Here is a 72,089-nt window from a genome sequence, read left to right as displayed (position 1 = left end):
TGTCAGCTATGAAAAGGGTTCTCCACTGTTTCGTCTCTCGAGCAGCAGGAGCGACACGTTTAATTAATTAGACTGCGTCTGTGACTTTTAGAGGCAAATCAAAAAGGACCATATGACTTTCCTTCAAGGAGAAATTACTTATTGAATTAACTTGTTTACACAAGTGTTGGGAATATGAACATGCTGGTACAACTTTTTGTTATTTAAATGAAAGCTAGATTGGAACATGCATGAATGAATGTGTAATTTACACATAGAATAAATCATGGTGCAAAATCACTGAGACAGAACAATCTGATAGATTGGTTTGTACATTCAGCAGCATCTACACTATTGTCATTTTACCTCACGTTAAACAAGAACTGGGGGTCAATCATGCAATTATCCCATTTGGCCCCTCATTGCAGGGACAATCAGAAGCCCACCGCATCTGTGAGAGCACAGGCTTTTTCTAAAAAGCTGATTGGAAGAGTCAATTTAACTTGCTGTGCAAAATTTCTTACACAAAAGAAATGGTGCCGCAACAAGGGTCTATCAGGAGGGAACACTATGTCTCACAAAGTATTGTCATCAAACTCTCTGATCTGAGCAATAAATGGAAGTCACACAGGCAACTCACACCAGGGTGTTTTGGAGTCTGGTGGCAGAATGATACACCACAGCAGTTTGGTCTTACAAGCTGGTACTTCCCGTTGTTTCCTATTAATTTCTTAGAATGCTTCAGCATTTACCTGTCCCTTTCTATTAGTATGTGCAACTGACCAGTTAGCCGCTGTGCTATTGTTTCTCCTAAACAATTTACTTCACGATAATAGCATTTGCAGTTTACCGGAGAAGTTATAGCATGCAAGAAAGGTGACCTATTGGGAAAATGACATCCTGTGACAGTAGCACTCAGGGCCAGTCTGTGGGTTTCTGGAGAACTGGTTGAGGTCATTAAAATAGGCCTGCCGGTATAAAAATCTTGTTGTACATGTGGGCCTACATGTACAAAGACAACACTTAACATTTAAAAAAAAAAAATGCTTAAAAAAACCCCAAAATTAAATAATAGCAAATATTAAGAAAATACATTTTTGTTATAACTATGAACCAGATTATTCCAGAAAAGCTTGTTTGGTTAAATTAATCACTCATATTTCCCCTTGACTTCTTTGCATCTCATTGAGAGTGTCTGAGTTCATTCCCCATGTTGTTCCTGAAAAATCTGTAAATCTTATCCTTTGACAAGCACAGTTTCTGAAAATGCAAAAGTGCTTTAAATATTAAACAGCAAGCACTGCAAAGACAAAGCATGCTTTAAATAGCTCAGATGAATATTTTCATGTTTTTGTTTTTGTTGAGTATGAGCGTTTTTGAGCAAGGAGTGGAATCTGTGAATAATGATATTTTGCATGGTGATAGAGGGATGAATACATTATGCAGATTATTGTGTTACTTATTGTTTAACGGTTTACAGATTTTACGTTGTTGTTCTCTTTAATGCCTTTACCATTCGTAAGCACTACTGAGGTTTGTGTGCTAGATTTTGAAGTCCATGTGTGCTTAGACTAAAATGTATTCTCCATACTTAGGAGGTGAGAAGCACATCAAATTGTGGCCAGTCCACACTGACTGTTGATTTATTATACAACAGATTTAGTTTTTTCTTAAAGAGTAGATGGAGTGTTAAATGTCCTCACTTCCAAGTTACTTTACTTTACTTTTAGTCATTTAGCAGACGCTTTTATCCAAAGCGACTTACAAATAAGAAAAAGTAACTAAAACTAAAAGTTAAAACTCTGTAAATACTATCTACACACACATTTAAGAAAATACAGAAATTAAATAAAATTGACAAATGCATACAACAACATTTCAATAGTAAACATATAAATGAAAATAAAATAAAAATAAAAAGCGATACTTAAATCCTTTGCCGGTGTCCCAGCCCGGTGGAGTCGATGGTCTTTACACTCTTTGGTCTTCACACTAAGAGGGCTTCACACGAGGGCTGCCGTGACCCCACCGCGGTATAATAACCTTTTTTATACCTATCTAACAAATCACTATTAGAATTCAGCTGAACCCACTTTCATATTGATCACTAAAAATGGCCAAGCAAGTGCAGACACTGACAAGATACGCGATACAGTATGAGACCAAACGCGAAAGTTGTGATCTATATGGTTTGAATGAGCGCTAGGGTCTCCCCTAGAAAGTCTAAGCAATTGCCTGCATCGCCTATAGGCTCTTTTGGCACTAGAAAGCCTGTATTATAGGTCATTTTACTGCCATTGTTTGTATATGTAGACTGCATGGCGGTACTTGAATTTCTACGCCTTTTATTGAGACTGTGATTGTGATAGCTGAATTCACCACTTAAAACTAGTCCAAGTATTGTGTGGTGGAAAAATAATTTTGTGCCATTCTCCTTAAATTGACCCCTTTCCTGTCAGAAACGTTTCCTCCACTTGGTCACAAGTGATTACTTGCATTTACGTCAAATCGGTTCTTACACTGAATATGTAGATATTGAAACTGGGTATCTGGGATATTGAAGCCAGTGATTTAAATCGCAACCAACAGACTACTGCAAAATCATCTTTTGCAATGTGAGAAGAAAAGATCACTTACCATCATGCGCATGCAGACATGGGATTTGAAGTAATTTTGTTCCATTGTTTTAGATCTTGTTTAATTTCTTCTGCATTTAAAAGTCTGCTAATTCAAATTGAAAAGCTGTTTGTATGATGTTTTCGTGCACCACCTAAGCTCTTTGACGCAGATTTCTCTTAATAAACAGCACACTGTACTGTGTGATCTCATCTTAATTTTCATAATTGCCTGCAATTGTAAATCTCCCTCGATGCTCAAACATGTGCCAGTTCCATAAGCATTTTTTCATGATGAGAAAACCCATGATGAAATTTTAATTAGTCTATTCAACAGCAGAGCCGCACTTGCTGTCGAACTCCTGCATTGCTATTATCGCGGTATGCTAAATTAAGCATCAGCACTTACTTTCATATCAGGACAATGACATTTGCATCACTGTCATGCCTCTTCCCAGTGCCTGTGACATAACCTTCATCGGTCAGACTGCCAAGACCTTGCCAGACCAATGAGCCTCTTCAAGGATTCAGATCTGAAAAGAAAGGGAAGCTGAGGAACATTTGACGTTGAAAAGAGAATGAGACATTTTTAGTATGCGATGCAAATGAAGCATTAACCCCCAACTGGGTTTCTGGGACGTGCAGGTGATGTGGAGAATTTAATGATTGCTCATCAATGCGTTAGTAGCGTAGAAGCTCAAGGTTTCTGAAATGAATAACCAGAAAATACATGAAAGTCAATTAAATGACTGCATCCTGATTCTGCTACTTTGGTGGCTTCTGCAATTCTTTCTGTAAGTCCTCAGAGGAATCTTCCCTCTTAAGCATTGAGTGACAACTATGAAATCTCAGCGATGCCAATGTCACTTGCATTTAGTTGAGCGTTTCTGAGAAGATGTGTATGAAGTTCTGGCAATGTGTACTGCTGAGGCCTTTGTGCCTTGAGGTCGACATGGAAATGATGGATGAGGAAGACAATGTGAGATGAGAGAAGTACAGTTACAGTGTAGCACTTACAGTATGTGAAGTACTTCAGGGTTGGTACTTTCTCTATGGCTGGGAATATGTATCTTAGTCATCGCTTTCTTTTGTAATTTGTAAAACGTTTATGAAAGCATTTCAGCTGGAATGGGACTTGGCTTAAAAAGCTTTTTTAAAAGCAAAGTGATGGACGAAACTTGGTTTACTTTTTATTTTTGCAGGATATAAATTTAGGCAGTTTGTGGCAGTTGGTTTCAAATAAAATTGCTCAGCGCTGTCTGAAGCACGTCATTTCCTTTGTTATAGGACATCGCTGTCAATGTATATAAGATAACGAGACTTAACTTCACCTTCTAAAATGTTACTTTAGACAGTATTAAATCTTGTGACCCGATTTGAATAACAATACTAACAAAACTTTCCCATTTCCTTTTAAATTATTCTTTGACTTCCTTTTACCAGTTACGCTGGCAAAACAAGAAATGTGCTTCCTTTAAACCACATGAACCTGTGTGATCTTGCATAAATCATAGACAACAGCATGGAGCCCATTCAGACAGATATGCTTGGAGGGAAATGAAACAACCTTTTTGAGCCGACTCCATCTGTGCCCCCGTATCTACTGACTTTTGTTCCAGCTGTCTAAGTTATAGTCTTGGACAGAAGAAAAACTTGATTGCTTATGTGAATGTGCCATTTTTACTTCCTTAACCACTTTTAACCTGAGACACCATTCAGGGTTTCTCAAATGCCACTTACATGCTTATATGGACCAATGCATCCTGAACAGAAGAAAAGAAACTGTGCCAAAACCAGGATTTTAATCTCTGCCAGTTCATTAGTTTTATCAACATGCAGTAAAGATGCACTATATATCAGTAATGTATTCGTTATTAGTTATTAGTCTTGCCTGACCTCTTGTAATTGGATAGCGTTAATCGATGTTGAAGGGATAGTTGTCCCAAAAATGAAAATTCTGTCATCATTTACTCACCCTCAAATTGTTCCAAACCTGTATGGGTTTCTTTCTGAGAGATATTTTAAAGAATGCCGTTAACCAATCAGTGACACTAGCCATTGACTTCCATAGTATGGAAGAAAAATTACTAAAGCTACCGTCAACAGTTTGGTTCTTCAATATATATATATATATATATATATATATATATATATAGTTTGTGTTCAGCAGAAGAAAGACTCTCAAACAGATTTGGAGCAATTAAAATGATGACAGGGTTTTCACTTTTGGGTGAACTATCCCTTTAATACCATGTAAAAACAGGAAACACATTTCTGCACTACTGAAGAACCCACTGGAAAACCTCCAGGCACCCTTTGAAAAATGCCAATTTACTGAGGAACAAAGTGGATCCCATATTTTCCTTCAAGAGCTCTAAAGACAGTAACCCCATCATAAGGGAAAAGCCTTGAGACAATTAACATGGATAGCTAGAGGTTCTCCAAAATATTCAGGCAGTTTTAGCACTATAGTTTTAAAGGGATAGTCCATCCAAAAATGAAAATTCTGTGAAATGAAAGTACTTATCCTCATGTCGTTCCAAACCCGCAAGACCTTCGTTCATGTTTGTAACACAAATAAAAATATTTTTGATGAAATCCAAGAGCTTTCTGACCCTATACAGACAGCAACACAATTGACACTTTCAAGGCCCAGAAAGGTAGTAAGGACATGCACTCATTATTTTTGAGGGGGCACGAGTGTGTGTGTGTGTGTGTGTGTGTGTGTGGGTGGGTGGGGGGGGGGGGGGTATTGTTATTCAAAACACTCACCAAATATCTCGATTGTCACCTAGATTATGATGGTCAAAGTAGCCTAATAATGTAGTCTATTAACTATCCATAAAAACATGTTTACTTAAGTACAGATATGGGTGTCATGTCATATTTTTAATACGACTAACTTCATATTTATTGTGAATATTAAAAACATTGTAAGTTAGGCTACTTATCATAACACTTTCATTGCACAGAAAGAGAGCAAAGAACATTTACATTATTAAAGAACATTTTTACTGACAGTCTAGAGTTCAAGCACTCTCAAAAACTCCCATTAAAATCACTGAAGCTGTTTATACTGTGAAATGAATATCTTACTGACAGATTCATACACACATTTGCACTTTGATGTTTCTGACGAGAGAATTCGCCAGAAAGAGGTATTCAGTCAGCCAGCAATTTTAGCGATGACTCATCTGAACGCCTCTGACTGGTCATTCCATTCATAAACGCAACAGAATCGTGTGTGATTGGTTATAATGCGCAGTGCTGTAAAACGCGTCTGTCTCTGGCTCAGCTAGCAGCGAGCGCAGATTTGAATTTAGTAGCTGAGCTGATGATATAACGCACTGAATTATTTAATCACGCTGGTGTGATTGTATCAAATATAGAAAATATGAATCGGCTATTTTTTTGCCTTTTGGAAGCTGCATTCAAAATCCACTTGGCTCAAAAATCTGAGAGGGCACGTGCCCCCTCACTTTGAATGGGCATGACGCCTCTGAGTAAGGACATCGTTAAAATAGTCCATGTGTCATCAGTGGTTGCCATCCAAATCTTATAAAGCTACAAGATTTTTCGAGAAAACTGAATTTTCGTTTCTGGGTGAACTATTCCTTTAAGTCAGGGGTGTTAAACTCAGTTCCTGGAGGGCTGGAGCCCTGCAGAGTTTATGCAACCCTAATTAAACACACCTGATCCAGCTAATCAAGTCCTTCAGGGTTATTTGAAAACTACATGGTTTGTGTGTTGGAGCAGGGTTGAAAGCAGGGTTGGAGCTACGGCCCTCCAGGAACTGAGTTTGACAGTCCTGCTTTAAGTCTTGGATATTGGAATTGAGTGTGACCTAACTGTTTTTACTTTTATCTGATATTTTACATTTTATTTATCTATTTTTTAATTGGATCAATGTCATATCAAAATTCTAAAAGCTGAAAATGAAATTAAATATGTGATTATCCTAGCAGCATACTTACATGTCAGTATGATGGAAAAACACCCGATGTGATTGATGCCAACCTCTTCATGGAAAATATCAGGGGAATATACAGGCAGGTGCATCATATGCGGTTTGACAGATTTGAATGGCATGTTGTAGCAGGTGTTTATTCACAAGACAGCAGCTCACTGGATTGGAAAAACTCGACATGTTAACATTTTTATCCTTAAAAAAACATTAAGGGGATTAAAGATAAGGTCTTGTGACAAACCCTATGAAAAGATAATTTATGCTTTACCAAATCATAATTTAGCAGGATTATAATATAATTATTACGTGCTTAATTTTTTAAAGTATATTTCAAGGGGGAAAAATGCTTAGTTTGAGTCAGTACTACTACCTGAAAACTATCTTTGTCATTCAAACATGATTGACAGGAAAGCTTAACAAGGAATCCATCTCGAGTTTCAGTGTCAAACCCAAGTCTCTGACCCGTCAACTTATTTCCATGTTAGGAATCCAAGGCTGATATTGAAATGCTATTCAAACTCTGTCTTGAGGCTCAGAAAACCTTGATTTGTTGTGCGTTTATGTAACGTGTATGTATTCAAGGTTATGACATAAGTCACCTTTTGATTAATTGGCTTATATTGGACATTCATGAACGCTTCATTAATATTAAACTTGTTTTAGACCCCTAGCTGCAGATTGTACTGTGTAAGACTTCTAGGAGTGTACTGAGCACCTTATTAACTGAAGTTGAAGGGTCAATGAACTACAATGTAAGGGAGTTGATAATGTCCAAAAGACTTGTGTTTGTTGAAATATTAAATGAACACTGTCAGATAGGAAACATTTGTGTATGACAATTGGCTCTGTTATACAGTTAGTCTGTCGATACTCAACATATGGTGCCTCAGATTCTCTAGCCTTGCTATTTGGCACTTTTAGGAACCTTTCTGTACTTCTAGGAACTCCGTTTGGGGGAACTAATTTAGCTACTACTTCAGAGTGGGGTCTAAGTGGGGCAGTGTAAGCTGATTGGCCAAACGCGCAAACCATCGGCTATATAAACATACTCCACGGAAACATGGAAAACAGTCATAACGGCATTTACCTGTTGTCTGCAGCATTGTCTTCTTTTCTCAGCCTTGATGATAACACTGCAAGTTGTGATAGGAGGTAGTCAGATTTTGTGCTCTTTTAATCTCGTAAATTGTCACGTTTACATCTCCATTATCACGAAACCCACGACAAACATCAAAAACAGCTCCAAACACTGCGTCCTCCATTCACCGGTTGTTGGTGTTTGTAAATGCTGCAAATAAAGACTTCGCTGTCGGCCGCTTCAGAGATCACGTTGCTGGGGTTTTGGCTAGAACCGGAAGCTAACATAAATTACATTTTCTACCTATTAGATTGTATTTTATTGACCTACTCCAACCCTAACCCTAAACCTACCCCTTAAAATAATGCAAAAACATTTATTTTGTAGCTTTAAGAGATTTATTAGATTTAATTTCTACAGTGAAGTATATGCATTATTGTACATTTGACTATTCAATTTCTGTACCCGAATACTGAAAATACAGCACTGTTACTTTCATTTGCATCTTTGTTCTATAATATTTATCTATATTTGTAATTTTTATTGATTTGATTGATTGATTACTGATTTACTCACCTATAAAATCACCCCAATCATTGATTTGTTTTTTCCCCAAATAGAGCTATTCAAATCATCTGGTGATTTTTTATTTTTTTTATATCACAATATATATCCCAGAAAAACTAAATATCGCAATATGTGAGTCCAATATTGTGCAGCCCTACCTTGCTGGCTAGTTCCTAGAACTGAGTGATGCGAAAACACCTATTGATGCTTACTTTCAAGAAAATGTCACTATTTTTTTATTTTTTTAAAAGCAGACACTTATTTACACTTCATGTTTGACATATTGACAGTCAGGATTGAAATTGCTTCGAATCACTTCTTAAAGTAACGCACCATCTCGGTCCAGAAATCACTTTTCCATCGATTTCTACAAAAGATTTAGTCAAACCTATTTTCTTCATTGCCAAAAGAGTTTAGATGTGCAACAATTACATTCACTTACCCCATTTTCAAGTAAACAAGAAATACTGATCTTTTTCAAGCTGAAAACTACCTTCATAATACCATAAATTATGTTCCCTTTTGGTTCGATGTACTATACGTTTGACAAATTGTGCACATTTGACAAAATTTTGGGCTGTGCTTTGTTTTCATTTGGATACTAATGTAGAGTTGTTTTCTCTCCACACTCTGGCAGAAGAAGCTCATGGGATTGTGTGTGTATATTGGTTATAGCTCTGAGTGACCTGAGGCTATGTCAGAGATGGTGGCAGGTGAAGCCCATGAGGCTAGCTGTTTATTTCCTCCTGGCTTTTATGGTTGTGACATGTTGATGTGATAATTGAAAGAAGGCGAGACTTTTTAGAGGAAACCTTTACGGTGACTCCTCATATAGCAGCTCATTTTACCTATACATCTCTGCCATCATTAGAACAGTGAAGACATTATGTGATGTGGATCGATGTCGAGGTCTCTCCACAGTTCATGACTGGCAACCTTCATCATCAATTTTTTAAGATTTGACTGACTGATGGCCGTGCTCCACATGCACATTCTGAATTTTAACATTCAACAATTGTGTTGGGTGGAAACAATTGGGCACCAAGGGAGTCAAGCTGATGCAAAGTTCTGGAGGTAATTTATTCAAAAAATACCCAAGAAATGCAGTTCATACATGTAAAGAATATATACCTATTTTATGATGAGCATGTTTTTAAATTCATTAAAAAAATTAAGTTACGTTTAAAAAATCCCTTTAATGGTTAAAATTAATTGCTACAGTACTATTTACAGTAGGAAATTTACACAATATATTCATGGAACATAATCTTTACTTAATATCTTAATGATTTTTGGCATAAAAGAAAATAATCATAATAATTTTTTATCATTTTGACCCATGCAATGTATTGTTTGCTATTGCTATAAATATACCTGTGCTACGTTATATGACAAATATCAGGGTAATACAACTGTTCTGATATCATAGTGAAGAAAAAAAGGCCTAATTAAAAGAATACAATTTTTGAAAAAAAAAATCTGAGCAATTTTGCACCTCATCCCACCACCAGAAATGTAGAAAAATAATAATAACAATAATACTTTTCTCCAGTCATTTGTGACTCAGTCCTCTCAGTCACTTCCTTCCTGTTCTACCAGCCCCTATGGGTAATTAAATAATTCACTTCATTGTGTAGGTAAGTCCAGGAAAAGAAATGCTCTTGTGTAATTCTTCCATTACTTTCTTGTATGTTTAATTACCATTCTGGAGGCAAAACTGATTAAACTGATCCCCTGCCTTTTTTCTCCATGTGAGTGGAAGGCATGAGCTTTCTGTACAATTCCTTTGGCATCAAGACATTGCTTGCTCATTTTCTTGAATGGTTTGGGTATCATTCTTCACCTGAGGAACTGAATATTCATAGGGGGCTACATATATTTCTTGTTCTCAGATAACTATCACGAAAGGTTCCTTCATGCTATGACAAACCCCAGGGCTTTATATACTGTAGAACAGAAATGCTTATTTATTTGGTCATTCTTATCCTTCATATGCACTGACACTGAAAGAATTACATTTGAGGTGTGATTTTTGAAGCTTCCACTGGAATTTATAGTCTGGTGGGCTTTTTATTAAGGCTCAGAGAGCAAATTCTGACCTTGTACTCCATGTGTCTATCAATGGTTTTCCAGAGCAGCACAGCTTGTTTTCGGTATCGCCTCAAGCGGAATGAGATGTAATGAACCACCAAGCACAACATTTGGTAGAATGTGATAAGTCTGTTGCTCTGTCAGTGTTTATGATGTGGTAAAACATCTGAGCCATGACTTTAAGTAAACTCTTATCAGGATCATTTGCTGAACTTTGTTGTTTGGTTGTCTAGATGAAATATGTAGAAAGCAAGGTTATTTTAATTTTACATCTCGTCATTTATCATGCTTTCTGAGTGAGTGGAGGAAAAAGCAGTGGTTTTTCGGCATGAATCGCATCATTTGTATGTTTTTCAGAAACCACTAATATCTCACAATCTACAACCCGAATTTCGGAAATGTTGGGATGTTTTTAAATTTGAATAAATTGAAAACTAAAAGACTTTCAAATCACATGAGCCAATATTTTATTCACAATAGAACATAGAGAACATAGATGTTTAAACGGAGTAATTTATCCACTAAATGAGCTCATTTCAAATTTGATGCCTGCTACAGATCTCAAAAAAGTTGCCACGGGGGCAACGAAGGGCTGAAAAAGCAAGACATTTTGAATAGATTCAGCTGGGAGAACATCTAGCAACTAATTAAGTTAATTGACATCAGGTCTGTAACATGATTAGCTGTAAAAGGGATGTCTTAGAGAGGCAGTCTCTCAGAAGTAAAGATGGGCAGAGGCTCTCCAATCTGTGAAAGAGTGCGTAAAGAGATTGTGGAATACTTTAAAAACAACGTCCCTCAACGTCAAATTGCAAAGGCTTTGCAAATCTCATCATCTACAGAGCATAACATCATCACGCAATCTCTGTGCGTAAGGGACAAGGTTGAAGACCTTTGTTGGATGCCCGTGGTCTTTGGGCCCTCAGACGACACTGCATCACTCATCGGCATGATTCTGTCATTGACATTACTAAATGGGCTCAGGAATACTTCAAGAAACCACTGTCGGTAAACGCAATCCGCCGTGCCAACAGATGTTTGCGTTTCTACAGATGCCAACTAAAGCTCTATCATGCAAAAAGGAAGCCATATGTGAACATGTTCCAGAAGCGCCGTCGTGAATGCTGAAAGTTATATAAAGGTTTTAGAGCAACATATGCTCCCCTGCAGACAACGTCTCTGTCAGCAGGACAATGCAAAACCACATACTGCAGCTATTACAACAGCATGGCTTCGTAGTAGAAGAGTCCTGGTGCTGAGTTGGCCTGCCTGCAGTCCAGATCTTTCACATATAGAGAACATTTGGCGCATCATTAAACGAAAAATACGTCAAAGACGACCACAAATTCTTCAGCAACTGCAAACCTACATCAGGCAAGAATGGGACCAAATTCCAACTACGAAACTCCAGAAACTCATAACCTCGATGCTCAGACGTCTTTAAACTTTTTTGAAAAGAAGAGGAGATGCTACACCATGGTAAACATGCCCCCGTTCCAACTATTTTGAGACCTGTAGCAGGCATCAAATTTGAAATGAGCTCATTTTGTGCATAAAATTGTAAAATCTCTTAGGCCCAATTCGGTATTAAAAAATACTATTAATACTAATAACAGTTGTAATATTAAACATTTGTTTTGTTCTCTATGTTCTATTGTGAATAAAATATTGGCTCATATTATTTGAAATTCTTTTAGTTTTCATTTTATTCAAATTTAAATAACGTCCCAGCATTTCCGGAATTCGGGTTGTAAGACTTTTCAAAATCAGATCATGTACAGTATTCATCAAATGATGAATCCATATTTTAATGATAATCATAGGAAGGCAAAGCATTATACATTTGCAATGCAATTGCGATCCCTTGGCCCAAATACTTGAAAACACAGTAGTCATTCTGTTTAACGTCAGCCTTTGACTGATTTGATTCTCAACAGCCAAATAAATATTTGGTTACGAGACATTGATTATTAACATTAAAAACATTATATTTATATTAATGCCAAAAAGCTCAGCTTGCAGGAAGTTCACCCACAATGAAAATTATGTGATTGATAAACTGTGATAAATACTGACCCCCATGTTTTTTTATCAGTAGAAAACACAAAAAAAATTGCTGTACTTATTTGATTTGAAAGCTGTAGCAGAAGGCTGCCATGAAGATGGTGACTGACAGTTAACCGATGGGTTTGTATAAACAATCTAGTTTGATATAGTTTTGGTTTTGGTTTTTTCACTGTGAGAAGTATGAAAACGATTGTCCAGTGGCATGATGTGGTTAATTAATTGTTGCATGTGTCTAATGCAATTTATCCATGATGACTTTGACATGCACTAAGAAACACATGGGAGCCTCTTTTTGTTGAGGCAATAACATGAAAAGATTTTTAATGCTGCAGCAATGCACATATGGTCAATGATCCTTATGTGATTATAGGCCTATGTATAATTAACTTAATACTATGGCCTTGTTTTTGGGCACAACAGCATCTGCCCTTGCTTTTTTTTCTCCTGGGCATTGGTCTGTTTCGTAAATGTATTTTACCCATTGATTCGATTCAGGATTCAGTCCAATTTGTCCTTGTCTGTACTTTAACTCTACACCGTGAATCAATCGATCACTTTCTCTCCCAGTGGCACTAGTTAGACCAGTTGTCACACTGTGTGCCACTGCAGCTGACTACAGAGTGTGTTGCGCTCGTGGCTGCGTTCAACAGGAGTCAAGAGACAATCACGCGCATTTAAGAACTTAGAAGCGATTTACTTATCGATAGAGAAGACTACACAATTCTTCAGTCAGTTCATTTTGCATCGATTTTTTACCAGATCGTAAAGTATAAGTGACATGTTTCCGTTTTCCGCTTGAGCACAAGACTCTCTTGCGCGCGTTTGGAGGAGTGTGCATCGTGCGCGGTCTCCAGTCCACTTGAGATATTTTACATCAGACGATTTCTGGACATTTTCGCCATGGCACCGCCACAGAACGGATCTAACCTAACTGGGAACTTTACAAACCAGTTCGTGCAGCCGCCGTGGCGCGTCGCGCTCTGGTCTGTGGCGTACAGCTCCATCCTGGCGATCGCGGTGTTCGGGAATCTGATCGTCATGTGGATCATTCTGGCTCACAAGCGGATGCGAACCGTCACCAATTATTTTTTGCTCAACCTGGCGTTTTCAGACGCATCGATGGCCGCCTTCAACACTTTGATTAATTTTGTTTATGCCACGCACGGTGACTGGTATTTTGGAGAAGCCTACTGTAAATTTCACAACTTTTTCCCCGTCACCTCTGTGTTTGCCAGCATTTACTCCATGAGTGCAATAGCAGTCGACAGGTAGAGTACGTGAAGATAACGCCAAATCACTGTGAGAACTCGATGTTTAATGCATGCTTTTATTCATTCGGTGTTGAAAGTGCAGGATCAGATACACTAAACACTGCAACACAATAGCAATGGGCCTAAAGTTTTTTGTTGTTGTTTTTAAAAATGCATTTTTTTTTTTTTAAATATTGGTGAATGAATGAATGAATGAATGACTGAATGAACGAAATAGTTTTTAAAAAAGCACAAAATCTAGTGTAACCATCGATTAAAAACAAATATAAATATGTTTTATGTACTTTATTTATTTATTTATTTATTTATTTATTTGAATAATCAAATTCAAGTTGTTTTTCTTTTTGTCACAGGACGACAAAATGGCTTCCATGTTGATTAATTCACACTAAATTTGATTTGGCAGCTTTAGATATTAAAAAGATGTAAAACTAATGAATAAATGAATAAATAAATTAATTACCCCCCCCCCCCCCTCAAATAGCTTATAGAAATAATGCTCATAATAATAATAATAGTAATGTATAATAAATACATTAAATAATAAATACTTACATTTTTCATTCAGAAATTGAAAACTCTTATCTCTTTCATAGAAGAGATATTTAGTGTTTTTTTAAATATTTATTGCAAAGTTAATTTAATGGCATAATAATTTATACATATTTTCCACAATTGTTGGTTTATGTCACATGTAGGGATGCAATGATTGGTTAGTTTTGACACCATTGCCAAATTAAATGATTCTCTTACAAAGCCATATGTTATGCTTTCCCCTCTTTCTCTCTTTTCTTTGTTCTAAAGAGTTCTGTGTATTTTAAATCAGTTTTGATATGGATTTTTATATATTTTACAGATTTAGTTAAGGCTGATTTAAACTGTTATTTATATGCTATTTGTATGCTGATATTAGTTTGTTTGTTGTGCTCCGTGTGCCTGTCATTTTTCTTAACTGGGAAAAGAGCCTTAGGCAGTCTTTCCTACTCATAGCAGGATGCTTGACTTGAAGTGAATGGCTGCGCAATGATTGTGGATCGGTGAGCTCTGCCAACCTATTTACAGCACCTTCAGGGGGCATCTTTGGGGGTGCAGGTGCACATTCATTCATGAAAATCACACAGTGCAGCTGAAACCATTAAGTATAATAAGTATAATTTATTGTTTAATTCTTAGCCTGAATTGAAAAACTCAAAATTGAATTGAATCGGTTTTGAAGATGAATCAGTGATATTCTTTAAATTGTAAGGTTGGCAAGCAATGAAGATGCACTCAGATTATTAATGATTATTACTTTTGAAAATGTTAAAAATCATGTCCAGTAAGTGGGTATCTCCTGGAGGCTGCCATGTTGAGATCACATGACGTCGTGTAGTAAGTGCTTGCAAGAGCCATAAAATTGTGCTTATCAAGTAGATTCAAAGCAATTAGCCTCCACTTTCACATTACACTGCCATGCTTCTCTTCGTACATTGATCATTCTTCAACGTTTGAAGCTTTTTTACTGTGCACCATAAAATTAATTTATCCTGAACATATTGAGTAGTGAAATGAATCCGCACCAACTGAACAGTAAATTAATTGTCTCTTACTGAACAGTGGACAAAGCTAACAGAGAGCTAATGCTTCTATGGCTAGCGCTCTTTGATCTTGAGACTTTAATTTATTTATTTTTTACCTCTAATCAGATGCAGTTATTTTGAATCGAATGATTTAAAAGAACAATCTAAACTAATGTGAATGAGTGCAAATGATGGGAGATCTGTCGGATTGAATCCGCAAGGTACTGAATGCTGCATATTTCAGACACTTTCAGTGCTGTCTGAGTCAAGTTATTTTGCCACAAGCACTGCTTTGGAACGTTTAAGTAACTTTGACTTTATAAGTCCTTTATACAGTAAAGTTTTTTTGTTTTTTTTTCTGCCCAGGTCTTTAAGATGCATAATATGCTTGTAGCTAGAAAAAAGGTAAAATACTGTCACTGGGGTGGCACCCTTTCAAAAGGTACTAATATGTACATTCTAGGTTCTAATAGTACTAATTGTACCGTTTAGGGGTCCATAAGGTACAAAGATGTACCTTTTAGCTTTTGTGCCTTAGAGTACAGTGATAGATTTGGAAATGGATGATTAAAAAGGATTTTAAAATGATTTTGAAAGTCTCTTATGCTCAACAAGCCTGCATTGTTTAAATACAGTAAAAACAGTAATATTGTGAAATATTATTATAATTTAAAACTACAGTTTTCTATTTGAATGTATTTTAAAAATGTAATTACTATTTTTTTTAATGGCAAAGCTGAATTTTCAGCAGCAATTGCTGCAGTCTTCAGTGTCACACGATCCTTCAGAAAATATCTAATGCCGATTTGGTGCTAAATTATTAATAATGGTTGTTATTATTATTATTATTATGAAAGTTCAAAACAGTTTTTGCTGCTTAATTTATTTATTTTTTTCGGACTTTTTCCGGATTTTTCCGGAATCTTATTTTAACGTTTATTTAACAGAATTTATTGTTTTTGTAAGATTATAAATATCTTTAGTACCGTTACTTTTGATCAATTTAATGCATCCTTGCTGAACAAATCTATACATTTTTTTTTTTTTTTTACCTTCTTTTTTTTTTGAAGATTGCCACCCTCTAACCCCTTTCAGATGTCATGCTGTGCCATTTTAATCATCCTTTTCCTCTCAGCACCCTGCTGATATTTCCTTATTTTTCCTCTGATTAGACAACTCAGACTTCAATCTCACAAACTAAATGTGAAAATAATGTGTATTAAATGGGACTTTTGAACTTCATCAGTAACCTTCCCAGATATGGACGATTAGTTCGGCACAGTGTCCAAATGTCAGTATATCTGGGTGCTTGCTTAGGTAAATAGTTTTTTGATGCTATCTATGGCCCTTGTATCATGAGCGGTATGCGTTCTGCAGTTAGTGAAATATGAGTTTTCAGAGTTATGCAATGCTGTACAATGAGTGCAAGAGCTAGATTCTGTAGCTGTGTCTGACAGACATCAGTCTAATCTCAAAATCTATACATGACTTTTTCTGTGTCCTGTCAGTGGAACTCATGTCAGAAAGGAAGTTGTCACTTTGCACTTGCAAAAATGATGGAAGCAGGTGTAACTTTTAATTACATTTAGGCCCCAAAGCTCATGGTCTGAACTCTGAAGCTTGGGTTTCTGTCATTGGTTGACCTCAACTATGACTTCTAGTAAAATGTCAGGTTAATCATCTATAATGCTCATTAATATGAATGGAGATCCCTCGGAAGTCAACATAAGCTATTATTCAGCCAGCATAACAGAATGTTTTTATCTCTTGTTTTCCACATGTATGAGATGAAATATGCTTAAAAGTTGAATTGGCAATTGATGAGCTGAATTACATTGCATTACAATCCTGATACAGTCCTGATTTATTCGGAAAAGTGGACTTGTATTGAGGATGCAGCAGTAGTAATTTACAAGGCTTTTATCAACATTGTTTTGTTACTTTAAAAGCAGAAGTACAGTAAATTCTATTAAAATGATCCTATCATTTGCAAAACAAACTTTCATTGATTTTTTACTAATTAACTCCAAATCCAAACTGCTATGAAAACATTAGACAATTTATTGAAACTCAGCTGCAAAATTGACTTGACTTCATGACATGAACTTATTATTATTATTTTTTTGAATATCCTTTTTCAATGTGCCTAATAATTTCAGCCTGATATGAGCAGTCCGTGTTGCACTTTTCAGCATGGGTTATTTTCTGATCCTGTCACAGTGTAATGCAGGCTTTTCAAAGATATTGAAAATTTGATATTGATATTGAAGGTTGAAAAATGGAATAGGTAAATGGACATAAAAAGCTATATTATGACTGATTTTGGTTCAAAAACCTTTACTAATAATTTAAAGTGGACCTTGGAATATGAAAAAAATGCATGAAATAACCTCTTTAATATACTGTATGGAATGTTGTTTTTATTTGCACCCAGTATACATTAGCAACCAGGACATAGTTACCGCAGTAGGGAAATTATAACAGATAAGAGAAGCCAGATCCAGTCTGAGTGTTCTTCACAGTTATTTCCTGTGCTCAGAATGTCACATAGTGCTCGTGGCTCCAGGCTACATATTTCACAACCCACAATTGCTGTTTTTTGCTGGTAGGCAGTCACTACTCTTATATACAGAGCAATTGTGACGTCGGCAGTATTTGCAGTGGGTCAGTGTGCTTGCACTGCTGCGTTTGGAGGAAAGTGTGAGATTTGTGCTGACACCACTTGCCCAGAAAATATTTTCAGGATGATTAATGTTTAATTGTACTGTCAGAGAGATGGCATTGCTAACAAAACCTCATTCTGTTGGTTTATGAAACTTTAATGAAACTGTTATGTGCAACATTTTTAAAGCATACTGGAGGCCATTAGGTTCAATGTCAGTTCAAACATTTTATCATCAGTGGCATTACACTTCAATGCCATGTTATTTAGCTGACTGATTTTACACGAATAGAATATCACGCAACTCTAAAATCTGCTGTATTTATGTATAGTCTAAGATGTTTCTCAGCTGAGGCTTGCGAAATGTTTTGTATTTATCGCTAACTTTGATTTTCTGTAAATTAAAGAAGAAATTTGGTTTTATTTTAGATTTCATTTAATTCAGTTTTGTTATTTTTTTTATTTGTGATGGCTAAATGGTTGCATTTTGGCAACCGCATACATGCATGCATGCGTAAATAAATAATCTAACCTGAAAAGCTAGTTTTAAACATCAAATATAGCCAAAACATGATGTTTAAAACTAGCTTTTCATGCTATGTTATTTATTTGTCTGTTTATGCTAAATAGTATTTGATAAATAAATTAAAGGGATGCCATATTGTACTGTATCCATCATATGGCTTGTATGAATGTGGCAACTTAACACGTCACAGCATGACATAATGAGCTGTTTTTAATTGCAGTATATTAATTAATCTACATTTGTGAATGTGTACTAGATACATGATGAGATTTATATTCATGACTATTATAACTAATACACAGTGTTCCCTTCTGTCGTCTTTCCTGTTGTTTGTTCAAAATGCCTACATAAGTGCTTTGACATCCATATCCCGAAATAACCTTCTCTGCCCAAGAGTATAATTGGCTGTCTAATAAGCCATTCATTGCTTGCAAGAGTGAGTCGTTAACAAAGCAAATGGCCTATTATCACCTTTGAATGATTTTGAATATGTTAACCACAGAGGCTAAGCCTCACATTATGGTCAAGAGTTCACAAGTAATCAATGGCATATGATTGGTCAGCGTTTCCATATAGTCAAAATGAAGAATTGGAGTGAAAGTTCAGTTCTTCTTATTACTGTTCTCTTATGTTGTATTCGTCTGGCAGGTTGAATTGTTCCATAGCATTCGAGAGAAATATTTAGCTCACACCTACAGATATGAATGGTTTCTTTGATGTTACCCATTATCAATCAGCTATTAGATCATTACACAACCTGCAAATTGAAAATTGGCCAACTGTGGTGCGTCTTTGATGTTTTATCATATTGATGGTATTTGAAGCCGTGTATCTTAGGCGTGAGATTGAACAGTCATCTGTTTGTGTTGTACAGGTACATGGCCATCATCCATCCCCTGAAACCACGACTCTCAGCCACAGCCACTAAGGTGATTATTGTGTGTATTTGGGTGCTGGCTGTGGTTTTGGCCTTTCCTCTGTGTTTCTTTTCAACCATCAAAAAATTACCCAAGCGGACCCTCTGCTACGTTGCCTGGCCGAGACCTTCGGAGGACCCTTTCATGTGAGAGCTCTTTAAATATGCATGCACAATTTTCTTCCTTTCCTCACAGTTTATTTGTAAAGCACTTTGAGGTACAATCTTGTATGAAATGTGTTTTATTAAATAATAATAATAATAATATCAACAACAACAACAGCAGCTACAACTACTACAATAATAATTGTTTTATTAACAACAACAACAATAATCCTAACACTAATAATTACAAAAATAGATTATCACTACTATTACTACTACTAATTATAATAATATTTACGATAATTATTACATCAACAACAAGAAGTGTTGGTAACACTATATTTTAGGGTCTCTTAACTAGATGCTTATTAGCATGCATATTAATAGAACATTAGACAGTTATTAGTAGTAATTAAGCACATATTAATGCCTTATTCTACATGACCTTATTCTACATCCCTAACCCTACCCAATACCTAAACTTAACAACTACACTAACTATTAATAAGCAGCAAATTAGGAATTTATTGAGGGAAAAGTCATAGTTAATATTGAATAAATGTTCCCTATTCTAAAGTGTTACCATTTTTTTTAGTAATGTTATTTTTAACAACAACATTAATATATATATATTTAGCATAGCTAGTATATGGAAATAATGTCAGTGTCAACAGAGTTTCAGCATTCACAAGTGTTTTGATTGCAGTCCAGACTATGTATGAGAATGCATTATCTAGTTACTTTAGCAGAACTGTGAGGTTTGATGCAAGACTGAAAATGTAAGGTTTGTCTTTGAATTGTATTAGAATTTGTCTTAGAATTGTTTGTGTTAGAATTATATAGGCACTATTACTCTCTCTCTCTGGTAACAGGTATCATATCATAGTGGCATTGCTGGTGTACGTTCTGCCGCTGGTGGTCATGGGAATTACCTACACTATTGTGGGGTTGACGCTTTGGGGAGGAGAGATTCCTGGAGTCTCATCAGACAACTATCAGGGCCAACTGCGAGCCAAAAGGAAGGTAAGCAGTTCACGTTCTTGAGGGGCTCTTAGATTGACTCTTATAACACATCGTCTCATCAGAGCCTTTGAGCTGGAACAGAAGTACAAATGCAGAAAATTAAAAGAGAATGGAGAGATGTTATAATACAAATCTGTAAGACCAGGTGGTTCAAGATTTGAGCAGTGAAATTTAAGTGGTCATTAGGTTCCTGGATGTAGAGCTCAGATGTGTAGTGATCTTGTGTTCAACTGATGGAATGACTGGAACACACAGAAACATCAGAGCAAACACACCGCACACTCACATTTAATGGGTCATTACATGTGGGATCAATAAGATATTAGAGAAGGAAGTTCTCTAAAGAAAATGGAAAGGGCTGGATAGGCCGACAGGTCATTTAGATCACGTATTGGAGGAAGTCAATGAAAGAGAAAGATAGATAAAGAGATGCAGACAGTGATAAACCCAGGTAGAGCTGTCTTTTAGTTGGTTTTGATTTTTTTTGTACACAAATACTGCTAGCCATGGTGAAGGAAAAATGGGCTAGATATTTGTCAAACTAATTAAATGTTAATATTTGCTCCTGCTATGGAGATTATAGCAGCAACTGGCAGCCAGTGAGCTGAATCTGGCCTGTCAGTCATTTTTATGAAGAACTCCCACTGATTTTGATGAAATCACAAAACTCAGTGAGTTCAACATTTATCGGTTGTCCTGTTAGCAGGCTTCAACCCATATCCAAACTGGAGTGCTTCATTTTTAAATGTTTAATCTTTTTTTTGTCCATAAACCACGTATTCTACTTTACTGAATATGAACTTGGTCAACATGAGTTTAATTGCACTTATTTGATCAAGTTTATTTCAATCAGTTATTTTTTTTATTAGGGCTTTCAATTAATTAAAAAAGTAATCTAATTACAGTAATTACGTGATATACTGAAAAAAATGATCACATTATTTACAATATGTTTTTAAATGCAAGAACAGCTCTGCTCAATCTGTGCCACCTGCTTTAGTTATGTGTCACATGTAGTACTGGTCAGGGGTCCTAATTAAATGTGTTTAATGATTTATGATTATTACACCAAATGAAGTAAATTAAAAAACTGACAGCTCTAGCATGATTATATAAATCTTCAGCCTTACAAGAGATGAGTCACAGCAGCTGATTCAGCTGCACGTCAGCCCATGTCAGTGATCCCATACACAAATGTAATATATATGAAATTTTCCATACATGAAATATATTGCCGTATGAAGTATAAATATGAAACCTATTAGAAATTGGCATGTATATCTAGCCCATTCTGTGTTGAATGGTATGTTCTGTGTATGTACATGTAAAACAGTTTTGGACATATTTGTCATGTACATATATATCCATCCTAAAACCCATCAAGTTGATATAAGTAAATATAAAAAATAGACATGTAAATGTCCAAATTTTTCTATTGTTTTAATAAAGATGCATATAAAAATGCATACGGTTGCTACACATACTGTAATACCAAACCATCATATAGATATTAACATGAAAATCTAGAACTTTTACTATAGGATTTTAATTTTTTCATGTTATTATATTCATCTTATGAATACTCATCTTATATCTTCTTATAGATAACATATGGCAGTATCACTGTCACATGTTACAATTGATATGGTGACATTAAAAAATGTATAAAAAGAACCTTCAAAGAAGAATGGACAGATATATGTGACCCTGGACCACAAAACTTAAGTCTTAAGTGGCTGGGGTATATTTGTAGCAATAGCCAAAAATACATTGTATGGGTCAAAATTATAAATTTTTCCTTTATGCCAAAAATCATTAGGATATTAAGTAAAGATCATGTTCCATGAAGATATTTTGTAAATTGCAAATATATCAAAACTTCATTTTTGATTAGTATTATGCATTGCTAAGAACTTAATTTGGATAACTTTAAAGGCGATTTTCTCAATATTTAGATTTTTTTGCACCCTCAGATTCCAGATTTTCAAATAGTTGTATCTCGGCATATTGTCCTATCCTAACAAATCTTATTTACTCAGCTTTCAGATGATGTATAAATCTCAATTTCGAAAAATTTATACTCAAGACTGGTTTTGTGGTCCAGGGTCACATACAGTATATGCTTTTAAACTTAAAGTGTTAATTGTGCATCTTATTTGTCTGTTGTGCTTGTTAATGAAAGTGATAACATTCAGGACCTGTAAAGGCAAACTTCTGCCAAAGGAAATAATTGAATTAAGGGAAAAGAAGTATATTTTACTTTTGACTTTGTCCATTTATGCTAAATGTTATTTTTAATTTTTAATGTAAAAATTTTAGATTTCAACTTAAATGTTTAGATCTCATAATTAGTCATTTAAATTGGAAAATCTTGCGCTTGAGGGAATTATATGAAATTCCTTTTCATAGGGGGATGAGGCATTTATTGACATGTTCTTAGCACTGAATGCAATAGATTCTTGATAACCTTGACACGGTAGTGGTCAGCTTGGGGCATTTGCACAAAAAAGCACTTAACAAATTAGTATGGTTGATTTATAGCACTCTCTGACTTAGCTAATGTTAAACCAATCAAGAAAAAGTAATCAAAAACTCCCAATCAGGGGGGAAAAAACACAAAAGCTTAGGTCTGCTTCCAATTCCTGTTCTTTCATAGTATGTACTGAAGTCAGTGAAAAACAAATAGATTGCTTTGTGGTTTCTTTTCTAGTAGACTAGTGACAAATGAATGTAGACTGATGTGGAAAGCGGCTCTGAGCGATTTTGGTTTTGTAAATTTGCTGTTGTTTTAGCGAGCATAGCTTTATTTGTTTTCTCTCCGATTTGCACCAGAATCAGATTTGGAGCGTGTGATTCCTTCTGTCTTGAGGTTGTGATTCTTCTATAAATACATTAGTGCCCGATGTAGTCTTCTGTGTATCATGGATGAGAATGCACCTGCAGGCACCTTTAAGTGTAGCCAGTGGAGAAATCAGTTAATTAGAGCCAGATGGTCCATTAAGTGGAAATGATGTGACATACTGTGAAAGAATGGATGAAATGCATTTGTCCATGTTTCAGCTTGTATATTTTGCTATATATGGAGGATTGGCTCTGCATACATGCGGGGTGAATCTGGTCTTGCAAGCCAAGCTTTGACGAGACTCTCTCAGTCCTGGAATACAGCCGTTCACTGGTTCAATAGGCATTTTCTATATTCTATATTCCAATCAATAGCATTCAGAGCTCAGTCTGCCAGTTATACGTTTCATTAACGGCTGCTGCGATTGTGCTGGCTTTCTATTTCGATCAGCGCTACATCTTGCTTGCTCCCTACGGCTGTCCCTCATCATGTATCTTCCTTCCATTAGTAGCTGGCATGCCGAATATGTGTGTTTGGAGCCGGTTAGCTCTTGCACGTTCCACATGACCCCACTCTATGTGACGTGTAACGGTGATTATGGAACTCAGAAGCATGAACATCTATTTCAGCTTTTAGAAGACTCTCAATTAAGCCTGGGGACATTTTCATTTTCCTTGTCAGTTCAAATGTAAGATTGGAGAAGCTGGTGGCTGACCAATACTTATCTATTCGATGGCTTTGTGTAGCCATTGACAAACCAGAAAAAGCAATCAATTTTTTTTTTTAACATGAATGAATGGAGCACAAAATGGCATGGAGATGTTAAAAGAACATCAGCTTTATGTAATGTACTTTCAGATTAAAGTAGCCTGCGCCGTTCTTTGTAATCTAATTGTGGAAAACCTTCCTGGTAATATTTCCAATCATGCACTTCAGATAATCTTACTAATGTTCTATATGATGAAACAACACCTGTTTCTTGTCTCCATTATGAAATGTTTGCAGAAATACTGCCAAACATGGAAATTGAAGGTTTTCTGAAAGGTAATCAGCATTATTTCATATTGTAAAGGAGATTAAGACTTTCTCAAGACATGGGTTTCAGAAATAACTTCAGAGATTAAAGAAAGTGCTGCAATAGTGCTTTTTTGGTTGAGAATTTAACAAAATTGCAGAATGATTACAAGTACTACAGTGACTGCAAAATGATTTGATTTATTAGGAATATATGATACTTTGCAAATGTTGTCAACATTGGCCTAAACAGTAATATAGTATATTTATTTTCTGTCATGCATATTTAGTTCATATGCCAACCGCAGAGATTTTATTTTATTTATTTTACTAGTTTCTATTTAGTTTATTTTCTATTTTATTTTCATTTGTTTTGTCTTGTAAAATTAATTCTAAGATTCTTAAAGGGATAGTTTGCCCAAAAATGAAAATTATGTCATTACTTACCCTCATGTTGGTCCAAAGTCGTGAGACCTTCATTCATCTTCAGAACACAATTAAGATGAAAATCCATTGATGAAATCTGAGATATTTCTGACCCTGCATAGACAGCAATGCAACTACCACAGTCAAGTCCCAGAAAGGTAGTAAGGACATTGTTAAAATAGTCCATGTGACATCAGTGGTTCAACCGTAATTTTATGAAGCTACGTCATGGAACTCTCAAGAATGCACAATAAATTATTGAATAAAGTCGTTATTTTATTCTTTATTCTTTGTGCACAAAAAGGGTTCTCATAGCTTTATAACATTATGGTTGAACCACTGATGTCACATGGACTATTTTAACAATGTCCTTACTACCTTTCTGGGACTTGAATGTGTCAGTTGCATTAGCTGGGTTTCCATCACCCTGTTTTAATGCACATTTTGAAGTATCGCATGAGAAACGAGTGATGGAAACGCCAAATTTAGAATAAAAATCCCTTAATTCGCAAAAATGTTTTTACGCTCGCTTGAGGTGGTTTTTGACTTGTGCGAAAAAGGATTAATGCGAATAATGGGAGATGGAAACGCATTTTGAGAATAAATTCATCCAAGCGCATCAAAAAAGTCATGTGACTCTGCGCTATGAGACGGGATAACTTGACTAGCAGCGGACTGATCTCGTTCACAGCATCTGAAATGTTGTTTTGGTCGTTCTGAAATGCCTGAGCAAAGTCTGTCATCCAAGTATTTCTGTATAATTGTCTTAACGTTACACGACTGCATTCACAAACAGCAGCATTCACGAAAGCAATGACAGCTTTTATTGTGTTTCGTCTGCTTGCTCTGAGGCGCAAGTCATTTTTCATATGTGAAAATTATAATATTCAGTAGCTTATCCTAGTTTTCTATAGGCTATTTAGTGCCAGTTTACCAGGAAGTGACAATTTTGTCCTCTTTGACTCGTTGGATGGAAACAGTGCTTGTTTGCAAATGTTTTATGCGATATTGCAATTTTGCACATAAGTTAAATTCGCAACTTTGGATGGGAACCTGGCTATTGTTGTCAATGCAGGGTTAGAACGTACTCGGATTTCATCAAAAATATCTTAATTTGTGTTCCGAAGATAAATGAAGGTTTTATGGGTTTGGAACAACATAAGGCTGAGCAATTAATGACAGAATTTAAATTTATTGGTGAACTATCCCTTTAACCTTAACATCATCTGTCTTAATCCGGAGTGGGATGCATTGTTATTAAACATAAACTTTGTCATTAAAACTTCACATGTTATCATATAAACTGAAAGCTTTAGGCAGCTGCACTTGACTTCGCTTGTAGGATTTAGGCATCATGGGTCGAAAGCCTCACGGTTCATCTGCCGTCAGGATTACCAAGGCAGTGCATACTTTGGATTGCAAGAATCAGTTATTAACTCTAATCTAAGCCTGAGGAAAGTGATCCTGCGAGTTTTGCTCTGATGATTATGGATTAGGAGGCTCTGTTGATGAGCCAGACTCTGATCATGTCACAATGCCTGCCCTCACTTAGTTCTCAAGACACGTTTTTCTCTGATTCTTTGGTAGGTGTTTGTTTGTGTTTCAGGGGTGGGTCAAAAATCCCTGTCACAATAAAAATGATAGAATGAAACATTCAGCTGTTGATCTTCTACCATGAGAACTGCATTTTTTTTATATCACCGTTTTTATATATCACCTTCTAGCTTACAAATTGACCATAGTGTGTTAACTGCAATCATAAAAGCACACTTGTGAAGTTTTGCTTATCTCATCCAAAACAGAGAGCTAAGTGCCTGAGCCACAATACTATCACAATCCATTTCCATCCATATTAGTTTTGTGGCTCCTCCACTGGAAATCAGAACAAAAGCTCCTTCTGGAACATAATTGTAACCATTTGCACATAATGAAAAGCACCAACTCATTAACTAAAATTGATGATTTAAATAATATCCATCCTTTTAAACTGTCTCCTATATATATTTCAATAAATATTTATCTATTTATTCTCTCTTTACCTGATACTGAAAGATATTTTTTTTGCAAATGTAACATTTAATAATAGCTGGTTATTTATATGTGTGGAGGCAAATAAAATTTCTTCTTCCTTGTAGCCTTTTTCCGGAAAACCAATTATTGAATTTAATTTGACGTTGAGTCATTTGAATATCCAATCTGATTAGACAGTTTACTAATCAGAGGAGCCTTTATGCTGTTGCTGTCAATAAAACTCCCCTGTGTTAGTACATATGAAAAAATTATATGTTTTTACATTCATCTGAGAAATGAACATTAGTAAGTAAATGAATTAAAACAACAGTTTATTTCTGCTGTAACCTTGACTTTGAATATAAGATATGTTGCAGTCTACTGGCCGGTAGCAGCAAACAGCACATCACTGGTGCAAAGTGAGACACTGAAGCCAGATGCACGACTATTGTGCACAATCAGCCCCTGACAGATTGTGATCCATTTTCTCCACAGGAGCTAGGCGTCATTTTCTCTAAATAACTATTCAAAATGATCACAGCACTGTTTTCTGGAAGGACTATATCAATGCACCGTAATGGCCAGTGTCACAGACTTTCTGTCATCCATCCTCTCATTCCAGCCGGATTTGTTTTGCAAGTCTATGTGTGAAGGTACTGAATGTAGTGTCTCTTCTTCTTTTTGAATATGTGACTCCATAAGATGCTTTTAGGATGCAGCTATGTTAGTATTTAGTTTCTTTTGACTAAACTGGGTTTGTATACTCAATAAGCCAAACAATAAGCAAAAGAGAATAAGACTGAAAATCCCGACAAACTAAATTTGTTTTATTACATATAACGTGATTTCATTGAGCCTTACATTTTTCTTTTATAAAGGTTTCAGTTGCAGTTAAGATATTAATTTGTAGAATAGAACAGCATACAGCCGTGTCCCATACAGTACAATGTAGCAGAACGGAAAAATGTGTGATATTTATTCACCAAAATCTCATTGTGTTTCACAAAAGCAAGAAAATAAAGTGGGGCTGGAAGGACATGGGCGTAAGTAAATAATGACTATTTTTATTCTTGGCTGAAATATTCCTTTAAATACAGGTTGCACAGCAACACAATCTGTGGTGTTAAACAGAGTGACATTATCCTGGTTTTATATACAGTTTGTGACTATAACTTGTGAGGTTAACCCTTGTGCACCCTTATGGACAATTTTGTCCATTTTATTTATTTTTATTTTTTTTATAATTTTGCCTGTGTTAATGCTAACTGCATAAATTTGGGCTCAGGTGTGTATTTTTATTGGAATTTAATATTCCACCCTCATTTCCTTTAATATATCTATTTTACACTAGGTACAAAAAAGTGAAACACTATTTTTAATCGCAGTGCCGTTTAACTGTAAAATTAGGCAATTTTTGTTTATAGGCTTTCATTCTGTTGGCAAGGCTTGACAATTAAATTTTTTACTATTTTTTACCAGATGGTGTCATTTTTTCAGGTTTGGTCTATAAAGGGTCTATAAAGCTCGCTTTATTCCTGTTTTCTGCTTCTGCATATTATAGAGCCAAATGGATAAATAATGCAGCTATAATTGTGTGGGTGTGTTGGTATAGATGTCAGAGTGTGGTTTGTATGTGTGTCATAAACAAATTGTGTGTGTGCTTGTAATATTTGAGAAAGAAAAACTCTACTGTAAATCACAAATCCAAGCACTGTGTGCACCAGCGGAGTTTTGCTGGCATCTAATGGGGAACATTTGGTACTGCGCCCAAACAAAATCTTACTGAGAGCTCATTTTTTGAGATATCAACCTCAAATGTGGAACACAGCTTGTTTAGATTTATGGCTTTGATTTTCTAGCAGGTTTAGAGTTCAACATGTAACATAAAAATATTTTATATAAAATATTAATGTTCATAAAGCATTTTCATAAACTTAAACTTTTATCACTTTTTTTTGGTACTAGGTACACAAAATTGTTACTCTCAGCACCTTTTGGACAAAATGTCCCCACTGAAACCCATTAAAGCCGCTATTTTTAATCGCAGTGCAGTTTAACTGTAAAATGTTGCAATTTTTGTTAATAGGCTTTCATTCTGTTGGCAAGGCTTCAAAATAAATTTTTTTACCAGATGTTGCCATTTTTTCAGGTTTGGTCTATAAAGGGTCTATAAAGCAAATACTTGCTTTATTCCTGTTTTCTGCTTCTGCATATTATAGAGCCAGTTGGATAAATAATGCAGCTATATTTGTGTGGGTGTGTTGGTATGGATGTCAGAGTGTGGTTTGTATGAAATGTGGAGTTATCTGATTTTGCCAAAAAATGACTGTTGGAGTTATCAGCTTTTGCTATAAAACATTTAATATGTAAAAAACACTTTCAATAAACTTTAATTTTGTAAATTACCTGTATTCAAGTTATTATTACTTAATCAAAACAACCCAACTGCAGTTTGATTGATATTCCTTGGAATGCACATAAAAAATTGATTTCTGAAAATAAATAAAAATTGAGTTATCGGTTTTTGCAAATGAACTCTTCAGATATTTAAGTATTATCAATGGATATCTCTTCCTAACTCCTGATTCTATGTATCAGAGGAAGTAATGTTACTGATGATTGCATTGCAAATGGCGACGTGGATTCAGTTCACATGGTTCTGTTTAAGAATACCATGATCCCTCTGTCAAGCAATCTTTGGCTGAATCAATACTGATTAGGATGAGGGTGAGTGTGTCTGCTGAAGTCTAGAATAAGTTTATTTGCCTTACTTACAGTCTGAGGTGAATGAACACCCTGCTGTCCAGTTTGTCAGCTTGTTAAAGTATGCAGTTCAGTTCCTCAGCATGCAGTGATGTTTATTATTGTGTGTTACTATGAGTTACGTGCATTATGTATTAATTTAGGCTGCTGATGTGAAATATAGGCTAGTATGTGGATATCATAGATATAACATAGACTCCCCAGTTGATTGAATATGTTAAGAATTGCAAAAATTTTGCCAACAAGTTTTCTGAGCATTTCCGTAACAGAAATCTAAACACTGGATTGAGCCAGGTAAAAAAAAAAAAAAAAAAAGTTTCATTGTGTTGACATATTAGAGTTAAAGGTTTGTACAAAGGGGAATTTAGATACCTCGTTGTATCACTCCATAAATCGGACAATATTGTCAACAGCGAGAAAAAAAAATATGATTTTCACTATTTTTTTAGGAATGAAATGAAGAAACTTCTCTGTAAAAACCTTCAGAAATTGTATAAAGTAAAAGTCTGTAAAAAATAAAAATGTATGTAAGTGGAGATTTGTGGTGTATGTAAGTGGAGAAAAAAATAATTTTGAGAAAGTGGCCTTTAAAAATATGTATTGTAATTGAAGTCTACAGGTGCAAATAGAAAAAGTGCAATCTTAAAAGTGTATTTTGGATGTTTACTTTCTACTAGTCTGAAACAATTTATGAAAAGCCACATAGCCCAAAATCTCAGAATTGACCATTGCATGAAAAATAGCTTTTGCCTGTATCACCTTAAATATTTTTTCTTTCTTTCTTTCTTTTTTTTTTTTTTATTAAGAATAATGTGTATATGTAATGTTAAGGACAGAGAGAGGCAGTGTGGCATTGTGTCTTTTTAAGTTCATCTCCTGTTTGTCTGTCTCAACACAGTCTTGCATAGTAATCTCGATCTCTGCTACCTCATGCTGCAGAGAGCAACCATCTTGGATGCTCACCCATCACGGAACGCTAATCCGGATAGATTCTGTCTCTGTTTTAAGAAATGCCACCCCACAAAGGTTTCACTCTAATTCATGTTGTTTTGGATATAAATGGATTTCAATTGTAAATTGATGTAAATTACTTGCAGTATAGGGTAGATCACTGTACACAGAATAAAGAGTTTCTTCTTCACCACTGACAATCAGTATAATGCATTTGCAAGTTTAGTTTTCTACAATGAATTATAGGTAAATATCCTCCTCCCTCCAGCACTCTTTTGGTTTTCTGTCTTACAAACTGTCCTTTTACTATTTCGGTGTGTGAAACCGCTGTAGATTTTTCAGTGTATGGTTGAATTGTCATCGCAAATAATTTGCAGCGTTTTTGCAAACCCGTTTGACCCATAAGAGTGATTAATTTGTGAATCGGGCATCTCTAGTTCTGATACAGTTGATAGAAAACGCACAACTTGATATATTATATGGGAAAATTATTCTCAGATTGCTATATGGTAATCTTCATTGACTGAATCTGTAATATTTCATTCTTGCAAACATTTTACTTAAAACTGTATGCATTGTTCGGGCAACCCTGTGTCTATGGCAATATTTTGGCAAAATTATATAATGTTACATCTTTCACGTTTCACAACACTTTCAAATCAAAATATCCAGTTTTGCTAAAAGCATGTTTAATTTTAACCTAAAACAGATCAACTAACTACAACAAAGTTTTATTATCTGGTGAATGATGTTAAAAGATTAATGAAAATAACACACCACCAATACTTAATGCTATTATCCTAGCAGTAGTGTTAAACAACAACAAAAAAGTAAAAACATTCAGTCCTGCAACTGTGGCATTTAGCTCTTTTATCATGACTTGTGTTTAACAGGACTTGAACCTGAGAGCTCTGCAATGCAAGTGCAATTCTGTACTAGGTGAGCTACTGAGCAAGCTTACTACATCAGAAAAGCCATACATATGAACCTGGCATGTGGCATTGTCATTTGCATCACATGACACTATGGCAAAAGGTACACTATGGCAAAAGGTAATTTAACACTGGTGACAAGAATTATGAAATTTCTATGATATAAAAAAATTTGGTATCATTAAGATTTTATTTAAAGCGAAAATAACTATATTGTGGTGTATATCTTTAAAATTACTCATATCGTAATATACGATTTTGGTCATATTGCCCACCCCTAACCCCAAGGAAATAAGTCTACATTACAGTAATCGCTAATATGACACTATAATTGTAAGTTGTGTGAAAATGAATAAAAGTTGGTGTTTTACTGCCTTTAGTGTTCATTTCAGCTGGAAATTGCATTGAGATGCACATATGTTTTTCAGAATTTGCCAAAATTAGGTTGGAGGCATGTTTTCTAGTGGGCCCAGGTTGTGTTTGGGGGTAGTTTCCCAGATTTGTTGTGTTTGGTGGTCCACGGTTTCTTGTGTGTGTGTATTTGTGTGTGTGCATGGGTGTGTGTTGAAGAGGACTGGCACATAAAAAGTTTATAGTCGACCATTGTGACTCAATCCGAATGACTAGTAAACCTAAAAGTAAACCTAAAATGATGAATTTAGGAAATTTTAGACACTGAGACTATTTTAAAGCTATATTCTTTTTTTCTTGAGTGCCACTTCTTTGTTGTCTCTCTGCACTGTCTCTCTTTTGATCTATATCAGTGTATTGATCAGTACATTATGTCAGCTGGTTGCCAATTCTTCATTCTACAATCTTAAGAATTATCTCCAATCTCTATTTGCCACAGCTGTCCAGTTCTTATTCAAGCGCCAATCACCAAAAAGATTTCTATTTCAGTGCGAGTGCCCTTGTCCTTTCTCTATCTCTAAAGTGAAGAGGTAGGGCGAGATGCCCTGGTTTGGCAACAAATGCAGTGCGCTTCCTTCAGCTCATTGGCTTGAAGGTGAGCGTGAGTGGCAAACATATAAGCACTCCTTTTTACCCCAGGAAACCTTCTCACTTCCACCTCCTGCTGAAACAGATTGGCACTATGTCTGTTTGCGTCTTTGAAATGTAGGTAATATTCTTATGGCATCTCTAGGAAAAACAGAGATAGGGTGGAATACTGATGAAAAATCATAATAGGAGTTCTTTGAAGAATCAGAATTCCAGAATTGTATATGTATATTATGTGTCATACACATAATATTTCTGAATATATTTATGGCATAATTTATGTTTAAAATCTGTGAAACATGCTTGTGTAGTCCTCTGATCTATCCTTTGATTTATGTTTCACTGTTATTCATTTATGAAAGACTGGCATCCTATTTTCTGTGCTCACTATTAGAGTTGGCTGACAAACACACACACACACACACACACACACCCACACACACACGTCTGATTTGCTATCCTTGTAGGGACTCTCCATGTACTGTATATACATGCATACATACACACGCACACAATATGTAGGTATATATATATAAATATATATATATATATATACACACACACACACACACACACACACGCCTTTTGATTCTACATATGTACAGTATTACTCTGAAAAAAAGATCAATTTCAATTAAATATATATATTGATTGAAATATGCTGTTGCTCTATGAGCGTCCTGTGTTCGAATCCCGACTCAAAAACCTTTCCCCATCCTCCTCCCCTCTCTCTCTCCTACTTCACATCTTGTCTCATCTGCACTGTTCTATATCAATAAAGGCAAAAAATGCCATAAAAAAACACACATATACTCATGAATTGCAAGATAATAACGCCTTCAGGGAAAACGCATTAACGTCATCACAATATTCATGATGTGGCTTAATTTCTGTAACAATATCATGAATATATTGTCATGACTAATAATTAAACCAGATTCTTTTTTAAGCAAAAAGGTTTAATTCATACATAGGCACTAACCAAATACTAAGTGCACATACAACTTCAATTATAAATGCAGCACACAACTCATCAGTTCTGTCTGTGTCTGTTTGTGCAGATTCCGTTGCAGTGTGATAATTGACTTTAAGACCAAGCCAAATATTGAGAGTGAAATATAATTATACATTATGCTGACTCCATTACTCACTACAGTTCAAGGTTTCTGTTTCAGTCTTTTGTCAGAAATTACATTACATTTTTAATAATCAAACCCTAATGAAATACCTGGTTCCTCATTACATGACCTTTTTAATATTAATATTTCAAGGGCAAAATGCAAGAATAGTAGTATTATATTCATTTGTTCATTAGTTTATTGATTCCTGAGGTGGGGCACTATAGTGATCTTGATATTGTAAGAGCTTCAGATTGCAAAACTCCACTCGCTGTCTCAGTGGGACAACATGAACATTGTAATTAAATTCATTAGTGGAGTGAAGCAGGCGGTTCCTCCAATCAGCCTTTATGATGTGGCTACAGAAACAATTCACCTCTTGAAGGATGGGAAATGGATTTGTTATGGCAGAAGCCCCTACAGGGGCAGAAGGACACTTGCTTGAAGAAAGAGCAGATATTTTGAGGTCCGACTGAAACTGACAGGATGGAGAATCGCTCAGTGGCTCTACACACAGCACGGTTTGACAAATGACAGCTGAACAGTAAAAGCATCAGAGAACTGCATGAGAAACAACAATTATTTTACATGAACTGCTGCAATTACAACTTAGTCCATATACAATTTTAAGGATTTTTTTTCCGCACACCACAGAGCGCTTATTCCATGAAGACCTCATGTGGTGTCCTTGCTCTGCTGGAAATGTGTTGCCTGGGGTTTTCTTTCTTGCTGCAGATGCATTGCTTGCCCAGAGTGCCTAAGCTTGATGGTGACATGACCAAGATTTTGGTACCCTGACAGTGTTTGGTGCTTTTGGGTGTGCTATATGCTGTGGGATTTGAATGACAAGCAATGTCTTAATGAATCAACATAGCCGTATAACTGTTTGTGATATAATTGCTTCTCCACTGTTCTCTTTGTTTTTGTATGCATGAAATTAGGTCAGTCACAATGTCAAAATGACGAGCTGCTCTTGTTTAGTATCATTAACTATTATAATAATATAATTAATACTATATACTATAATAATAATAATAATATTTCCTACTAACACACTACAGCAAAAGATAGAAATAACTGACTTAAAACCATTTTTTTAGCTGGTGAAAATACTAGTGTTCTAATAATTTTGGCCACCAGTCTGTATATTAGTGCTGTCAATTGAAGAATTACAATAATCATAATTAACCCCACCTACAAATAAAGTTTTTAAATATACTTTTATAATGCAATAATTTCACATTCAATCTTCAAATTAATGTAGAAACAAAATAAAGAAAGTATATTTTTAATAGGGCTATTTGTTTAGTGGCATCTTTTTTTTATGACTGAAGGCCATGTATCACTGATACCAATACTACTGATGTCTATAGGAAATTGTTCATATTTTTCCTAATATTAAACCATTGACTATTGCCATTCAACATCACAGTATAATTGATAGCTTTCAATTTATTAGACTTTAAAAAAATAACAACTTCTAATTTAAGTGATCTTAAATCAATCTTCACATAAACCATTATAATAAATGGCATATATTAACCAGTGCCCTTCAGCATGTAGGAAATATAGGCAACAGAAATTGAATACTAAATTCTATTTTAAATATAGATTAATTCTTAAAGCTACAGAAGTTATCCATTTCCTCTTTTTCTTTTGTTCTTTGATTAACAGACTGTAACACCAAACCAGCAGAGGGAGCCCTCACCCGAGTACTGACTGCATGCCGCTCCCTCTGCTTTCATTTCCTGTTTGGTGACTTTATAAGCTGGATACTGAGCACATGGCAGACTGCGAAGTATTGCCAGTTTACCTGCCTTACCGAGTGTGATCAATTGTTATTTCTCTGACTGATTACTACGACTTCTGATATCCTGGATTTGCCCCTTTGCTCTGTTTGCCTGATTGGACTGATGTTTGTGTTTGATCCCTCTGCCTGCCTCCTGACTCTCGTCTTCTGGATTGCCCCTGTATTGGTAAACTGATTCAACTGTTACTCTGGTTTTGACCCTTTGCCCGAATTAACGTTTCTGTCTACTGCTAATCCTTCTAATAAACTGGAAATGGATTATAGTTCTGCCTCAGCATCCTCCTTACGCAGACATTACAGAATCTGGGTTGTTTGACTGCTGTTGCTTTAAGATCTGCCGCTGCCGAGCGTGACACGGATCTGACACGCATGCTTGTAGTTTCATTTGCGCTTTGACCCTCTGGGGTCTGAGGTGATTTTGGGGCTCTTGAGATGTTTTGACATGCCCTGATATTTGTGCTTATTTCAGATACTTATACTATTGACCAACATGTATTTTTTTTGCATTCAGCACAAACTGTGCTACAATAATATGTAACCAAGATGGATGTACCTGTTTGCATTTTTTAGAAAAAAAATATTATGCGTACTTTAGTAAGTTATGGGGAAAAAAATGTAGTTGAAATAAAGCCATAAAACCCACACTAAATAGTCCCGAATAAGACTTTTGTGTAATGAGTCTTGTAGGCTAGAATATTTACTAAACAATTGTGAAAATCATTCTGCTTACTCATTCACAGAAAACAATATATTGATTTAAATTAAGACCTGTTTTGTGATTGAAAGCCTTTATGCGAGTGAGTGGCAATGGCCTTGAATATTAAGTGATTTTCACCTGAGAGACAAAGGGTCCATACTGTGACTTTGAGGCAGGTAAGAGAGAATGTGAGATTGAAAAAATGTTTTTTTTTTTTTTTTTTAATTGTATTTTATTTACAACACAGTATAATCAAAACATACATAATGAAGGTCAAAGACACCTTATTGTGAACCCTGATCTAACCACAGAGATGTGAACAGACTTTGAGTCATTCCTGCAAGTGAAACAAGGAAATCATACCTGATATTTACGTGTTATTTAAGTGTTTCTGCTTCTTTCCATGGATTCAAGGAGAAAAAAAAAAACAATCAGTAGTCAAGGATTTTGTTTACCATTGAATATTAGTGTAGTTGAACATCTGATGTTGGTACAGTGTTCTCGGAGGAAAACAGTTTGAAGAAAGTCATCAGGATTCATCTGTGGTTCAGGTACCTGATTCAATAAAATACAAACCATCAAAAACAAAAAAAAAAAGCATGTTAATATCAGGAGCATCTTATATATATATATATATATATATATATATATATATGTTTTATAGACTCACGCATGCTTTGTACTATCGTAAACAAAAAAGACATTTTTATATCTGAGAAACTAATTATTATTGTTTAGCCGCATGGTTTATATACACGTTGCTGCTGATTGGGCTGACATTTTTGACACACCCACCAAACAATAGAAAACCAGTTCATCAAACTCAAAATAAACAATCACTGTTATATCATGACATAAACGCAAAGTAAAACGTCTCGGGTTACAACTGTAACCCTTGTTCCCCGAGAAAGGGAACGAGACACTGCGTCGGTAACGACACTTTGGGGATCCCTCTCAGCGTAGCGCGTCTGAAGCATGAATGAAACTATTCCAATCCTGATTGGTGTGGCGTCATGACGTAACATGTGACAGCATACTCGGAAGATACAAAGGGACGCCGGCACACAACAGAGTCAGCTTTTGCGATGAAGCAAGCCGCTCCCAGGCATGGAGAGGTGTGGCAAAGAGACGCAGTGTCTCGTTCCCTTTCTCGGGGAACAAGGGTTACAGTCGTAACCCGAGATGTTCCCCCTTGAGGGAACTCACACTGCATCGCTAACGACACTTTGGGGAACGTATACCCACTATGCCACTCCGAAACATGCCTGTCCTAGTTTGAAGCTGAACCAGGCACAACTTAGGACGAGAGTACTCGTGCACCTGGCGTGGAGGGAAGGTCCAGGCTATAAAACCCGATGAAAGTATGCGGGGTGGACCACCCAGCTGCATCGCAGATCTCCTGGAACGGGACTCCTGAAAGGAGGGCCCTAGAGAATGCCATGCCTCTAGTAGAGTGGGCCCTCAAGGCCACAGGTGAAGGCAAACCGCGCACCTGATAAGCCAAGGTAATAACCTGAATAAGCCAATTACTAATCGTCTGCTTGGAAGCAGGAAGTCCGTTCTTGGGTGATCCAAAGCACACCAACAACTGTTCGGACCTCCTCCAATGAGAAGACTTCTGAATAAAGATATTCAAAGCTCTGACAGGGCAGAGAAGATGAAGCCTCTCTTCTTCCGCCGACACATGAGGCGGAGGATGAAAGGCCTGAAGAACCACCGGCCGTGCCACATTAGATGGCACCTTGGGCACATAGCCGGGCCTAGGGTGTAAAATGGCCTTAACTTCTCCAGGGGCAAACTCCAGGCAGGTTGGCGAGATGCCTGGAGATCCCCCACTCTCTTGAGCGAAGTAATCGCTAGGAGGAAAACCATCTTAAAGGTCAGGTTCTTTGCCGTAGCCGACTCGATAGGTTCGAAGGGGGCAAGTGACAGCCCTTCAAGGACCACAGCCAGATCTCAAGTTGGGACTCTGGAACGAGTTGCAGGCCTCATCCTCCATGCACCACGGAGGAAACGCACGACTAGCTGGTGCCTCCCCAGAGGCCCAACATCTAAAGGCGCGTGGAAAGCCGCAATGGCAGCCACGTACACCTTTAGTGTGGATCGGGTAAGACCAGCTGAGAAACGATCTTGGAGGAACTCCAGCACTAAAGCCACTGGGCAGTTAACTGGGTCCAACCCATGCTCTCTACATTTACATAGAAAACACATTCCACTTTAGGCCGTAAAGTCTCCTTGTGGAAGGAGCCCTAGAACTGAGTATGGTCTCGATCACTCCAACCGACAAGCCAGCCTCTAGGTACTGCGCCCCCTCAGGGGCCAGACCCACAGTTTCCACAGCTCTGGCTGAGGGTGAAAAATTGTGCCCCCTGCCTGAGACTCCTCAGAGGGATCTGCCACGGCTGGCCTGCCAGGAGTGACATGATGTCTGAGAACCATACCCGGGCCGGCCAGAACGGAGCTACCAGCAATAGACTGACCCGCTCTTTCCGGACCCTCTCCAGAACTCCCGGGAGCCACGTCTGTACCATGGCGTCCAATCCCAGTGGGGCTGGATGCCTGAGAGAAAACCACAGTGGACAGTGGGTTGTCTCTCGAGACGCAAACAAATCCACTTCCACTAGGCCGAACCTCTCGCATATCGACTTCACCACCTCGGGGTGAAGTCTCCATTCCCCGGCCTCAACCCCTGCCTCGACAGGACATCTGCTCCCCGATTCTGGTCCCCGGGGACACGTCAGTTTCCCCTTGGACCACAGGAGGATCTGGTGCGCCAATTTGCACAGAGGGCGCGACCTCAGACCCCCCTGATGGTTCAAATACAAGACCACTGACATATTGTCTGCTCGTATTAGGACATGGTGAACGCTGAGATCTGGGAGAAAGCTCCTCAGAACCTTGTAGACCGCTAGCATTTCCAGACAATTTATGTGTCATGAGAAATGCCGGGCCTGCCACAGAACTCTTGCAAAGCGGCCGTCCATGACCGCGCCCCAACCCGTAAGGGACGAGTCTGTCGAAAGGACTTTTCGGCGACATGACACTCACAATACTGGGCCTTGGGACAGAAACCAAGGTCTCTTCCATATGGACAGGGCACGAAGGCATCGGCGCGTGACCCTGATCATACGGAAGAGATTCCCTCTCGAGGAAAACCCCTTGGTTTTCAACCACCACTGTAGGGGTCTCATGTACAGAAGGCCAAAAGGTATTAAGTTGGACGCAGCTGCCATGAGCCCCAGCAGTCTTTGGAACTGCTTTACAGTGATAGCGTGGCCTAGCTTTATCCTGGAAACCTTTGCCAGGATGGACTCTATACGGGCGGGAGACAATTGTGGCCGCATCGTTATCGAGTCCCATACCACCCCCAGGAACGTGGTTCTCTTGGCGGGCGACAACACGCTCTTTTTCGTGTTGAGTCTCAACCCCAAGCTCCGAATGTGGCCAAGGATGACATCTCGATGCCAAACTGCCATCTCCTGAGACTGGTCGCTTCGCCCCCGAAAGCGAACCCCAGGAACTTCCTGTGAGCAGGAATGATGGAAACATGGAAGTATGCGTCCTTTAGATCTATCGTGACAAACCAGTCCTCGGATCTGATCTGATCTGACTCACGATGGTAGGAATAGTGAGCATCTTGAACCTGAATCTCCTGAGAGAACGATTCAAGTGCCGCAGATCTAAAATTGGACGCAACCCCCCATCCTTTTTTGGAACTATGAAGTACCGGCTGTAGAACCCGGACTCCCTGTCTGGCGGAGGAACATGTTCTATGGCCTCCTTCACCAACAGGGAGTGAACTTCCTGTTCCATCACCCGACCCTGCTCTGGGTGCACTACAGTCCAGACCACTCCATTGAGCTTCAGGGGGCAGTAACCGAACTGCAGTCTGTACCCCCTTTCTACTGTACGCAGGACCCATGGAGATATATTCGGAAGGCATTGCCATGCGCCGATATAATCTACTAAGGGAATCAGCCTCTCGAGGCTGACCTCGGGTGTTCTTTGAGTATCGTTTACGATCCCCTGAAGCCGAATACTGGCAGGAAAAGATCGAAAATGATTTTCTGTGTGCGGACACTGTCGCTGCCAGGCCGCAAGCCTTTGGGGCGGACACTGCAGCGTGCATTCGCCGGAAATTGATGTGGCCCGAAGCGTACTGGACGGCGGGATACCAACATCGATTTCCTGAGGGTTTCGAGGTGGAAACGACCTCGATCGCTCCACCCCGTAGGGGGCAACCATCAGAAGCCCTGCGAGAGCTAGGACCTCTTTCCCGAAGCCTTTCTCGCCTGAAGGACGGTCCTCAAATCGGCAGGCTTCGAGTGAGAGCGTCGCCTCTGTTGCCAAGATCCCTGAGGAGGGGCTCTTGAAGCGACACTCTCTTTTTGTACCTGCCGGTACGAGGAGCTTGATGACAGCTGGGGCCGCCCACTCAGAGCAGCCTTCTTAGATTTAGAGCGGCGAGGGAGGTACTGCTTAAAAGCTGCAGACTGCTTTTTCGCCTCCTGAAACCTGTCGACGACCATATTGACTGCATCGCCGAACAAGGCCCTGTCCTTCTCCTTTATCCCAGGTAAGTTTAGCCACAAATGTCTCTCTGTGGCAACCATAGCCGCCATGGAACGGCCGATGGCATGGGCCGTCTCTTTGGTAACAAGGAGAGACAAATCTGCAGCTTTACGCAGCTCCGCTAAATCACCCAGAGTTGGTCCCTCGCCCTCGTCTAAATCCTTTAAAGAATCAGCCTGGTATGCCTGCATCAGTGCCATTGTATGCAGGCATGCACCATTAAACACAGCCAGGCGGGAGCGCAGCACTCTGATCGGCATAGCTTCACATTCCGCACAGGCAGCTCCCTCGAGAGCTGCCCGGGTGTGCTGAACTCCCAAACAATGAACACACAGCTGATGTGTGTCCCCACCCGTTAAAAACCTCGGGCAGGGATGCACACACCGCTTGAACTGTCCACTCGCCATGACAATATACTGCTTGTGACAAACAACACCAAATAAGACACACAATGATACAGAGCGCTTGCTGAAGAGCAAAAAGCTGACTCTGTTGTGTGCCGGCGTCCCTTTGCATTTTCCGAGTATACCGTCACATGTTACGTCATGACGCAACACCAATCAGGATTGGAATAGTTTCATTCATGCTTCAGACGCGCTACGCAGAGGGGGATCCCCAAAGTGTCGTTACCGATGCAGTGTGAGTTCCCTCGAGGGGGAACAATATACAATCTAAATGTCTATAGAACTTAAATTCTGTTCAGTTGTGATGTAGTTCAATTCAATTGAATTGTTGTGTGATGTAGTTCAGTTAAACTCAGTTCAATTGTGTGGTGTAGATGAGTTAATTTCAATAATAATAATAAATAAAAAAATAATAATAATAAAAAAAAAAAACTGTGGAAGAGAAAGAAAAAATGTTACCGGGGAAAAAAATTTAAATAGAAGAGAAAAGTTGATGCCCTGTTCAATCCGTGATCCGGTGACTTTACCGACAATCCAGCGCGTGTAGTCGAAATGAATATCAAAGCTGCAGTATGGGTTGGCTCGCCATCTAATCCCTCAGTATCGGGAGTCCTCTCCTTATTCGTCACAGAGGAGTTTTTTTTTGTGCTTAAAAAAACCCTGACCTACACAATAGATCATAAAGGAATCTTGTTATTCTATCAACATAAATTATAACAAGGAATGTTTACAAACACTGCAACCCGCAGCGTCAACGTTACATTGTTCAATAGACTCAACCGCCACTTTGTGCTCAAACAATAACATTTAACAATTCACACAGTCAATGCATCAAAACTCACCAAAACCGATGCCTTCTGGTCCGCGATCGGGTATGTATTGTCTTTGTTCTCTTTTGGTTTCAACTTTTTGATTATTTCACTCAACAATATCTTTAATCTTTCCGCTCTCTCTCTCTGCAGTTGCTCTCTGCCGTTACATTCTTCCATTGCTCTACGTTTGGTGTGCACGCGAGTGACTCTCTTAAAGGGGAAGCGTCGATACAATTCCTTTGGGTGTATTTTTATTCAAATTCCCTATAAACACAGCAACATAAAAAGGCCTGGATGTTTACGGGAGACAACAGTTGTGGATGATCAGAGAATCCTCCCCATGGTAAAGAAAAACCCTTTTACAACATCCAGCCAAGAGAAGAACACTCTCCAGGAGGTAGACTTGTCACTGTAAAAGTCTACAATCCAGAGAAGACTGCACAAGAGCAAATACAGAGGGGTCACCACAAAGTGCAAACAAGGCCAGATTAGACTTGGCCAAAAAACATCTAAAAAAGACAGACCGCTTCTGAAAAACATTCTTTGGCAGTTGAAATTAAGATTAACCTGTACCAAAATGACTGGAAGAAAAAAGTATGGAGACGGCTTAGAACAGCTCATGATCCAAATCATACAACATCATCTGTGAAACATGGTGGAGCAGTGTGGTGGCATGAGCATGGCTTCCAGTGGCACTGGGTTACTGGTGTTTAGTGATGATGTGACAGAAGACAGAAGCAGCCGGATGAATTCTGAAGTGTATAGGGATATATTCTCTGCCCAGATTCAGTCAAATAGAGCAAAGCTGATTAGACAGTGCTTCAGAGTACAAATGGAAATGACCCAAAGCACACTGCAAAAGCAAGCCAGGAGTTTTGGAAGTTAAAAAAAGTATTAAAAATAGTATTATTATAAATATTTTGCAATGGCCATGTCAGTCTCCTGATCTGAACCAATTGAGCATGCATGTCAGTTGCTGAAGACAAAACTAAAGGCAGAAAGACCCACAAACAAACAACAACTGAAGTCAGCTGCAGTAAATGCCTGGCAAAGCATCACAAAGGAGGAAACCCAGTCTCTGGTGATGTCCATGAGTTCCAGACTTAAGGCAGTCATTGCCTGCAAAGGATTCTCAACAAAATATTAAAAATGAACATTTTATTTATGATTATATTTATTTGTCCAATTACATTTGAGCCCATGAAAAATAGAGGAATGTGTACAAAAATGGTTGTAATTCCTAAGCATTTTATGTTATAATTTTGTACAACCCATTGAATTAAAGCTTAAAATCTGCACTACAATTTCATCTTGATTGTTTCATTTTAATTCTATGTTGGTGGCATACAGAGCCGAAATGATGAAAACTGTGTCAGTGTCCAAATGTATATGGACCTAATTGTATATACTTAATCTCACATTATTTAATATAACATATGGAAGCCACGTCTACTTATTGTTTTTTTTTTTACTATTTAGTATAACTTATGCAAGCCATAATTACTAATTCATAGTATTTTTTATTAATAGTATAATAAATTACTAGTATTTTCTATATTCATTGTGACATTGTGATATATATATATATAATCTCAAACATGTATTAGATGCACACCAGCTATAATGCATTATCATCATGTAATATTTCACTTTTGGCTTAATTTTCTTTTTCCAGGTGGTGAAAATGATGATCATCGTAGTGGTGACCTTTGCCATCTGCTGGCTGCCATACCATATATATTTCCTTGTTACGGGGTTGAACAAGCAGCTGGTTCGATGGAAGTTCATTCAGCAGATCTATTTGTCTGTCATGTGGCTTGCCATGAGCTCCACCATGTACAACCCCATTATTTACTGCTGCCTGAACAGCAGGTAAGACTCTACTTAAACCATGCCACAGAGATTTATAACACAAATGCATTTTGTCATAGCAACATGAGTTTTGTTCCCTCTGTTTATTGCATGAATAAGCCTTATCTTGCAGTAATGGACACACTTGAGATGTTTCTCTTTTTGTGATATACTACTCATAATTCAATGATTTAAATGAAAGTGTTATTAATAATCAGTTCAAGTGAAGGACAGGGACAGGAAACAGGTTTAAGCTGAGGCAGTGTAAATTTCCTTTTTTAGTAATAATCGTAACATATTGAGTTCTGAAAGCACAGAAAAATGGTCCAAATGTAGACCCAAGATTGGATCCACATGGTCCATAAATGATTTCCTATCAAATTAATTAACAAAATTGAAGGGGTCATGAACTGTCTTTGTTTATTTTTTTATTTTTTTTTTACTGTTCTCTGAGGTCCACTTATAATGTTATCAAGATTTTTACATAAAAAAAAATCATAATTTAGAAGTAATAGGCCATTTTCTGTCCTGTTTTTAAACGCTTCATCAGAACACTCTGTTTGAATAGGCATGGTGGATTGTAGACTCAGTAAACACCCACTGCTTTGATTGGCTAACAGTTGTGTATGTTTGACAGCCTACATCCTTCATAGATTGACACTGCTGTAATTTATGTTAAAAGCACATACATACATATCAAACGATCTGTTTAACAGACAAAGCAATAGTGATCACGTAATAAGAATAGTTACTCACGCTTCTGTGGTGCGACGACTCCAATATAGTTGGCACAGCATCGTCTTTTAGTTTCAGTCTTTCTGAAAATCCTGTGTCAAATTGTGCCTTGTTTGTAAACAAATCTGCGGTAAAATGAAGTGAACAAAGGACCAAGCAGAACCCTACATTTCAGTGGGCCCAGACTTATGGTAAGACTTTGGATCAATTTTCACATCATAGGCATCGGGGCTGTTTTAGGCTTCTCCTTATTTTTTATATTTTAGACATCCATCAATTATGGTGATGAAAAAATATGCAATGCTGGTGGAAACAACATGAGACTGATGCTGCTGCAACTCTCAAGAGCAGCTCGGACAGTGTTTAGTGTCCCTCCAGCAGCAGCGAGCGCGCCTTCAGCGTGATCTTCTGCATAGTTGAATCAATAAAAAAATTGTGTTTTCTGAGTCATTTTCGCGAAGATGAAGTTGACAATCCTGACTCAGCTTCTTCTCATTGGACGTGCCTTTAAAGAGAAAAGCATCTTTACAGATGACATAATGAAAGAGTTTTTATTTTCATTTTAAAGTAGTAATTCAAAGCTTTCTATAGATATAAAGTACCCTCCAAAAGTATTAGAACAGTAAAGACAAAATTGCTCTGTTGGCTGTGGAGTCAAGACATTTGCAAATGTTTAAAAGATGAATATGAGACAAAACTACAGAATGTAACATTTTATTATTAGTCGTTTCAACACTTACATGTTTTACCAAATAAAAACAGCACTTTTAGACTTCATCCCAATAATTGATGTGAGCATAAGTATTGGGACAGTTGAACATAAGGCAGATATAAAAGATTAAAAGCTATTATTTAGTTGCAGATCCCATGCGCACAGCAGTGAGTCTGTGACCCATAGACATCACCAGACTCTTGGTCTCATCCTTTGAAATACTTTTCCCAGCCTTTAATGCAGCCAATTCCAATTGTTGCTTATTTTGGGGAGTTTCTGCCTTTACTCTCCTCTTCATCTGGTGAAATTCATGTTCAATTGGATTTAAATCTGGAGATTGAAATAAATTCCTTGACTGAACTGGCAGGGTGTTTTGGGTCATTGTCCTGATGCAATATGAAGCACTTCCCAATGAATCTGGTGGCATTTTCTTGAATATTGGTAGGAAATATGGTTTTGTACCCTTCCAAATTCATTCTGCTACTGTCATCATAGATTAAGTCACCAGTAAAGTTGAGAGGGCCTGCTCCAGAGGCAGCCATGCATGCCCATGCCATGACACCACCTCCACCATGCTTTACAGACGAGGCTGTATGCTTGGGATCATTTGTTCACTTTTTTTTTCTCCACATTTTTGCTTTCCCATCCCTTTGCTAAAGGTTCATCTTTGTCTTATCGGCCCATAAACACAGTTCCAAAACTCTTCCGGCTCACCTTTGTGCTTTTTTGCAAACCCTAATCTTGCCTTTCTATTTTTGGTGCTGGTCAGAGGTTTGCATCTTGCCGTGTAGCATCTGTAATTCTGTGTCAAAGTCTCCTCCAGAGGACAGTAGATTGTCAGAGCATCACCCCAGCTTTCTGGAAGTTGTTGGTGATTTTACAGACACGTCTTTTAGGGTTCATTTTTACACCTTTTTTGATTTGACTGTCATCAACTACTGTTGTTTTCTCAGCCGATCAGGTCGTTGTTGGTTGCTGGTGTCGCTGGTGGTTTCCAAACTCTTGATTTCTCCATGCCCTTTATTGTTGCTATAGCTCTAATTGACTTTCTCTTTTCTTTTAGCATCCAAATTGCTTGCTTTTCTCTCAAAGTCAGCTCCCTCATCTTCCCCCTGGTTTGTGTGTGTCATCAACGAATGCAAGATTCAGAATACAGAAGTAATGGATATAACTGATATGACACATTCCCTGCTTTTAATATCTGAAGAATTAATGCAACAGGACACAGCTGATCACTTAGAAAGACCTGTGAGGCAACTGTCCCAATACTTATGCTCACATCAGATGAAACTCTAAAAGTGCTGAACTCCTTAGCTGGTAAAACACCTATGTGTTGAATCACCCAATAATAAAATGTGACATTCTGTAGTTTTGTCTCATATTGTCACGCAAGGGATGGAGAGACAGAGAAGGATAATGTAGCAAGAGCTTCTTTATTCAATAAACGGATGGAGACCTCAACAGGTAAGTGCCAAAACTCAAAACTTCAACGAAGCTCAATCAAACTGAGGAATGAAACTTTCTTATCTTTCCCTCAAAGAGAACTGACGGTAGGAAGACATCCACAGAGCCACAGGGATCCAGCCGGTAAGTGACAACACAAACGACGAGGTAGTAACCTCAAGACCAGACGCTAGAGGAGCGGGGTGAGTAGATCTTTATAGTGTGTGGGAACTGGAATCAGGTGTGGGTGATTAGAAATCGGGTGATTGCGAACGGGTGCAGGTGGATGGTGTAGCTGGTGAGTCCGTTACACATATTCATCTTTTAATCATATTTGTAAATGTCTTGGCTCCACAGCCAACAGAGCAATTTTGTCTTTACTGTTCTAATACTTTTGGAGGGCACGGTATTTATCATGTCTATGTTGTAAGTATTCGCTGAGTTTCGGTTCATCATTGTGAAGTGCTCCTGTTCAAGACAGCAGAAAGTGCATCCTGTTTGTTTTCTTTATTTTATAAAAGCACAACGTTTTGTTGATATTGTGAATGCACACAAATAAAAGTTGATCCTTTTCAGTTCCGAATGATATATTACTCTTACCTTTATGAGCAAAAATGACGGCATATTTTAAGTTGTTTCCATTTTTAGAAAAAAATGCAAGTGATCGCGCAGGCTCCGCCATGTCCTGAAAAGCACGCTTCAGCTTCCCCTCTCTGCACAAATGTTTGGATATACATCTAACAGCACATATTAAACCTTTAACCTAACATTGTGAGTTAAACCTTTAACTTAACATTGTGATATGCTTGAACTGTATAACTCTATAGATTTTATTTGAGGAAACTCGTGATGATTTGAGAAGGCTAAATTGTTCAAACATGGCTATGATCAACTCACTGTCTGCTGCTGGCCGCTTGGTTGTTACTTTAAAAAACAAAAATGTACATTTAATGAACAAAAAAATGCTCCAAATTTTTCAAAATTAATTTAATAAAAAAAACAAAATGAAATACAATCACTTTTCCATTACATACAAAAATGAACTATTTTAATAGTTGAAACAGTAGTATAAGCTGTTTTGGGAGAAGAGGGAAAAAAGTTGATCGGATGACCTATCGGACAAGAGCAGGGCTAGGGCCTGGGCCAGGCTAGGGCTTATATTTGAAGACCGTGCAGGGCTCTAGGACAAAGTTCTTACTGATGCAGTCTGACACTTCATTAAATATTCACCAAATAAAGTTATTGTTTGGTTTCTGCGTAGAACTGCGCTCGGGGCTAAACAGGCAGTGATGTAGAAGCAGAAGATCTTCTTCTTAAGCTTCTTCTGTGGAGGCAGTGTTTAGCCACGCTATTATATCATAGAGTGGCACATTCCACAACCTTTCGTTTTGGCAGATCGGCTTGAATACAAGCTGTCCTTGTTTTTATAACACAATGACATCTTATATGTCAAAAGATCAAAGGAATTTTGATTTCTCAGTTCATGACCCCTTTAACATAACACTTTTCCCACTTTTCCCTATCTTTATTTACTGATTTTAATGTTGTTTAAAACATGTATGCTGTTATTTTGGTCCTTTGGAACACTTGAACGTTCTTAAAAGTTTACCTTTCTTGTTCCAAAAGAAGGAAAGGAAGAAAGTTATAAAGGTGAGGGTGAATGAATAATGAAGAAAAGTTTTTGGGTGACTATTACAATGAAGCGTAAAAAATCTTTATTCTTCCTGTGTTTAGCCAACAGAAAATAAAGACATGCAGACGTGAATGTTATGACAACAGCACAGGGACTATTAGAAAGTGCTTTAGAATCAATGATTTTGTCCATGGTTTTAATTAAGGAATGTTCCTGGTTCAATACAAGTTAAGCTCTATCGACATCATCCTTGGTGTGTCGTCGATCACCACAGAAGAAAATTTCGATGATCTTTAGTTTGTTAAAAACTAGAAGTCATGTTTACAGCACACTTACAATGAAAGAAATGCTCTGATTAAAATGTTCTTTGTTAAAAAAAGTAAAAAACAAAACAAAACAAAACTAAAAACATTGTAAATGGAATTAGTATGATTTAATAATGTATTTGTTTATATCCATCTTACAAATCCAATCATAACCATTTAAAGCCAGTACACCTGATAACCAGAGAGGCTAGGTTTTTTTAGATAAATTATTTATAATTAATATTTTGGATTTATTGAAGATCAAATACATTAAGTTTTCACTTGGACATTTACAGTGAAATGCACATTTTTATTTTTTATTTCATGGCTATACAAAATCATTGGCATGAAATGGCTGTCTTAGGTTTGGTTAAAAGCTTACTGTACCTTACTGTGAGAGCTACATAGAAGTCTGTTACATGGCTCCCCATAAAATGTAGCTAATGACCTTTATACAGCTCTGCAGTTTTTTTTTTTTTTTTTGAGCACTCTACCAGTTGTAGCCTGGCAACCGTTGCTATCCACCATTAACTTGATCAGCCTGGGACAACTATAGCATTGACTTTATGTAAATGCACCACAGATGGAATACATGGCTAAAATGCAAGTCTGGATAATAAATAATCCACATCTAATTTCTTCAGGTCCCATTTGGCTTAATTCGAATTGACAGCAGTACCAGAGCATGACAATTCGTAACCATACGCTATTCAATAACCAGAAAATCATTATCAAAGAGTCGAATACAACAGAGAACAAAAACAAAAGAGCTGCTGTTTAGTGTACCTGGCAATTTTTTATTATTAAAAGTACATAGCATAGACTTTTTGTCCTGTGCAGTCACTTAGACTTGACTAATTGATTGTGTTTAATGGCTTTTGGCCATTTGCAAATATTTTTTTCTTTCCATTCTCATTTGCACCTCAGGGTAAAAAAATAAAAAAGGTAATTGTAAAATAAAGTTTTAAATAAGAAACACTGTGTTAAATTTGTAGTTGCAACATATATAAAAGGGAAAGATATAAAAGCATGCATAAAGGCCCTAGTAAAAATGCATTGAAATGCATTTTTTTGTTCATGCTAAGTATACTAAAAATACATTTACATATTCATGTACTTAATAAAACTACCCTGCAAGTGTGTTTAGTATGCTAAACCAGTATACATAAAGTCTGCTAAGGAAGTCTGCTAAATTGTAACAACTAATTTTGTACTTAATGCACTTTAATTGTGCAGAAGTAGTGCTGAGGTCCAACTAAAGATAAACTTAATGCAACCCGAATTCTGGAAATGTTGGGTCTTTTAATTTTTAATAAAATGAAAACTAATAGACTTTCAAATCACGAGCCAATATTTTATTCACAGTAGAACATAGAGAACATGTTTAAACTGAGACATTTTACACTTTTATCTATTAAATGAGCTCATTTCAAATTTGATGCCTGCTACAGGTCTTAAAAAAGTTGGTACGGTGGCAACAAAGGGCTGAAAAAGAAAGAGATTTTGAAAATATTCAGCTGGGAGAACATCAAGCAACTAACATCAGGTCTGTAACATGATTAGCTATAAAAGGGATGTCTTAGAGAGGCAGAGTCTCTCAGAAGTAAAGATGGGCAGAGGCTCTCCAATCTGTGAAAAAGTGCGTAAAAAGATTGTGGAATACTTTAAAAACAACGTCAAATTGCAAAGGCTTTCATCTACAGTGCATAACATCAGAGAAACTGGAGAAATCGTAAGGGACAAGGCCGAAGACCTTTGTTGCATGCCCATGGTCTTCGGGCCCTCAGACGACACTGCATCACTCATCGGCATGATTCTGTCATTGACATTACTAAATGGGCCCAGGAATACTTCCAGAAACCACTGTCGGTAAACACAATCCGCTGTGCCATCTGCAGATGCCAACTAAAGCTCTATCATGCAAAAAGGAAGCCATATGTGAACATGGTCCAGAAGCCCCGTTTTGTCCTGTCGGGCCAAGGCTCATTTAAAATGCATTGTTTCAAAGTGGAAAAGTGTTCTATGGTCAGACGAGTCCAAATTTTACATTCTTGTTGGAAACAACAGATGCTGGCTAAAGAGGAGGGAGACCTTCCAGCGTGTTATCAGCATTCAGTTCAAAAGCCAGCATCTCTGATGGTATGGGGGTGCATAAGTGCATATGGGATGGGCAACTTGCATGTTTTGGAAGGCACTATGAATGCTGAAAGGCATATAAAGGTTTTAGAGCAACATATGCTCCCCTCCAGACAACGTCTATTTCAGGGAAGGCCTTGTGTATTTCATCAGGACAATGCAAAACCACATACTGCAGCTATTACAACAGCATGGCTTCGTAGTAGAAGAGTCCGGGTGCTGAATTGGCCTGCCTGCAGTCCAGATCTTTCACCTATAGAGAACATTTGACCACAAGCTCTTCAGCAGCTGGAAACCTGTATCAGGCAAGAATGGGACCAAATTCCAACACCAAAACTCCAGAAACTCATAACCTCGATGCCCAGACATCTTCAAATTCTTTAGAAAAGAAAAGGAAATGCTACACCATGGTAAACATGCCCCCCTCCCAACTATTTTGAGACCTGTAGCAGGCAACAAATTTTAAATGAGCTCATTTTGTGCTTAAAATTGTAAAATTTCTGAGTTTAAACATTTGTTATGTTCTCTATGTTTTATTGTTAATAAAATATTGGATCATGTGATTTGAAAGTCTATTAATTTTAATTTTATTCAAATTTAAAAAAATGTCCCAATATTTCTGGAATCCGCAAGTATACTTTAGATACACTTTAAATATCTTGCATTTCAAGATTGATCTTTTTCAAATATCATACAATCCCCATCAATAGTGACATTAAAACACATTTAGGCTTAATATTAAGAAATGTGTATTGTGCACATGTAGTAATCCAAATGAAGTTTAATTATAATTTTTATACCAGTAACTCTCAAGCGATACTTAAATGTATTTTAAAAATATTACTTTTTTATAGCGTGTACAATTGATACTGCATTGTATATGTTCTTGTCTGTGCTCAGGTTTCGGGCCGGCTTTAAACGTGTCTTCCGCTGGTGCCCTTTTGTGCGGGTGTCAGACTATGACGAGCTTGAGCTTCGGGCCATGCAGCATAAAGTAGCGCGCCAGAGCAGCATGTACACACTCTCAAGAATAGAGACCACCGTCGTAGCTGTGTGTGACCCATCAGAGCCATCAGGTCACCCAGGCCGGAAGAGCCTTCACAGCCATCAGCACAATGGCTGCTGCAACCCCAACAAGAGCAAAGAAGTAACATATATGCCAAGCAACTTGAAGGAGGAATTCTGCTGAGATGGACTTTGATGTAAGATTCATACTTTCATACATAAGTATCAAGCACAGCCGAATTCAAAAGTAGACAGTTTATTTGTCATATCATTAATTGCAAATGCAAATATATAACACAAAAACAGCATCCTGATATAGTAATGTTTTGTGGAGCATGTCTGGTGCGCTTTGCCTAAAAAAAAATGTAGTCACCCCCAGCACTCATCACCACAAAGACCAATATTGTCCAACATCTGAGGAGCACTTTGTCCATAGCAAAAATTGTAGATAGCGGCTGCCCTTTGATGCCAATCAGGCCCTGTTCTCTTTCATCATGTGGTTAGCAAGGTTAGCATGCTACCTGAATGCCAAAGTTTTGATTTCTCCCAGGAGCTGAACACTCAATTCTTGTTAAAATCTCTCATGTTTGAAAAGGTTCAGACTGATCCTGAGCTGGTAAATGAGCAGGTGTGTTTCCAGCACACGAGCAGCTTGGCTGAATCGTGTAGGGAAATTTGTTAACTTCATATTCTCTCTTGTTTAATCTAAAACATTTAATGTAATTGATGAGATGGTAAACCAATTGTGCATCACCTTATCAGCATAGCAAAGATCAATTTTGTAATTTGACCTTGTTGCAGACAGAGGCGATGTTTGGAATAGCTTACTAGCATATTATTACTACTGCAGTATGTATGTGCAGTATGCAGATTTTCTGTTTGCATGGAATAACTGGATGACTTACTCATTTGGCAGAGAGCACTGCGTGGGATGCTGTATCCCAAAATGCAATTTGTATTACTTTTTATGACCTTTTCCAATGTGATGAAAGAACTGGCATTTTTCTTTGTTGTTACATTGTTTCATTGGTCTACTGATCAAATTTGTATTTGTTTCTACAATAACTAGGAGCTGTATGCTGAATTAAACATGCACAGAGCAAGGTCTTGTCAAAAGAATGTAGCATGATGCTGTTTGAAATGTTTGCATAATGTGTACTGTTGCACATGCCATTTTTAAAATATAATGCATACAATGTTGTGCATTAGATTTGGCCAAAATGCAGTACATGAAATATTATTACAGTTTAAAATAACTGATGTATATTTTAGAAAAGATTTATTCCTGTGATAGCAAAGTTGAATATTCAGCATCATTACTCCAGTCTTCAGTGTCACATGATCCTTCAGAAATCATTCTAAGATGCCGATTTGCTGCTCAAGAAACTATCATTATAAAAATTTAAAATGGTTGTGTTATTTAATATTTTCTATAAAACGTAATTTATTTCCCCCCAGGATTCTTTGATGGACGCTTCAAAAGAACAACATTTATTTGAAATAGAAGTCTGGTGTAACATTAGAAATTATTTTGATCGCTATAATGCATCCTTGATGAATTTGAATGAATAATGAATAAATAATTTATTGTCATTGTTATAAAACAACAAGATTACATTAGAGCCTCAGTCGACAGTGCAGTTAAAGTGCAAATTCATAGAATGTAAAAATTATAAGGTCCAACATGATCAGCAATAGCCCAGTATGTAAACAGACAATACGACATTGACAAGGAATAAGTGTATGAGGTGGGGAAACAGTAATAACCAGTAATAATGTGTATTGTTGTGTGTGCTGCAGCAATGCAAAGTCCAGTTCATAGTTAATGCCATTGTTGAAGAGTGGTACATAATGAATCCAAATTTAAGTGGGGGGAGAGGGGAACAGTGTACAATTTCTTAATAACCTAAACTTTTTTTGTATAGTGTACATAATATACTTCAGTTTTACATTTGAAAATAGTATGCAAGCTGGCACATAATTGAAATGCTTAAATAAAATTAATCAACTCTTAATCAAAACTAATACAATGTAAATGAATCAGCTAATGCCTAATATCAGCCGATTAATCAGTTCAACTGACTAGAACGAAATATGCGAGTGTATTTGATCCAGAATATAGCCAGTATGTAAGATGACTGTGGCTACATCTGCACTAATCTGGATGCATCTGAAAATGGTGTTTTCATTTCAAAGTGCTCTCCCTCAGCAGTTGTGTGTTTTAGATGTTTCTCATCCACACTGAAATGTGTTAGGATGATACCAAGGGACCACACATAAGTTCTCACTGTCTCACTATTCTTCTGCCACAATCTGTTTATTACCAAAATGTATCGCAATCAATCACCATTGGTTTAAAATCACAACTGCCCTCATGTTTTGCCACAGTATAGCAAGTGTGATACATTTTCTACCATCTTTGCAGAAATGGAATATGAAGATTGTACAAAGTAGCATATCTCTAACAACACTGTAAAAGTGAATAGCACATAATGGACACATACCAGTATAAACATAGATATCTTACCTCATTGTACCTCTGTGTTTTCAAATTTATCCTTTTGGGAGAGCATCTGCAAAAATATATGTTTTTGTCAGACAAAAATGGCATCTCAGTTTAGAAGGAAGGCCAAACAGAGAAAAAGACAGCTTCAAATGTAATCAGACTGGTGTAGACATAGTTTGTGTTTTTCTTGTGACGTATTTCTTCAAAGAAAAATAGGTGCTATTTTTGGTTTACCTGAATCAGGCAAACCACTGCGACTCAAGCTGGTGGGATTTTTCTGGTATGTTTGATTTCGCTGGCATTGCATCATTACTTTAAATGGAAGTCAGTTACCTTTTTGCAGCTGGCAACTATATTCTAGGTGCAATGCTGGTGTAACTACTTGCTTATCTGCCAACTCAGTGAGTGGCGCAGACTATAACTGGATGTTATAGTGTAAAATTATAGTGTAAAACGTCTTATCGACCACGGTCACATGGTTTCCACAGTAGATCAACACCTCATATTGTTTTCTAATCATTAATCTCCCCAACTTTGTTCGTTCTTCATTCTTCCCTTCTTATTTTTCATATTTCATTGCAACTCTGCCGGAAAGCTGGTGTTTTGTTTGTACTGTTGAATGAAGCTTCCAGCTGAGCAGCAGTGAGGGGTCTGTTTCTCAAACTAGAAACTGTGATGTATTTATCCTCGTTGTTGATCATTGGGCCGTTCACATTCTGTCCTAGTTAGATCTAGTTTGCTTTCTTCTTTAGAGACAGTAGTCATGGAACAGCCTTCATCTCATGAAAGAACAGACTATGATGTTTCTAGGACAAAAATATGCACAATTTCCACACCGATTTCTCAAGTACTACAGTGCATTAGAATGGTTTCTTAATTTATATAACAAAAGACTGGAGTAATGGGTGATAGAAATGAGGCTTTGCATGTATCAGAAGTACAAATTTGATATAGTAAATATAAATGTTAATAAAAGTATAAAAGTAAATATAGTTCTAATATATAAACAGTTATAATATTTTATTAATAATACTTATTATTATTGCTGTTGTCATGCCTCATTTGTTTTGTAATCTTGTCAAAAAAAGAAGAAAAAACAAACAAACCCAAATAAATCAGGTTGAAGATAAAAGGTTTTGCTTAAAATGAAGTGAGAATGAAAATACCTGGATGGACTCTTACCTTGTTCAGCCTAGGAGTGATGCAATTGCCCCATTTAAATTTCTCTCTTATCTTGTCCTTAGGTTGTTTTCCAGGGTTTGTACTTGACTCTCATGATATATTCCGTGTCTGTGCTCTTATTTTAAGATCTGTATTATGGAAATATCATCTGGAGGGCGCATATATTTAAACAGGTTAATAGTTTCCCCCAAAAAATGAAAATTCTGTCATTTACCCACCGTAATGTTCTTCCAAACCTGTATGGATTTCTTTTTGTTCTGTTGAACATGAAAGAATATATGTTAAAGAATGCTGCTTATAGTGACCATTGACTTCTATTGTATGGACAAAAAAAGAACATTTGCAGCAACATGACGTGAGTAAATGAACCCTAGGGTTGCTGTTTATTATTATAAATTTGCATAGATCACACTCCCAATGGAAATTTCTCCAGCTGAGTATATATTGTTTTCATCCGTTCTCTTCATTTTACCCATTTAGAAGCAATTATGAGGTAATTCATCACTAATAAACACAAAACAAGATCTATAGCTGGCTTAGCTATACGCATTGATTGGTTAAGCCTAAGGAGTGCTTGCCACAAACTTGACTCTTAAGTTGTTCCCTGGAAAACCTATCTGGAGGCCTTGGTATGCTCACCTTCACTGCACCACCAATTGCAAGTTTAATGGATATTTTCCAGGTGAGGAAAGCCACCTGTGGCCACTTAGATTAAATTGGTTTGTGCTCACTCTTTGTGCACGTGTGCACCCAAACATGTATGCATAAATACATGCATACAGAATATATTCATCATACTATAGTGAAAGAACAGACTATGATGTTTCTAGGACAAAAATATGCACAATTTCCACACCGATTTCTCAAGTACTACAGTGCATTAGAATGGTTTCTTAATTTATATAACAAAAGACTGGAGTAATGGGTGATAGAAATGAGGCTTTGCATGTATCAGAAGTACAAATTTGATATAGTAAATATAAATGTTAATAAAAGTATAAAAGTAAATATAGTTCTAATATATAAACAGTTATAATATTTTATTAATAATACTTATTATTATTGCTGTTGTCATGCCTCATTTGTTTTGTAATCTTGTCAAAAAAAGAAGAAAAAACAAACAAACCCAAATAAATCAGGTTGAAGATAAAAGGTTTTGCTTAAAATGAAGTGAGAATGAAAATACCTGGATGGACTCTTACCTTGTTCAGCCTAGGAGTGATGCAATTGCCCCATTTAAATTTCTCTCTTATCTTGTCCTTAGGTTGTTTTCCAGGGTTTGTACTTGACTCTCATGATATATTCCGTGTCTGTGCTCACCTTCACTCTCCCGTGAACTGCCAAAATACAGACAGCATGTTACATGTCCCACCAGAGACAGTAATATATTGGATCACTGTTACACAACAATAAAGGACGCATATCACTCGGTTCCACGAGCAGCTTTAGGACTCTCTGATCACTGTTTGGTTCATCTTATTCCATCCTACAGGCAGAAACTTAAGTCTGCGAAGCCTGTATTAAGATCTGTTAAAAGATGGACTAACGAAACAGAGCGGGATTTACAAGCCTGTTTCGACCTGACTGATTGGTCTGTTTTTGAAGCTGCAGCAAATGACCTGGACGAGCTCACAGAGACTGTAACATCATATATCAGTTTCTGTGAGGACATGTGCATTCCTACCAGGACTCATCTATTCTACAACAATGACAAACCATGGTTCACTGCCAAACTCAGACAGCTCCGTCAGGCCAAAGAAGATGCTCACAGAAAGGGGGATAAAGTCTTGTACAAACAGGCCAAATACACACTGGAAAAGGAGATCAGAGTGGCAAAGAGGAATTATTCTGACAAGCTCAGGAACAAATTCTCTTCCAGCGATCCGGCTTCAGTGTGGCTTGGATTAAAGGACATCACCAGCTACAAAACACCACCCCCCAGCACTCTGGAGAATCAACACCTGGCAGACGACTTAAACGAGTTCTTTTGTCGTTTTGAACGATCACCCCACACCCGCCCAGAACACCCCTCCACACAACCATTCACACCTCCAGCAACCCCTCTCTCCCCCACACCTACAATTCAAATCAGCGAAGACGATGTGTGCCAGGTCTTCAGGAAAAACAAAAGAAGGAAAGCACCTGGTCCAGATGGTGTGTCACCAGCCTGCCTAAAAATCTGTGCTGAGCAGCTGGCCCCCATCTTCACACAGATCTTCAATAGATCACTGGAGCTGTGTGAAGTCCCCTCATGCTTCAAACGCTCCACCATCATCCCCGTTCCAAAGAAACACAAAATTACTGGACTAAATGACTACAGACCTGTGGCACTAACGTCTGTAGCCATGAAATCATTCGAAAGACTGGTTCTGGCTCATCTGAAGGACATCACTGGACCCTTACTGGACCCCCTGCAGTTTGCCTACAGAGCAAACAGGTCTGTGGATGATGCAGTCAACATGGGACTGCACTTCATCCTGCAGCATCTGGACAGACCAGGGACTTATGTGAGGATCCTGTTTGTGGACTTCAGCTCTGCTTTTAACACCATTATCCCGGAAACCCTTCAAAATAAACTAACTCAGCTCTCCGTCCCCACCTCCGTCTGCCAGTGGATCAACAGCTTCCTGACAGACAGACAGCAGTTAGTAAAGCTTGGCAAATTCTCATCCAGCACTCGAACCATCAGCACTGGAGCTCCTCAGGGCTGCGTACTCTCCCCACTGCTCTTCTCCCTCTACACCAACGACTGCACATCTAAAGACCCCTCTGTCAAGCTCCTGAAGTTTGCAGACGACACCACACTGATCGGCCTCATCCAGGACGGTGACGAGTCTGCTTACAGACAGGAGGTTAAGGAGCTGGCTGTCTGGTGCAGTCTCAACAACCTGGAGCTTAACACGCTCAAAACTGTGGAGATGATCGTGGACTTCAGGAGAAACCCCCCTGCTCTCCCCCCACTTACCATCATGAACAGCACCGTGACTGCAGTGGAGTCATTCAGATTCTTGGGCACCACCATCTCTCAGGACCTAAAGTGGGATATTCACATTGACTCCATTGTCAGGAAGGCCCAGCAGAGGCTGTACTTTCTTCGCCAGCTGAGGAAGTTCAACCTGCCACAGGACTTACTGAAACAGTTCTACTCTGCCATCATTGAATCCATCCTCTGCACCTCAATAACTGTCTGGTTCAGCTCAGCTACCAAATCTGACCTCAGAAGACTACGGAGGGTAGTCCGGACTGCTGAGCGAATCATTGGTACAACCCTCCCCACTCTCCAAGAACTGTACTTATCCAGAGTGAGCAAAAGGGCTGGTAAAATCACTCTGGACCCCTCACATCCAGCACACAACCTCTTTGAACTGTTACCATCTGGTCGACGCTACAGAGCTCTGAGCACCAGAACGACCAGACACAGGAACAGTTTCTTCCCTCAGTCAATACATCTCATGAACACTCAATAAATAAACGTAGAACACACAACTAATACATTATCCATTCACCACACTCACTTATTTTATTTTCTCATTTCTAATTTGCACATACTTCACCTGTACATACATAGTCGCCTATATTATATATTGTGTATTTTTTATTTTTTTTGCTGCTTTGTACATTGGTTATTGGCTATTTCCTGTTATTTTGTTTCATTACCTGTGTCCTGTCCTGTTACTGTCTTTCTGTTGCACTGTGGAGCTTCTGTCACTACAACAAATTCCTTGTATGTGTAAACATACTTGGCCAATAAAGCTCATTCTGATTCTGATTCTGATGATGAATATTTGTTTTTAATAAGTGAAGTTTTTATTGTGAATTTTTCTGACACTTTGTGTCCTTCTCATCGTAAAACATAGGTTAGATTAATGTGCATAATTAAAGAATGCCAGCCTTTAAGGAAAAAAAATAATACCATTTATTGTTGTTATTATTATTATTATTTACAGGAAAAAGTATGTGAATTCCTGTAAATATCCCTGATAACACACAAGATTAAGAATGGATAAAAAATTGTACAAAAGTATTTTTTAAAACCTTGATGCTCTTATACAAAATTGTTTCAAAGTTTGTGGTCAGTAAAAAAATTTTATCTAATAATTGATATAATAAAATAATACTTATATTTGTCAAGTTGTAAATTATTTTGATAAAAAAGTGACAATGTTGCAAAATATTTAAATAATTAAATGTGAAATATTTAAATAAATGCTGTACTTGCTATTCATCAAAAAATCCTGAAAAAAGTTTCACAGTTTAATACGGAAATCTGTAGAAATTTCTGAAGGATCATGTGACACTGAAGGCTGGAGTAATGATGTTGAAAATTCAGCTTTGTCATCACAAGAATAAATTTCATACAATTTTACAGTTTTATTGTTTTTACTGTATTTTAATGCAGCCTTTATAAATATAAATGTTACTGACCCTAAACTTTTGAATGGAAGTGTACATTTCACTGTATATAAATATTTAAAGAGTCATCAATGCAATGATTAATCATGCTTTTACCTTTATGAATATGGACTAAATAACCTATGGACAAATATAGGTTAATGACTCTCACAGTTACAATATTAATGAAGATCGTTGTTTGAACAAAGCACTTCTGGCATTTTGTGACCTGGTTTCTTGTCTCATATCAGCTCTTTCAAAGACTTGCTTTGTTCTTTGACCTTTAGGTGACTTTCTTTGACTCTTTTGAACCTTTTTTGTTGCATTAGTTTCTATGTTTCAGTGTTAATTTTGTTGATGTTCGACATCTTGCATATCAGTAATCTTTCATTTGTGCATAGCTGCGCTACTACAAGCCTACAACCGATGTTCTTGTAAATAGGCCAGTGCACCTGCTTAGTGAATGTGCTAAGACCATTTGAAAGTATTAACCATGAATGTAGAATACATCATGGACATGTTTTGACATGTTTTGTACATTCCTAGCATTGCTAACAGACAATGAATGAATGATCACCCCATTATCAACTCCCATCTGTGTAAGAGAACACTTGTGAATGTATACACGTCAAAGCACTGGAGCATGTCCTTATTGCCTTATCACTGTGTTTCTGAAGTTAAAAAGGCCCCATATATCCTTAATGGAATGCATTCAGCAACTGTACAGTATGTCATAATTCGTCATGTATTTTGTTGATTCCGGTGTTTACCGTTTAAAGAGACATACTTCTCTTTTTTTTTCTTCTCCCAAATGTTTAATTGTGTTTGAGGTCTGAGGCTCAACAGCTTTTTGTGAGCCATTCCTATTACAACTGAACACAAGGACATTTGATTTTCTGTGTATAATGTAGTTATGTAAGCATAACACTCTGTACTTTTGGATGTTTGTGTTGGTTCTTACATGTATTCTCTAAAACAGTATTATAATATTTTATTAGACAAGCTTTGAGATGTTTTTCATTTAGATCTAACTAAAAAATGATTGTATAATCAGTCATATAACTATAAGCTCAAATATTTGTATGCATTATTGATAGCTTGTGAAAATTAGCATTTTTAACTGAATGTTTCAGCTATGGTTTTCTTTTTAAAATCTTGTACAAACAAGCAAACTTGCCATTTTCCCAGGCTAAATGACTATACTGTTTACAAGAATTCACATTAAAGGAACAGTTCACCCAAAATGAAAATTTGCTGAACATGTTCTTACCCTCAGGCCATCAAAGACGTAGATGAGTTTGTCTCTTAATACTCAGCATTACATTGCTTGCTCACCAATGGATCCTCTGTAGTGAATGGGTGCCGCCAGAATGAGAGTCCAAACAGCTGATAAAAACATCACAGTAATCCACACGAATCCAGTCCATCAATTAACATTTTGTGAAGTAAAAAACTGTGTAATTGAAAGAAAGAAACTTGCTTCTAGCTAAAATCCACATCCATAATAATCCATAATAAAGCTTCCTTCAGTGAAAAGTCTATCCCCTGTTGTCCTCTCACATCAAAATCCACCAACATTCTTTAGAATTGTTTTGGATTCTTTTCGCTTGATATGAGCACATTTCTCTCCTGATTCAGACAAGTTGACTTTTTCACTGGAGAAAGTGATATTATGAATAAAAGCAATAGTTGGAAACATGGACGTTAAAAATGTCTTGATGGATTTATTACAAGCATGACACATTTATCGAGTCATGTAGATAACTTGTGGATTATTGTGACTTGTGGATTATCGTTCTGATGGCACCCATTCACTTCAGTGGTGAGCAAATTATGTTATTTCTCCAAATCTGTTCCAAAGAAGAAACAAACTAATCTTAGATGGTCTGAGGGTGAGTACATTTTCAGCAAATGTTCATTTTAGGGCAAACTATTCCTTTAAGGATGAATAAAAACGGTGGGATAAAGCTATATGTTACACTGGAAAAGTTTTGGAGAATGGTGTTGTCTGATTTTGCACATAATACAGCATTGATTAATTAGTGATATGTTTACTGTAGTGTTTCTTAATATGTTTAGTCGAAAGGCTCTGTACTGCCAATGTTTTTTGTTAGATACTCTGACTCTAGTAAAAGTATTGTAATTGCCAAACTGTGATTGATGAAAATAAATGTGTTCAAAGGCTTTTAAAATGACAAATGTGAGATTCTAGTCCTCATCCATTGACAGCCCTGTCGAAACATTACTTTGAACAGAAATAATTGGTTCTGCTGTTACTCAAGTTGAAATACTGTAGGGTCAGCTGAGCAATGTAACCAAAAATCCCCTCTAGACTCTGTATGTTTATGATTTGTGTTGCAGCAGATGGAGAGGTTTAGTTTCTGAACCACTGATCTACGCTCATCTTGAGGCACTCGGAGGACTAGATGGAGTACTTTTAAGAATAGTGCAGCGTCAGTCATGTGTGCACAGGATTTTTATTAAATCCGGTGTAACTCAAATGAGACTAATCCCTAACCCCTCTGATAACACTTGGTGTACTCCCTGCTGACTTGCTTTATTGGCAAAGGAATGTACCCACACTAAAATTATGTGAGTCTACCAGTGCTCACCAAATAGTGAGCTTAAAATGTCTTCAAGCCAACATGATTTAACACTGAACCATCACAAACTGCAAGAATAAAAATGTATGCATATTGGTTACTGGCTAATCTGTGACGCTCAGTTTCAGAGGCCCTGGAGACGGTTGTGAATACTGAAGGGCTAAACCTTAGCACAACATTTTCATCTCTGTCATACATCTCTATATGAGAGCAGAACTTATTTACTAGTAAAAAAGAATGAGTTAAGCAAAGATAAAATGGAAATACTCTGTGCAGAACATGCAGCATTGTTCAGAACCCTCAAAAATAGGATAAATGAGCTGGCAGAATTTAATTGATGCACTCAGTTGATCTCTGACCAATTTGTATCATATTCTTATTCACTGATAAATGTACTGTAGTGCTGCTAAGTTTCTCAAAGGCAGAACCAGGAGCTAATGATTCATTGCAAGTGTATTGACCTGCATTTCACTTATAAATTACTCAAAAATAAAGGAGACTTTACACTGTGAAAAATGTTTTGTCAGGCAACTTAAAAAGTTCCTCATGTGGTAACATCAAAAAGGGTTTATTCTAAACTGTTTTTTTTTTTTTTTAAATGTATGCCTTATTTTTTTTTGTTTTCACTAACAAAAGTAATTTTAGTACTTTGTTTAGTTCTCTATTTTCTTTCTGTAAAACAGATTATTGCAACGTGGCAACATGTTGGCTACATATGGAAAAGTCCACAAATGGAAATGGGAATAAAAAACTGTTTAAAAAATAAAGCAATAGGTTCATGCTTTAACAGAAACTAGAAATAAATGACTGTTACTTCAACTAATATTCTTACTTTTGTCTCAAAATTTGATTTGACTGATTTGACTTGTCATAATACCTTTAATTATGTTCATTGTCTAACATTGAAATAAAAATGTGTAAACACATCACACAATTGCTTCTGCACTGCAGTCGCAAAGAAGTCGTAAAAAGAAGACGCTACAGTCGTAAAGAAGTTCATCTCCAACACGTTTGCGCACATGATTGATAACACCAACCATTGGGCTGTTGCTTTAAAGAGCTTCTTAAAGAATTCTAATAAAACCGCTTTCGAATGTGGAAACAACAAACTTGGATATGCCAGAGTTACAGTTTGCTGAAGAAATTACTAATTTCTGTACAAACCAACAAAAGACAGTTTAACTGATCCACTCTTGTGACCAACACAGAACAGTGATATATCTGGGTGAAGCTCATGTAATACTTTGCTGCAAGACACAATATAGTAAAGGATATAAACTCTCAAGGGCCACTTGCTGAGCTGTTTGATCTCCAACTTAGACACTTTACAAGAGCTCAATCAGTTTATCCTTGGGCCAGAATTGATTTACAGCATATAGCATTATACTTTCTGAACATGCCCTGAAAATGCACATCTGGTATGGTAAGACTCTGGATGTGTCCCTTTTGTCCTGGACAGCAGCCCTAGAGACACAACAAATAGAGATGCCTTATCATGCACTGCGTGTGAGCTAATCAGTGGAGGGATGTACAAAAGCAACACCAGTGTCTGAAACACTCCCACAAGGCATTTCTCTCCTTACAGGAAGTGACTCAACTGGGGCACCTGATTCACTGTGACTCCGTGCCCCCACTTACCTTCACTGTGTTTCTCCTTTTTTATTTCCTCACTACTTTTTGTGAATAATAATATCCCATCTGTGGTAATTTTTGGTAAGTATGCCTACTTGGTTTGCATCCATACACTCTAAAAAAATGTTGGGTTAAATACAGCGATTGGGTTGTTTTCTGCCCAGAAGGTAACCCAACCGCTGGGTCAAAACAAGCCAATCGCTGGGTTTGTCCATATTTTACCCAGCACAGGGTTGTGTTTAACCCAGCATTTTTTTTAGAGCGCACTCACACATTTCATTGACAGAAATTGCAGTCATTCGTATTCAGAAAGAGTTGGCGATTTCTGTATAATCTTGCTCATGATATGATGCATTAGATAGTTATGCTAGATCAGCATGATTTGGGACAAGACCCTAAAAATGTCTTGAATATTTGGGGCGATTTTTGGGCAAGTTTTTGTCCCTTTATTTAAAGAAATTAAAGAAATAAAGCATTTAAAAGGAAAAAAAAAATATTACATCGATAAATTAATCTTTAAATAATAGTTTGTTTGGTCCCACTTTATATTAGGTGGCCTTAACTACTATGTGCTTACATCAAAAAATAAGTACAATGTACTTATTGTGGTCATATTGTATTGTAAAATACTTTTGCTGCTATTGAGGTGGGATACGTGTGAGATTAGGGACAGGTTAAGTGGTATGGGTAAGTCTAAGGGGTTAAAGTGTAAGGGATGGGTCAACAGTGTAATTATAAATGTAATTACATATAGGTATTATGTACCAAATTATTAATTTAAATGTAAGTACATAGTAGTTAAGGCCACCTAATATATATATTTTTAAATATGTACTTTCATTAATTAAATGCCTTGTTTGCCTAAACAGCTTTGTTATTTGGTTCACATGTTCAATTATGAATTACGTTACATGAAATCTAAATAATATAGGCTATTTCAGTTCAAAACTGAGAAAAAATCTTGTATTACTTACATTTCTATCCTAAAACAGTCGTCAGAAATAATTGATTAGCAACTTACCACTACCTCTTTGACTGTTAAAATTGTTGTCACATTGAAATTTTGTACTTCTGTGCCTTTTTTTTATTTGATTGGCCAACATTTTGACAATGGCAAACACTGTTAGTCTGCCAAAGCAGAACGTTCCTAAATATATATATATATATATATATATAAATAACTTTTTGTCATTGTGACAACAAACAGAGGATTGCGTGGAGTGCAAGCAGAATTGGGCCATATTCATACGTAATTTTTTATGGGGATATTATTGTCCCCCTCAATGTGTATGGTAGTCACTTTCTTGATTTGAGCTGATTTGGATAATTAAAATTGGAAATAATTCAAATAAATATATTATAAATAAAACTAAACAAATATGTAATATATTGAGTAAGATTCAAATAGTGAGTTAAAGGCAAAATTAACAATCATTAGCTTTAAAAAATCTACATAAAATCTGTCACAGTAATATTCATTTTCAAATTTGCTTTTAAAAAAAAAAAGAAAATATAAAAAAAAAAAATCAACAGGGTCTGATGAGTCATCAGCCACTCTATATTCAGCATCCACATACATGCTGTTAATGTTTGAGGAAAGCCACAGGATCCTAACCCACAATCTGTCCGTTGCCTGCTGTTAAACATGATAGGGGACTTATAATGATATAGAGCTGTTGATCTTGTGGGATGCATTTGATATGATGATTGTTCAGCACTTGTCTAAATAATATTATGTTTCTTTATATATGAGGTGACAGCATATATGGGCTGTCATACACCTTATTGTTAAGATTTACATTTGTGGGCTCAATTGTTGTACACTGTGTCTCCTTTGTCCTACAATAAGCACTTGCTTGGTCACTGTCCATGGTCCTGAAGTTATAAACATCCAATGGAGCCACAATAAATGGTCCTTGCGACGTGATTGCTTGTTGACTGTCTTATACTGTTTTCATTAGATTGCATCTGTCCAGACAGCTCAAATAAGACATGGCTGAATTGGACCTTTTTGCATTTCATTTTCTCTCACAGAGATATGATCTCGGTGGAGCTTGTCCTAACAGCCCCTTATGGAGAAATCAGGGGCCGAGACACTTTTTCATCATGTCGATATGGTGCTTCACTTTCATAGGGCTTGATTTGGGTCCCACTCTCGCACAGTCCAACAAATGACAAAAATATATGCTTCTGGCAACAAATGCTGAGGGGCTAGTTATGTGCTCCAGTCATTTCGGTCTCTCACATCCATGTAATGTTAAATTATGCGCCATGGGGGGCTGGTGTTCGCAAGCCTCTTTGAAAATGTCAAGGAGAACTCACTTCTGGCTTAAGGAAAGGGGTCCAAATAATGTGAAGTCAGTGAATGCCCAGAAGGGACATTTGGAAATGGGGTCCCAGTCACCTCCCTGCTCATCAACCACCTGCTTCTGCATTCACTTCAGAGTAAGGATCAAATATAGTTGTACTCTGTAATCAGATGTTCCATTATGCAGGGCTGCAGCAGATGCCAGTGCAACGCAAAGCGTTGACACAATGCAGCTGCAATGTTTGAGGTAGTCTGTATGCATAGGAATGGCTCTGCCATCAACCCACCTGTTCTTTTGCACCTGTTATCCTGAAGGTGGAAAAACATCAGTGATGGTGAACATGTTTTGAAGGATTCTATCATGCTATCAAAGCCTAGACGTAAAAGGATAGTTTACCCCAAAATTAAAATTCTGTCATCATTTACTCACTTTCATGTCGTTCCAAACTTGTAAGACTTCTGTTTCTCTTTGGAACACAAATTAAGATATTCTTAATGAAATCTGAGAGATTGCTGCCCTTCCATTGACAGTCTATGCAACTACCATTTGACGCTTCAAAAAGTTCACAAAGACATCATAAAAATCTGAAATTAGTGGTTTGGTCGAAATTTTCTGAAGAGACTCGATCACTTACCTATGATGAATAGATTTAAATTTCAGCTTTTATTCGCATATTTACATTGATAATTGAACATTTAATTATCACATTGAAGCTCAGCCATACTTGCCTGATGCATGAGAACAAATCTTATTGATTCTTATGAAACTTCAAACATGTTGCATAATACACAAGAATGAACCTTTTGGGTTCTCACACATTAAACAAGCATACTCAAGCTTCCATTTGCCATAACCAATGTGTGCATTGATTAATGTTTATATGTGAATAAATTAAATCTGATCATTATATAAAGCAATCAAGTCTCTCCAGAAATTGGGACTAAACGGCTCAGTTCATTTAGATTAGTTTGATCTCTTTATGAACTTTTGCAAAGCGTCAAAGTGGTTGTTACTTTAGTTTTTTTTTTGCTCACAAAAAGTATTCTCATAGTTTCATAAATTAAGGTATAACCACTGATGCCACATGGACTATTTAATGATGTCCTTATTACCTTTCTGGGCCTTGAACATGGTTCTGTAGTTGTCTATGCAGGGTCAGAAAGCTCTCGGATTTCATCAGAAATATCTTAATTTGTGTTCCAAAGATGAACAAAGGTCTTATGGGTTTGGAACGACATGAGGGTGAGTAATTGATGACAGAATTTTCATTTTTGTGTGAACTATAAGTACCATAAAGATACACGTTAGTACCTAAATGGTGCATATTATTACCTTTGAAATGGTACCATCCAGTGATAGTTTTATACAATTTTTCTCTGAGAGTTTATGTATCATTGGTTTTTATTGATTATTTTCTTTACCTTCTGATGTTTAATCCAAAAGACAGACTTCTCTCTTCAATGTATATCCCAATATGTATATTCGAACATTACCTAGGAATGATTCTATATAGGTAAAAATCATATTTAGTGTAGTATCCGTGATATGATACTTGAAAACAAAACAAGACGAGGTGTATACGTGAATCCACTTCAGCTTTTTTACTTAACAGAATTCCCCATGAAACAGGCATGAGCAAACAATCTTGCATGAGCGAACAACAGACATACATAACAGAACAACAATGTCTGTCCTGCTAACGATACACAACATTTAGCACCCTTAAAGACCTACAAACACCGATGAGGCCAGGCTTGTCATTTCACATCATTAGTTAATTCGATTGCTGTTAATTTAGCACCTGTTAGTGATGCCATTTTCATACTTCATATTTACCGGCACTTCACTCTGTGTATTACCTGCCTGTAAAATATTTTAAATAATGGTTTTGAGTTATTGTGGCATAACAATATTGCGAGGGCACTTTGAGTAGCCCATTTGGGGAATAAAATGCAAAAACAAAATTAAACCTCTTAACCAGTCTTCACTTTAGCATCCCATTGTGCATTTTATCATTATGCTTTTGCCACTTGATTTGTTTTGATTTCCAGGAAATGGATCAAGAAAATGGGTTGCTAATTTAAAAAAATAAATAAATAAAGTATAATTTACTTAGCATAACTGGTGTTATCACCATTCTTCTCACATCTGCAGATAGTCCATTCTTAATATGTTTAGAACAATACTAATCAGATGAATGGGCTTCTCTCTTGTGCAATCATGTCAATGAGCTGTGCTGAGATACTGATTACTGGATCTTTTTGAAGAAATGGCTATCCTTTGTATTATCATAAATGCAGAAGCCAGTTCAATTCGATGTGGATTACTGTAGTAAAAAGGATGCACCAGGCCTTTGTGTGTCTGTCAATTCTTTTTTTTCTAATCAAGCTCTTCTCTAATTTTGCTGATGTTGATTGGATGAATCCAAGACAGAATAAAGGGGATGATATTGACCACTCAGAAATATGAAAATGAAAGTCTCAATATAGCTTCTGTAAAGAAATACTTCACAAGAAATAAAATTCTGTCCTCATATATTGTTTTATTTTTTTAAACCTGTATGTTTTTTTTTCCTCTGCAGAATGTAGTCCATACACTGAAACCATTTTGTACAGTGGTGTACAAAATAATATTGGAAACACTTAAGATATTTTGATATTTGAGACGTTGTGTTGCAAAGAAGAAGAAAAAGTAATTTTTGGAACTAAATGTGGGCGAATAAATATATATTTTTGGGTGAACTATCCTTTTAAAAAAGTGTACATTGGCTTCTTTCACCATTCCATACATTTCTGATGGATAAAATGATGTCTCTCAACAATTCATGTTGAATTTAGGAAACAACAGATGGCTGTTTTGCTTTGTGTTAGATCCAAAAGTTTTATCTCAGATCCGCCCATGCAGAGGAGAAAAGCATCTTTTTCAAACTTTTTCAAACAGTGCTTTTAGGAAACCCTCAAGAAATCATTTCAAGATAAAGTGTTGTCTCCAAGCTGCAGCAGATAGCTGTGCCCTGCTTCTATTGGATGATGCCTCTGGCTAACCAGGCATGTGGAGCCCCCACAGAACCTTCCTGTGAGCAGTCTACCAGAAATAATAATAAAAAAAAAAACAGAAAAAAGGAATTAAAGTGGATTGACAGATTGAAATTACAGAATGAAGGATTGCTGGCAAAAGAGATGAAACCAGGCTGTTTAGTATGAGTGTTCAACCCTGGTCTTGGAATGGAATGGGTGAAATTCAATAATTCAAGAATGTCACACATGAGGCTCTATAGATACTGACAGATGCCATCTAAAATGACAGTTTGGTCAATTTATAGTAGTTTTGGGTATGTACTGTATATATAAGGCAGCATTTAATAACCTTTAATCACCTTTTAGTCCATGTCTCAATTCAACAGATGTTACTGTACATTGCCAAACTATAACTGAATATGGCTTGCTTAGTTTAAGAGGCTTTGACGATTTCACAAGATGAAATGAGCATGATGGTGCCTCTTAATTCACTGGTCTTTTCAAATCGGGTGCATGTCATGATCAAGGGCCAGATATCTCTGAACATTCTCCTGAGGGCATAAGACATGCTCAGATGTAACCTATTCTATTTAAGTTTGCTAAGTCGAGCAAGAAATCAAATCTTGATATGATGTATGAAGGAATGATACACAAGGCGTGAGGAATTCAAAGAGAGATGTGAAAGATTTTGTATTTGTATGTTACATGCAATATTTACTTTCTGAGTTCACAAATCTCCAGATAGGAATTACATATGCCATATATTTTGCATAGATGCATTATCAAAACATGGAATGGAATGTTTTGCTTGCTTATTTTATTTCTGGTCACTGAAGAAAGGTTCAAAGCCCATGTAATGAAAATCTCTTTTAAGCGATGGATTTTGCATCGGGTAGGAAGCTCAATCTTCTGGACTCATCTCGTCATATTCACTAGCTTATTCAACTGCTTGGCACCGAACCTAGAATCTTCATGTGCGATTTCTGATAATCAGGAATTCTTACATGAATTATTTCTCAGATTTTGTCTGGTTATTGGTTTCAATTTCTGCCAAAAATTTGTAGGTACAAGCTGTTGGGTTGTTATCTGTTCTTCTGTGGTGATAATTGAAATATTAATTTTGCCCGAAAAATAAGGAACTCAAAATCCAAAACACAGACAACAACACCAATACATATAGATTTCCTCCTATTGGTATGACAAAATGATAATCCCCATAAACTGTTGCATTTAGAATATATCTCTTGAAAGATTATTGCATTTGTGTATCATCCAAAAGTTGAGTTTGTGGAAAAAATGAAAGAAAAATACAGAATATATCTAACATTAAAGTAAATAACATTTCTGAAATGTGTTACAAATTCTTTTAGAACAAACAGTGTACATCCATGCATGATGCTTTCTCTCAATAAATCCTTATTTATATTCATATTCCTGTTCTCTATTACATATTTGGGCAGAGACTTGAAGAAAGCTTTTGGTGAGCAGTGACTCATGTGGGAGGCATATTATTCAAGGCAGAATCTCTTATGCTAGAGTACCTTAAATACACGTCTGCTACTGTTTGTAACATATTTCTTTCTTTCTTCTCTTTTATGGAGAACTATGGAGGCTTTCATAAAAATATCAGAAAGCAGAAAGTGCAGAACAGTGCCTCAACACTCAATGCATATCAATATTTACAAGTGGGAAAAGTTGATTTTAGTAAGAAGACATGAAAATTCCCCTCACTTCCCACTAATTTGTTTTTACTGATGTTTGATTCTTGATGGACTCCATGGGTTGAATCTTAATGAATTGGTCACACTGGTTCACAAAAACAGTTTGAATGATTTGTTCACTAATCGTACTAATCGGAATCATTCCAAGTGGTTTTTGAATCAGTAACTCGCTGACTCATTGAACCAAGTTGGAAGCCTATAAGTGAGTGTCTTGATATATTTTATGTGTTGCAGAGGAATAGCTTTCAAAAAAGTGGACTTTGGCAAAAAGGGGGTCAAAACATAATCTTACCCATTCCCATGTATGTTCCTTCTCTACACCTGCTCTATAAATGATTGGACTGCACAACAACCCAGAAAAGGACAGTCATTTCTAAGTGGATGCAGAATTTCATAAAAGGCAATGAGATGTTATAGAGAACAGCATCCACAAAGTTGATTTTCTTCACAATGCATTTAGATTTATCTGCTTTTGAAACTGAAAAAGGGAACAATTACACGTTGAGTTATGAGTCGTGACCCTCAGTCCCCTGTGATACAAATGCATTTGAAATGACTGAGATGAAAGTGGTCTTGATCCTCATATATCTCGAAAAGCATCTGTTATTGGCCATTAGTGTTCTGACCAACCAGGCGGATCTCTGTAGCAGTTCTGTTTCTCGGTCTGGTTCCTCTTCTAAACTATCAGCTGTGAATCGAAAGCCTACAACATGCTTTTAAAGGCACCCTTATAGCCACATACAGCAGTACACATTGTGCTGTAATGCTCCTGCTGAATGTAGAATATTGTTTCAATAGCAATAATTTAATCTGGTGAATAATGTAGGAGGGCTTTGCAAGCATTTACATATTTACATACAGGTATATGTCATTGGAAATGCTACTGTATGAAATGATAGGCAGCCAGCATCAGAATGCATATTAACATATATATTTGGTCAATTCATATTCTAAAATTCGGAAAGGAAAACATAAATATACCAATCTGCAGAGTGAAGATTGACCAATTTATAATAGTCACCTCTCTTTGCAGTCAAGTAGTGATGTAGAAATTTACTGTGAGATGGGAAAAGTAAAAAGATTTTAAATCACCCTTTAGAGGTGGTCATTAACTGTACTTATATCACAATT

General features: G+C 37.0%; 1 protein-coding gene across 1 annotated transcript; it reads left to right on the top strand.

Moving 5' to 3' along the window:
- Positions 1-13,264: 13,264 nt before the first annotated feature.
- LOC306872043 (neuromedin-K receptor-like) lies at positions 13,265-51,780 on the top strand (the record flags this gene model as incomplete). The annotated part of the gene is made up of 5 exons (XM_079420382.1): positions 13,265-13,632; positions 19,257-19,445; positions 20,276-20,426; positions 43,452-43,648; positions 51,492-51,780. The coding sequence occupies 5 exons, from the start codon at positions 13,265-13,267 to the stop codon at positions 51,778-51,780; spliced, it is 1,194 nt and encodes a 397-aa protein (XP_079276508.1).
- Positions 51,781-72,089: the final 20,309 nt, after the last annotated feature.

Source organism: Barbus barbus (genome assembly GCF_936440315.1).
Source record: "Barbus barbus genome assembly, chromosome: 7".
NCBI lineage: Eukaryota > Metazoa > Chordata > Actinopteri > Cypriniformes > Cyprinidae > Barbus > Barbus barbus.
This window is presented reverse-complemented; position numbering and strand designations above follow the sequence as displayed.